At 38.3% G+C, this 72,089-nt stretch overlaps 1 pseudogene across 5 annotated transcripts; it reads right to left on the reverse strand.

Moving 5' to 3' along the window:
• Positions 1 to 25,235: 25,235 nt before the first annotated feature.
• On the reverse strand, positions 25,236 to 39,559 carry LOC149138353 (pentatricopeptide repeat-containing protein At1g20230 pseudogene; annotated as a pseudogene). 5 transcript variants are annotated; one of them, XR_016264017.1, is made up of 5 exons: positions 39,232 to 39,559; positions 36,461 to 39,111; positions 36,384 to 36,394; positions 25,800 to 26,074; positions 25,236 to 25,687 (listed from the first exon to the last, which is right to left on the reverse strand). The product of XR_016264017.1 is annotated as a pentatricopeptide repeat-containing protein At1g20230 pseudogene, transcript variant X2 (transcript). The 5 variants fall into 5 exon arrangements; XR_016264016.1 differs by having other exon boundaries at positions 36,384 to 39,111; XR_016264020.1 differs by lacking the exon at positions 39,232 to 39,559 and having other exon boundaries at positions 36,384 to 38,436; positions 38,825 to 38,964.
• Positions 39,560 to 72,089: the final 32,530 nt, after the last annotated feature.

Below are 72,089 nucleotides of genomic sequence, written 5' to 3' on the forward strand. Positions count from 1 at the left end.
GTTGAGCTACTCCAATGTGCAGGTTTGGAAATGGTGGTATGGGTAGTTGAGTGGGGGTGTATATTTGAGATGGATGTGGATGGGGTTGTGATTGGGCAGGTGGTGGAGGCAAATGAGCGGGAGGAGATTTGTACTGGGGCCTCCACCCCTGATGAGGTGAATTCCACTGAGGCTGTGGCTAAGCATAAGAGTGAAACGAATGAGCAACTAGAGAAGCATGGTATTGTGGAGGATAAAACCAAGGAGGGGGTGTGAACCAGGAAGGATGAGCAGGGGGACCCCAAGAAAGCATGGAAGTGTCTTGATATGGGTCGTAATAGGTCTGGGATGTCCCTTGCATTCCCTGCTGGTAGGGTATGGGTCCATGTGGCCTCCTTTGGTTCATATAATATAGTGATTCAGTGGCTCCTTTGGCTCTCTAATATGCAGCTTTAAGTCCAGGCAAGGAAGGGCACTGATTCGTAGGATGGTATTCTTCATAGACGAAACACACTTCTAGGGAGTGCATTGGACATTCATTCCTAGGATGCTTTCTAGTGCACCCAGGACAAAAGATGTCCAAATCCCTCTTGGCTTCCTCTTGCTTCCTTTGAATCTGCAAGGTATCCAGTTGTATGGCAAGAAACTGCCTCATCTCGCTCTTGAAATCTTTTAGCATATTTTCACATTCACTTTTTCCAACATAAAGGGATGAGTTGGAAGAAAAGGTATTGCTCCCAACATTTCCATTTTCAGCCATTTGCTCCAGAGGAATGTTTTCTTCTTCCTCTTCCCTTGAGGTTCTTCAAATATGTCTTGTTGTCCACCTAAGGGTTCTTTAATCACATCCATCGAAGAAGAGAGAAGGTTGGCTGTGTGAAGTAGTGGGGGTGTTGTGCAATCATTTCTCTGAATTATCTCTACTCCTACAAGGCATGAAAGGAAATCTTTTTGGTTGATTTTTGCTTTTTTTCTGCTTGTACCTACAAAACTAAAATAGATTGAAATGCAACTAACTATCTTGCTCAAATGGAAATGTGGGATTGAAATGAAAGCAGGAAAGGACTAATCTATTTTGTTCAAATGAAATTGCAGGAATGAAATGCTAAGCTGCACTTGCAGAATGGAAATTGCAGAATTGAAATGTTAATCTATGCTTACAGAATTGAAATTGTGGAATTGAAATGCTAATCTATGAAAGCGGGAAATATCTAATCTATGCTTGCTGAAATGAAATGAAAGCAGGAAATGTCTAATCTACTTTTGCAGAAATGAAATTGCAGAATGGAAATGAAATAAACTACTTAGCAGAAGGTTGTAGTGGAAAATAGAAGAAAAGCAGCAATCGCCAATACTCTGATGCCTTCCCGGCAACGGCGCCAAAAATATGGTGGGCCCCAGTATTGCAGCAATAATGCTACAACTCCTGGGACTCCCTTCTTTACTTTTATCAACCCGGTAGTTCGTAACAAACTTGGAAGCGACAGTGTTGTATGCACAAGTACTAGCTCTTGCCGCGGCTGTCACTTGGTCAGCTAGCACAAGTCCGCTAGGAGCTTAAGCCAACTTCTATGAGCTCTGAGAAGAAGTTTTCTAACTGATGAATGGAAGCTAACTCAAAGGAGGCTAATCTACTTGCAGAAAGAAACTGAAAAGCTGAAAGGAAATGCAAACCCTAATTTTACCAGCTAGTACTACTGATGCAAGAAAGAGCACGAGAGCTAATAAAAGAGATGCCATTGACTTCTAAGAAGGTGAAATGCATGTGTCTAAGCTACTTTTACAGTAAAATCTGGAAAAAAAAAAAAACATCTTTTTGTATTTTTGAGTAAGTGGTCATAATTATCATGCATGTACTTTAACTGGTTTTTTACTGTGCAGAGGTGGATTAGCTAAAGGAAATGCTTGCAGGAGGTTGGGAAGGTTCGAAGAGGGCCTAAGGGGTCCCTAGCACCCTTCCGGAGAGTTTCAAAAGGTTTTGCTATCAAGAAACCGCTTTCGTGAGCTTCTACAAGAAGTATGCAGGGGTTCTACAGGATGTTCTGTAATTTCTACAGGATCTTCCGAAAGGGAGTTTTGGAGGGTTGATGGAGGAAGAAAGGTGAAGAAGCGGGTATGGAGGTGAGATAAGGGTGTGAGGAGGTCTAGGACTTGGTGGATAGAGCTGAGAAGTGATGAGGGTGGTTGGATTTGTTCAAGGAGGAGTAGAGTAATGTTGCACAAAAATTAGGGCTACGCGAGCGAATGAGGAAAATGTGAGGCAAGAATCTGAGTTAGGGGATGGAGCAGATGGGATTGATGGAGTACGGATAGATGGAGAGGTATTAGAGGCACTCTGCAAGTTATTTCTCAAACTGAACAAACAATGACTTGGAAAACCAATGACCTAGCTACTTTACTCTAATCTGACCTAAGTAACAGCAAGGGAAATGAACAGAAGTCTATTTGCAATGAAATCACGTGAAATAGCTATGCAAACTAAGCAATCATGAACCTGAACCTGTAACCTCAACTGGTATCAACTTCTGCAAATGAGAATCTACACCAATAATTGCATGATGAAGCAAAGACAGTGTTTTTGGTGGCAGCAAGGACACCTTGGTCCCAGCTCATGGTCCCACTAAGGGAGAGGTGAGATCAGAGGTGCTTGATAGCCTTTTTCTAAAGATATTCTTTGTTATTAACCTATCAAATCAATCTGAACATAAAGAGCCTTTTTAATCATCAAAAGCAACCTAAATAACAAAACAAGATTTGAATCTAAATAGCATATTTTCTTCTAAGAATGCAGCAAAAACACATAAAAGTAAACAAAGGAGGTATTGGGCACTTGGGTTGGGCCCAACCCCAAGAGCTATAGCCTCCTAAGAGAGATTAGAACTGGTGAAAAGCTGGATTCATCTTTATTGATCAAAAGAATAGTTACATTCCAAAAACTGTCCACAAGGAAAAGCTCCAAAATGTGCTGAAATGCAGAGCTAACCTACTGCCTAAAAATTGACCAAAAAAATGACTAAAATCGAATTGCCAACTAGCTAACTTCTGCCAACCCAAATGAGGCCCTAAGCCCTCTTATTTATAAAAATTGAGGACCCCAACAGCCCTCCTAAACTTTAGGAACTTGGCTGCCAAAACTTGTAGTTAACAGCAACTTTACTAGCCCTTGCTCGGCTACCCTTGTGATAATCGATTTGGTGGCCCTTGAACTCCGAGCTGATGGTGGAGAATTCGAGGTAAGGGCCCATAAATGAAGGGGACACCTTCCTACAAATCCTCTCCCTTGTTCTTCCATGAATTTGGCTGCCAAGTGCTCATTAAAACCTTTGATTTTGTCTCAAAATTGACCAAAAAACTGCACAAAGCACCCATTAGACTTGTTGGCATAATGACTAATCCAATTCACTCTATTAGCATAAATATAATCAAAAACATGCAATAAACTAATGAGAATGGTGGATTAATTCAAATTAGGAGGTTGAATGAGCCCATATAATTATCCATTTTTGGGGCTCATCACATATCTATAGCTGGAAGCAGTGGTTTTTGTAGCATTTTTTAAGAGCGGAGCCAGTATCGGGTGGAAGGAAGAAGAGCACACACAAAGGGAAATTGTTCCTCAGTGAACTTCTAGTCTTAGGAAGTTTGATTTTTTCTTTGCAGATCAGTAGTCATTATGACCGGATATTCTCACTCCATCAGGGAGTACGAATAGAAGAGAAACAACTAGGCAAAAAGAAAGAGGAAGTTTTTGACAGTTCATTGAGATGGCCACTGTTGGGCTTTGTGATTAGGAGATGGAGCTTTCATCTATGTCATATGGAAGGTAAGGATGTCCTTCCTTCTAGATGATTTTTTCTTAAAAGCATATATTGATGCAGTGGTAGTAGTTCTCACAGATGCAGATCAGCTGAAGGAGTACAAGAAGGAGATGGCATAGGAAAAGAGGCAGATCCTAGATGGAGTTCGGGATCATGTTGTTTCACATAATGTTGGCAAAGATACTACCAAGCAGATGTGGGATGCTCTCGCCACATTGTATCAAGGTACTTCCAAGAAGCGTAATATGTACCTCGAGGAGAAGCTGAGACACATCCAGATGTAGAAAGGGGAAGCTATATACCCCTTCCTCACTAGGATTAAGGAGGTCAGGGACCAATTTTCAGTTGTTGGGGCAATGCCTCAACCTACAGAGCTTGTGATATTGGCACTCAATAGTGTCTCCGAGGACAGGCAGGTCTTTTTCCAAAGCATATTTGGTAGAGACAAGCTACCAAATTGGGACAGGATGTGGGTTGACTTGTAGCAGGAGGAATTGAGGCAATCTCTTCTAAATATCTCCATCAGTGGTAGTAGCAGTAGATAGAAGTAGGTGAAGGAGGACGAGAATGTGGCCCTCGCATCAAAGGGTCCTAGTCAAGAACAAGGGGATCATAGAAAGAAGAAGAAGGACATGTCGAAGGTCAAGTGCTTCAGATGTGGTGAGCTTGTCACTACAGTACCCAGTGTCCTCTCAAGAAGAAAGACAAGGAGGAGAAGCAGGACCAACAGGCAGCTTCAACAGAGATTGATAGGATTCCCTCCAGACTAGAGGAATATTCACCTTGTTTGCTAATATACCTCGAGGAGTGAGGTGGGGTGACTTGGTGTTGTAGCCCCATAGCGCTACATATGGGCAGGATCCTTGAGGAATTTACCTCATGGATAAATACCTTGCTATAGGGGCCCACAGTATTCAGTAGTAGGATGGATCAGTGACAATTGATGCAGTGATATGCGAGAGTGACAATTGCAGAGACTAGTAGAGTTCAGATGTTGGGGAGTGCAGTGCAGAGTTGGTGCAATGCAAAGTTAGCAATAACATAGAGTCTTCAGTGGAGTGCAGAGGCTAGTAGCAGCCAGAGACTCAGGTGATAGATGCATTATATTGATCACAATTGATTCATTATTTTGGATTCTTTTCAGTTACAGATGTTGCAGATGCATCAGCAACAGATGAGAGGGAGTTGCAATGTTGGCAGTGGTTCAGCAGTTCAGCAGCAGCACAGATGCAGCATATATCAGAGTTGCGTAGTGGTTGGTAGGAAGTATGGCCAGACATCAGTAGTGTGATAGGAGATGATGCAGAGACAGCATGTTGCTACAGGGTGTGTAGTAGCATTAGAACACATTCCTCACTAATAGGGAGTGTTAGTTTTGTGTAGCATCAGATGTGTTCTAGCCTTGAAATTTTGTGGATAAGCTAGAATATATGAGATATCCAAAACCCATAAATCGTTTCTGGAAATTCTGCCTAGAAATGACTTAATTAGATTATTAACCAGTTTTAAATATTTCATAAGTCTAAACTTAGGAAATATGGTTAATTAATTAGTATTAATTAATTCATTGTGAGAATAACATAGAAACTCACACGGATTGATCCATAGATGATCATATCCATTGATTAATTTTTAATCTTGGTCATTTGTTCTCCAACAGAGGATAATAAGAGGAGATTGATGTGGTGGAGAATACACTTGAGAGGTTCGATTTCTGAGAAGATCAATTTTCAAAGTAGCAATAGTCATTTTCCAGAGAGAGGGCTCGAGATCGAAGCAGTATGAGAGGGGTAGGGACAGTGATCCAAAGGAAATATTTCTAGATCCATAGAGGCAGCAACAAGAGGGTCGAGTTTTCACAGGAGGTAGTGTAGAGGCTCTACGTAGTGTCTTCAACAAGAAGATTGATTTGCTAGTGAGGAAAATTGTTCTTAGTTCTAGAGGTCAGGCAGAGGTTCCAAAAGGCCAAAGAGATAATTTCCTCAGCAACTAGAGGCAAAATGACTTCATCAGTGGTAATTTCAAGCCACACATATTCAGCAGACAGCGCAGATCCAGTGTAGAAGAGGCTCACATTAGGGTTTAGACGATCAGTTTTATGAAGGCAAGACATGACAGAGATCGTCTATGGGAGAACAGAAATTCCCTTTGGTATTTTTCCCAGATTTTCTTGTTGTGGATTTCCAGTTTCAGGCATCCAGATTGTACTCTGATTTTTCATTGATGCATAATATTAAAACCCTCATTTTTTGCACCGGTTTTCCCAAGTTGGGTTTTTCTAGGGACTTTTGTCCAAAAATAACTATTATTTTTATGTGTGTGTGCTAGCATTTCTTCCAATGATTATTCTTCCGCAGTTTTAATTTTGTAGGTTGTTGTGTGATTTATTCAGTATTTGACATAGAAAATAACAAATAAATTGTTAAATAACATTAACAATTAGGAGAATAATTTCCAATTGCTACAATAGGATTCTGGTTTTTAGAATTTTCACACCAAAATTATTTCAAATTGATGCTACTAAAAACATCTCAGTCGATGAAGCTCCAAAGTGCCTAAGGAAGAAGTGGGTGAACCCCAAACCAACCCAGACAATGATCTCACAGCTTCACCAGATGAGCTGGTTATATCACTACATGCCTTGGATGGAATTTTTTCACCTCAGACTCTCAAAATTTGAGGCTTTATTAAGCATCGATCAGTGGTGGTGTTGATTGAAGTGGAAACACTCATAAATTTGTCCATACGAGAGTAGCAGAAGTTGTTCATTTTTTTGTACGAGTGGTATCTAATTTCCAAGTCCTTGTAGTTGATGGGGGGACCATGAAATATGAAGGACGTTGTGAAAATATTAAGCTTCATCACCTCAATACCCACATGTTTTCCATTGAAATGGGTGGTTGTGACATTTTCCTTGACATTGAATGGATCTGCACACTAGGCCATATCACAATGGATTTCCAGGAGTTATATATGATCTTTAAGCATAACGGCCACACTCATACATTAAGGCGACTCCAGGTAGGTGCTCCTACTATCATTAGCTCACATCAAATGGAGAATCCTTTAAGAAAGGGCCATCATGGGGTAGTAGCCCAATTTAATTCCATCTAGGCCATTGAATGCACTCCTCCTCATATTCATCCTAATATGAAATAGGTATTAGATTGCCACCAACAGGTATTTGACAAACCTAAGGAGATCCTACCCTTTAAGGGTGAACATGATCATAGCATCCCTTTGGTCCCTTTGGTTACTAGGTGTTCCTATTACTCCAACCATATAAGTAGATGTCTCTCAAATAAAAGGGTTTCCATAAACTAGCACCAAAATCCTATGGGCCTTATCAGGTACTTCGGCATATAGGAGCAGTCGCTTACAAACTGGCATTGCCAATTACTTCAAAAATCCACCCAGTCTTCCATGATCGTGCCTCAAGAAAGTGTTGTGGAATAATTGTGGGGTTCAAACAAGTCTTCCATAATTGGATGAGGAAGGCTCACTTTAGCTCTAACTAGAACAGGTCCTCGATACTCGTGAAAGACATCTCTGTGGCCACACGATCAAGAAATTCTTCATCAAGTGGAAAGATACCTCTCCAGAAGATGTGACATGGGAACCGGCCACTATTCTTCAACAATTTTTGTAGTTTGAGCCTTGAGGACAAGGTTACTTTTGATGGGGGAGTGCATGTTAGGGTCAAACCCTAACCCCTTTATTTATGTAATAAGCCCAACAGGCCTAGTCAGAGTCATAGTTATTTAGTTGAGTCAATAAATCATGTATATGGTTATTCACACTAATAATAATTTTAAGTGGTTGACCCACATTATAGAAAAAGGACCACAATTAGTTATAATGGGCCATATTTAATAAATAAATTGGTTAACCTGTGTTATGCAAGGGACCACTAGAAGTTAGGGTTTTGGATGTCATTAATCTATAAATATTCTTAGATAGTAAGGGAAGAATCATGGAGTCTTATTGTAATTGAGCTATGCTCTGTTAGAGGTTACCACCTCGAAGAGGCAAGTAAACATTGTATTCTGGTTTTGAATAATAAAATATATTTTCATCTTGTCTCATTTCATGTGATCTTTCTGTGTTTCAGGATATATTGTTTCGTATTTCTGGTATTCTGGTTTTCTCGCAGGTCAAGTGCATAACACATATTGAAGCGTTAATTCGTCTTTTAATCATTGTAGGTTTAAGCTAACATCTCGAAGATGGTTAAAAATAAGAATATTCATTGTTAAGTGAAGTTAGTGACTAGATTAAGTCAAAGAACAATGAACTTGACTACTTCCAACATATGAACAGAACTCCACTACATAATGGTAATTATTGATTTAACCTCTATAGAAGATTACAAATGGGTGGAGATCATGAGGTTATTGGTAGGTTCTCTTTAGGAGAAAAAAAGTGATGGTTGTGTGAGCTTGGAGAGTGTGTGTGAGAGAAGAGTGGTGTGTGCAAGCTGTGTAGGGAATTTTGCAGATAATCTTCAACAGTTGGCTATAGAGTATGGAATGATTGTAAATCATTTCTTATACATTTCCTCATAGTGTTTTCATCAAATTAACATCTTGGTTTGCGACATATGTTTTTGATGGAGTTTTTCAGTGATTGAGTTAGTTGTGCAGAAATGTTTCAGTGAGATTTTCACTGGTTGTTTGATCCTATATTTCTAGAGGTTGTTGTATTGTTCTGGTTGAGCAGTTCAGATTGACTCTAGTCTGAAAATGAATGAAATTAGGGTCACATAGAAGAGTGGAGTGGGATCTGGAAAATTTAGTACAGATAACAGAGTTCTTCATGAGTCCAATGGGACTTGGGTGAGGCTCGTTGGTCGTGGTGGCTTCCAACAGATGTATGTCCATAGAGTCATGACATGAAGATCATATTTCTTCATAGTCCATTAGTTGTTGGGAAAGGCTTGTTTGTCATCGTGGCTTCCAGTGGATAAATGTTTGTAGAGTCATGAGATGAGGATCAGGGTTCTTTATTGATGGTAGCCATTTGTATATCCTATGTACTTGAATTGCTTGATGATTAATACAATTATTTGAGTAGCGCAATAACAGGAAGGGTGGTTTTTGACCCGGAGGGGGTTTTCCACCAGAAATATGCTTTTTCCTCTTATGCATGTTTCTTTAGTTGTTTCTTATGGTTCTCAATTAATGAATGTTGTGATTCAATAATTGAAAAAGATTTAAAATCTAATAAACACAATTACTACTGATTCACCCCCCCCAGTAGTGAGCATATTTCCATCAAATTGTTCTTTAATGAACTTGAAAGAGAAGTGCCCTCTTTAAATATGAAAAATTCTCCCTCCTCTCTAGATGTAGACCATAAGGAATTCTTTAACCAAGTAGCAAAGGAAGTTTTTATTTTCGATTTTGGGGATCCTTCTTTGGTTTGATCGATTGAATGTGAAGCATTCAAGGAAATATGTCTTTACTACTCATACCATATGAGGGGAAACGTGAGAATTGATAAGTACCAATGAAAAGGTTGTTGATTCTCTTGAGTAGAGGGAATTTACCAGATAATATTCTTGCTTTAGGATCTTAGTGAAAGGGAGGTGACCTAGTTGAGGTTGTTTCTTCAATTGTAGGAGGTTTTGAGGTGCATGAGAGAGATTCTCATACTTGTAGTTTTATAATGACACCGTGTGAGTTGTTGCTACTCTTACCACGAGTTTGGTGTTTTAGGATTTATGAGTTGAGATGAATGCAAATTTTATCCTATGATTTTGATAGATCTAATCAACTTGTATTTTTTTGTTGGATATGTGATTATTATTTGCATGGTGTTTTGAATAGCTCTTTATATGGTGCTAACATATTTTTCTTATGATGATAATGTTAAGGATGTTAAATTTTTCACAAGTTATAGTTGATGTCTATCTTTTTCTGAAGGGATTTCAGAGTTTGGTAGGGAGTATTGATCTAGTGTTATGATCTTTCAAGTTTCATAGATGGTCATTGCTCTTTTGAAGCTCCTAGTCGAGGAGAAAAGGGAGAAAATCTTTTGATGGCCAAGGCACTTGAGTTACAAGTTATAGATTCAATGAGAGTTACTTGGTGTTACAAAAACACTTTTCTAAGGAGGATGAGAATTAAGTCTTGGTTACCAAAAAAAATAAAATTCACCTTGCATTGGTCTCTTGGTGATGCTTCACGAATATATGAATGGCTCAATTTAGGTGGTTGTTTGACCTTGGTTGGAGCGCTAGCATAATGCCCCTACCTAGAAGGTTGTTACTTTGCTCTTTTGAAGCTCCTAGTAGAGGAGAAAAGGGAGAAAATCTTTTGATGGCCAAGGCACTTGAGTTACAAGTTATAGATTCAATGAGAGTTACTTGGTGTTACAAAAACACTTTTCTAAGGAGGACGAGAATTAAGTCTTGGTTCCCACAAAAAAAAAATCACCTTGCATTGGTCTCTTGGTGATGCTTCACGAATATATGAATTGCTCAATTTAGGTGGTTGCTTGACCTTGGTTGGAGCGCTAGCATAACACCCCTACCTAGAGGGTTGTTACTTTGATTGGCATGATGACAAAACCATTGGGTGCATACAATAGATGATTTAGTTGCTTGATTGGGGGATGCACCTACCTAGGAGAAGTGTTAGGAACATGGATGAGTACAGCTTGGGACAATGTGATATACACCTTGAACGCTAGACACTTGATTTAAGGATGCTTGGGTTGAGGAGAATACTTCATGGAGGCTAGTTGTGGACCTAGACATATATGTTAAGGATAAGTATTGGAGCTTAGTGATCAAATTGGCACATGTTAGCACTCTTTAAATTCCCTAGGTTGAGGAGAGAAATTGCAGAGGTAACCACAAACCACTTCTAGGTCAGAATCTAACCCTTATGGCCTTGGAGCGGGCTCTCTCACTTAGATTACTCAATCTATCTAATATTAGGCTAGGTATAAAGTTAAATAAAGGTTTGTTGATGAGAAAAGAGACAAATCCATTGGGCATGGAGTCATGTCAAATCTATTTTTGTCTTGTGAGATGATAGAAAGAGAAAAGGGTTTCTCCACAAGGGCAAGGTAGGAAGCCTTGGTGGTGTAATTTAGGTTAAATCGTTGTAGAGGGTGAGTGTATAAAGGTGAAAGGCAACACATAGAGCATCAATACCATAGATGAATTCTAAACTATTGCTTTAGGATGAAAACATTGATAAGTTGAAGAAGTAAATTAAAGCATCATGAAGGATGAATTCTGAATTAAACATCTGGTTTTTCAAGCAAGAAGATACACATTTAAGAGATGTAAACACATGAGACAACTTACAAGATCAAAAGGAGCACAAACCACCAAGATTCTGACACAAGAATCCCTACAAATCACCTTCTAACTTTCATTCATTCACTAGCAAAGTTTTCAAATAATACAGTCCACAAAAAGTTTCTTCTTCTCTAATCCAACCAACAAAACCACTTACACTGATTATGATCTCTTTATACATCATTAAGGATTCGATATCCTACCCTAGGTGGTCGAAATAATTGACCAAAACAAACTTTTAACTAGATACATCAAAAATCTGGTGCATATACTGAAAAATAGGAGTAGTTTTCCTTACAACCAATCCAAGCCTAAAACATCACTAACTTGGAATATTGACAAATAAACATTAAATACAACTCCTAAGATAATTTTCCACCTATCTACATGATCTAAACCACTTCTAGAAGTCAAAAATTCGAAATTTGAAATGAAAAGTGTTGATTGTCCAGACTTGCAGCGCATTAGCCAGTTTCACAGCAAAATGAAGTAGCCTCCATGTTATGTACAGTTGTAGTCCCCTTCTATCAAAATGAAGCAAATGGGTATGCTTCAAATACCTCTATGATGGTGTTGAACCTCTTAAGTAAGATTCAAAATGCCTACAGACCTCCTTTTGACCTGTTCCCCACTTTCGCAGTAAGACTGTCTGCTTTCGTAGCGCCTCCAAAAATTGAACATATGGTGACTCTTTTCTTAATATAAAGTGTTGGAAACATCAATGTGGATGTTGGAACCTTCATATAACTCCCCTCATGACAACAAAAACTTCCAACTTCACTATCCCACCATTATCAAAATTTATATAAAAAGTGTAGCAAGCCCCTTGCTGTGTTTTTGCAAATTTCATCAAAATTTACCTTTTTCTGATCTCTTGAGCCAAAAAATAAAGCTTAAAAGCTAAGTTTAGCTTTCCTGTTGGAGATTCACCTTTGTACTAGCCTATGCAAGTATATCTAACTTGCCCCTTTTCCTCTTCCTTCCAGATTCCTTTACTTTAGTGAGCTTCTTCTTCACCAGCCTGAGTCTTCTTTTTAGGACCAACTTTTGTGTATATAGATTTATCACCTACCTATGCAGAGGCAAGGTCCACTTAAGCTTGTATCTGACCTTATCAAGGACTAGTTCAACAATCTATACCTGCTTAAACAAATTCAACTTATCCCTATTATCCTTCTCTACAAGTTGATCTACTTGTTGTTGTAATCCTTCAAGTTGTTCCAATAATTTCTCAAATTCCTTCTGTTCATCAAAAACAATCATTTGCTCAGGTTGAACAGTCTCCACTACTTTCATTTGCACCTTGGCAGCAGACCTAGTTCTAGGTCTCCTTGACTGCTCAACTGCCTCCTTCAACTCTTCAACATCAATGACCATTTTTCCTTTGCCTTTGGCAACATGTGCCAATGTTTCCTTTGATGGCTCTCCTTCACTAGGATGAATAGTTTCTTGTGATATTTTATGCCTAAGTTCCCTATTCTCCTACTGCAAGTATGCTATTTTCAAATGGGCCTTGTCCAACTGATCTTGTAACTCTCCAATTTTCTGGTCCCTTTCATCAATTTCCACTTCCTTCTATGTGCTCTTTGATTCCATAACTTGAATAGGTGAAGATGGAGGATCTACAGGCAATCTCTTGGTTGCAGATCTTGTTCTTGGTACCCTTGCCACCTTTTCTACCTCAGGTGAGAAATGTAGCTTCTTAGCACTTTTCTTATCAACTAATTTGTTTTTATTCAAAGGCTTTTTGATTGAATTTGCTACTACAAGTGAAGCTTCTTTAATCACAATTGAATGAGTGTCTTTCTTGGTCTTTTCACTATTTGAAGATTGTGCTACCCATCCTGAAGAAACCAAAAACTCCTGCCATGGCTACTCCTTCTCAAACTCATTTATCACAAATGAAACAAACTAGCTTCAATGTGATTTCCTTTTGCTTGAACTCTGTCAACCATCTTACATAGACTCCTAAACAAGTAATAAGGAAGATTCAAATGTTTCTTGCTAGTAAAATGCATTAAGAGTCTGATGTGATAGTGATACACTTCACTGAACCTCCCTTCACATGTGAAGTACCTCTGAATCACCTCCAACAGTTTACTATGGTGATCTTGTAAATAACTCCTTGGAACAACAGAACCATACCCTTTCTGGTGTTTTGGCTTGAGAAATTCCTTGAAATCAACCAAATCAAAATCCATACCTTTGAACCATTCCTCTCCACTCAAAGGGATCTCAGTGGCCTCAGCTATTGATTGAGCTGAGACTGGAAAAGTTAGACTTCCCACCTTTGCTTGCACACCATCAAAACCCCTAGCAAATTCCTTTGTCAACTGTAAATGATACCCCTGAATTTTCTCACAAAATCTCATACACCCTACTTGTTCAAAAGCCATTATGATGGTTGGATCTGCATTGATGGTTGTGATATCCTATGGTTCAAAACATACAATGGCTCCCCCTTTGTGCTTTTTTTCTTCTGGAGTTGACATAGTTTCTCTTTTGCAACAATGAATAGTTTTAGGGTTATGAACAACTTGTTTGTGTAACAATGGAGGTGTTACATGTTGGGTTGTGTTATATTCTTTCTGCGTAGTTAACAGGGGGTTTGAAGGGCACCTGTAACCCTACTTTATGGGGTCCGAGGCAGCGTCCCGAAAAATTTTGGTTTTGGACCCTATGTTAGGTTGGGCGGACCCACCTATGGTTTTGTGCATGATTTTCGCACATGTTTTTTGGACGCGATGGTTTTCGGTCCATGGTATTGGATGCGATGGTTTTCGGTCCATAGTATTGGACGTGATGGTTTTCAGTTCATGGTATTGAATGCTTCGGCATGTATAAATATGTATTGTAACATTGAAAGGAACATAATGAAAAATCAAGCTGGTAGTCATGGTTTTGGGATCCAGGGGAAAATCTTTGTTTATATGTGTTTTATGTGTTATGATCTCGCATTGTTTATTTTCTGTGTTTTAGAATTCGTATGTAGGTAGTTTTTGTACAGGGTTAAAACCTACAATTGGTATCAGAGTAGTTTTGGCTTCAAGGGGACGCCTTTGTTGCTGAGGGGTTTCACTCGGGCCTGTGTAGACCCTGTTTAGTGGGAAATCTGCGAGATCGATTCTGGTGGTGAAAGAAGATGGCGAGCAGTGGAAAGATAGAGATCGAGAAATTTAATGGTCGGAGTTTTGAGTTATGGAAACTCAAGATGGAGGATCTGTTGGTGGATAAAGATCAGTGGATCATGGTAGATCCGGGTACTAAACCAACAGGAGTGTCCGATGAAGAATGGAAGAAGTTGGATCAAAAGGCAAAGAGCACAATACGATTGTGTGTCTCAGATTTAGTATTGTTGAATGCATCAGGGGAAGCTACAGCGAAGGCTTTGTGGGACAAGTTAGGGACTTTGTACCAATCTAAGTCTCTGGTGAATAAATTGTTCCTGCAGAAAAATTTGTATAACCTGAGGATGAAAGATGGAGACTCGGTGATAGAGCATCTGAATGCATTTAATACTATGGTAAGTCAGTTAGCATCTGTTGCTATTAAAATTTCAGATGAAGATAAGTGCATCAGTTTGTTGTGTTCTCTACCAGATTCATGGGATAGTCTGGTTATTGCAATAGGTAGCAATGCAACTGCCTTGCATTTTGATGAAATAGTCTCATCCTTGCTGATGGAGGAGATGAGACGGAAAAATATGGAGAGCCAAAATGGTGATGCCTTGTCTATACGAGGACGTTCCCAGAACAGAAACAAAAATAATTCATCGAGTGCGATATCTAAATCTAGAGGGATATCTAAATCTCCAGGAAAACCTGTAAAGGTGGTGTGCTGGAAATGGGGAAAGGAAGGCCACTTCAAAAGAGACTGTAAATCTAAAGCTCTTGACAAAGGAAAGGATCTGATGAGGCTCCTTCTGCAGAGGCGAAAACCACCTCAGATGAAGGTGGGGATGTGTACTTGGCTTCTTCAAGTACACATGTAGATCATGAGGCATGGTTGATTGACTCAGGTGCATCCTTTCACTTCACTCCCCATAGAGAGTGGTTCTATGAGTATGAGAAATATGATGGTGGTGATGTCTTCTTGGGGGATGACAGGAAGGCTAGAATCATTGGTCGTGGAAAAGTAAAGTTGAAGCTGCAAGGTGGAAGGGTTAGAACACTTACGGGTGTTCTGCATATTCCTGCATTAGCCAGAAATCTGATTTCTGTTAGCAAGCTGGATGATGCAGGTGTAAAAACAGTTTTCGATAAGGATACCTGCAAGATGGTTCGGGGAGCACTGGTATTGATGCAGGGATTTCATATTGGAACTCTGTACAAGCTGCAAGGTAGCACTGTTGTTGATGGGTGCAATAGCTCTATGGTTCCTGAAAGTGGAGTTGAAAATCTAGTGGTCTCTGGAGAGAAGACCATGTTGTGGCATCAAAGGCTTGGACATATTGGAGAGAAGGGCCTTCGAATACTTCATTGTAAAGGTATGGTAGAAGATATGAGTAATAGCTCTCTGGATTTTGATTTTTGTGAAAATTGTGTATATGGGAAGCAGAATCGGGTGAGTTTCCCCTCTGGTAGTAAGAGAGCGAAACAGATATTAGAGCTTGTGCACAGTGATGTGTTTGGACCTGTGAAGATTTCATCACTGGGTAAGTTTGTGTACTGTGTATCATTTATAGATGACTTCTCAAGGAATACATGGATATATTTCCTTAAGAAGAAATCTGAATTCTTTGACAGGTTTAAAGAATTTAAGGCTCTGGTGGAAAACCAGACAGAGAAGAAGATAAAGGTGCTAAGGACAGATAATGGTGGAGAGTTTTTCAGCAAGGAATTTGAAGAATTCTGTAAGAAGTGTGGTATAGCACGGTAGAAGACTACTCCATATACACCTCAGCAAAATGGAGTTGCAGAAAGAATGAATAAGACATTGATGAAAAGGACAATAAGCATGCTCAGTGGTGCCGGGTTAGGACAGGAATTCTGGGCAGAGGCGGTGGATACTGTATGTTACATGGTCAACAGGTCACCTTCATCGGCATTGGAGGATAAAACTCCACAAGAGGTATGGACTGGTAAGAAACCCTCTCTTTCACATCTGAGGGTATTTGGATGTGATGCATATGTACATGTTCCAAAGGAGAAACGAACCAAGTTGGATAGTAAATATGAAAAGTGCATATTTATTGGGTATAAGGATGGTTTAAAGGGTTATAAGCTTTGGAACCCAGTAACAAAGAAGGTTGTGTACAGCGGAGATGTGGTGTTCAGAAAAGTGAAAGATGTTATTAAACATGAAGTCCAACCAAAGGAACTTAAGAAGATAGAGTTTGAGCTAAAGGAGGAAGAATCAGACTCCACAGCAGAGGAGGAATTAGAAGAAGAAGAGCCACAAACTCTGGTTGTGAGAAGATCAGTTCGAGAAAGAAGGCAGCCAGAAAGGTATAGTCTATCTGCTTTCTATTCAAATTTTGCTTTGTCTGTTACTGATGATGAACCCAAAACTGTGAAAGAAGCAGTGGATTCAGAGGATGGAAAACTCTGGAAAGAGGCCATGGTTGATGAAATGGCATCTTTGCACAAAAATGAGGCTTGGGATCTGGTGGAGTTGCCGGCTAGAAGGAAACCCATTGGCAGCAAATGGGTATTCAAAAAGAAGACAAATGCAGAAGGAAAAGTGGAGAAATACAAATCTTGGTTGGTAGCAAAAGGTTATTTCCAAGTGTTGGGAATTGATTTTAGTGATATTTTTTCTCTTTTTGTCAAGGTAACTTCTATTATATTACTTTTATCTATTATTGTTGCTTTTGATTTTGAGGTAGAACAGATGGATGTGAAAACAGCATTTCTTCACAGGGATCTGGAAGAGGAGATCTACATGAAGCAACCTGAAGGTTTTGCGGTGAAGGGTAAGAAAGAATTGGTATGCAAGTTAAATAAGTCTCTGTATGGGTTAAAACAGTCACCAAGGATGTGGTATCATAAATTTGATACATTTATACGGGGGCTTGGCTTCACCAGAAGCAAAGCAGATCACTGTGTGTATTTTAAATTAATTGGTGACCGTGTTATTTATCTGGTCTTGTATGTGGATGATATGTTGCTGGTTGGAAATGACAAAGAAATTATCCAGGATTTGAAGACCCAATTGTCCTCCAAATTCGAAATGAAAGATCTTGGTGCTGCAAACTATATTTTGGGCATGGAAATTAAAAGAGATCGGGCAAAGAGGAAGCTATGGTTAAACTAGAGTAAGCATGTCGAGACAATACTGCAGAGGTTTAGTATGCAGGATAGTAAACCAATGAAGGTTCCTATCCCTGTAAGTGTGAGGTTATCTGCTGAACAGTGTCCCATGACACAAGAAGAGGAAGAGGACATGTCCCGTGTTCCATATGCAAGTGCAGTCAATAGCCTGATGTATGCAATGGTTTGTACTAGATCAGACATTGCACATGCAGTGGGAGTATTGAGCAGGTTTATGTCAAAACTAGGAAAGGAGCATTGGACAGCAGTGAAGCGGGTTTTCAGGTATTTGCGTGGCACTAGTGATTATGGTTTGTGCTATCAAGGAAGACCAGGATTGGATAGAGTGTTGGATATTCGTGGCTTTGTTGATGCAGACTGGGCTGGAGATCTGGATCAGAGAAGATCTACAAGTGGGTATGTGTTTAACCTATTTGGAAGTGCAGTCAGTTGGATGAGTAAGAAACAATCTGTAGTGGCACTACCAACTACAGAAGCAGAATACATGGCAGCCACTCATGCAAGCAAGGAAGTAGTTTGGTTGCAAAGATTCTGTTCAAGTATGGGGTTAGTACAGGGATCTATAAGGATAGATTGTGACAGCCAAAGTGCAAATTTCTTGGCAAAGAACCCCGCATATCATTCAAAGACAAAGCACATTGATGTTCAGTATCACTTTGTGAGGGATATGATAGAAGACAAAAAGTTGTTGCTAGTAAAGGTGGACACTTTAAAGAATATTGCAGATGCATTGACAAAATCTGTGAGCTCTGAGAAGTTCTCTTGGTGTAGAGAGACAATGGGCATTTCAGCGCTGGAATAATGACTAAACTCTCTTGTGGCCCCCTGTGGAAAGAAAACAACAAGTGGGAGAATGTTGGGTTGTGTTATATTCTTTCCACGTAGTTAATAGGGGGTTTGAAGGGCACCCGTAACTCCACTTTATGGGGTCCGGGGCAACGCCCCAGAAAATTTTGGTTTTGGACCCTATGTTAGGGTGGGCAGACCCACCTATGGTTTTGTGCATGATTTTCACACATGTTTTTTGGACTCGATGGTTTTCAGTCCATGGTATTGGACGCGATGGTTTTTGGTCCATGGTATTGGACGTGATGGTTTTCAGTCCATGGTATTGGATGCTTCGGCATGTATAAATATGTATTGTAACATTGAAAGGAACATAATGAAAAATCAAGCTGGTAGTCCCAGTTTTGGGATCCAGGGGAAAATCTCTGTGTTATGTGTTTTATGTGTTATGATATCGCATTGTTTATTTTCTGTGTTTTAGAATTTGTATGCAAGTAATTTATGTACAGGGTTAAAACCTACATTGTATTTAAAATCTTATGACAATGACTTAAGATAATCTAGCAATTACACCAAAACTTACAATTGCAGACTTTCCCAGGCAAACCCTATAGAACTTGGAATTTCATAATTGTTGGCGAGAATTTAAACTAGGGACAGCCGTAGCGCACAAGCAAGAAACACAACGTTGAAGAAATTTGACTTTTTAAAACACCTTTGAGCATAAACTTTAAGGGAAACAACTTTTTTATAGTTTTAAGACCTATGCACCTATTGCATGCAAGGGATCACACAACGAAAAAGGCGATTTGACAGTGAGAAAAGAGGTATATGACCCACTGTTTGGAATCGCAATGGATTAGGATAAAAACGCAGTGCAGAGGAAGAAAATGCAGCAAATTTTAGAAGAGCAGCGATGGTAATTTTATCCTTTTGCAGGCTTTAAATTGTTTATGTTGGCTTATATATGAAATTTTAGATTTGTTTCAAGACTAAAGGACAAAGATAGAGCTATATTTGCACCTGTGAGGTAATTTTGACCATCGGCATTCGATAATTTGACCATTGTGTGAACTCGCAGCGCCCCTGCCTCCCTTTCGCAGCGAATGAAAGGAGCAACCCGAGCTTTCTGATGCATACAATGAATCACTGAATGATATGGGATGAAGAGGCAAGTTCAAATGATCACATGGAATGGCCTGGAGCGGAAATGAAGGCATTAATTGTGATTTAGAAAGAAAATCATGAATGCGCAACGCTTTTATGAAAACGCAACGCATTGGGAAAAGGAAGGACTATCCTTCTTACCGTTATTCCCTACTGAGATCATAAGTTGTCCTTTTGAAATGACATTCAAACTGATACCAAAGAGCCTCCAAATTTGTGCCAAGATCATTTCATGATTTCTTTTGATGTAGACATAGCCTCTAGACTTAGGTGACCTATTAATAGTGACTTAGAATGGTGACCAACTCACAATAACCAAGGATATGCATAACATGATTTTTGTAATGTGACCAAAGATTTCCTATGATTACCCTTTAGTAAGGAAAACACATGACTTTAGACATTGGACTCTTAGCAAAATAGACACCTTTACATGACACTTGATCTAAATCTAGACATTTTTAAACAATAATAGTCAAAGTCATCATGATTAATATTTACAAATTTGACCTTAGATACATAGCAAGACTAACATGAGTAAGATTCCTAGACATAGGACCCTAACAACACATATGAGAGTAGCATTGGGCACATGGTAAGACATGTGGCACACAATTATAGAATGAACACCTTGAATGATGACACTTGGATACCATTGTGGAAGAGGAGCATTGGACTAATAACTTGTCAGACAGAACACCATTTTGTAGGAGGGGTGCTGAGCCTTAGGAGATTCATGCTTGGAATGCATTTCATCTAGGACGTTGGCTAGGTCATATCTTGAAACTTGTACATCCTTGTATTGCAAAGCACTTCATGTGGGGTTATCTCGTTGATTATTTGTAAGGACACATGTCCTTGTTTTATGTTAGCCTCCTTCACCTTTTTTATATAGAAAGGGAGGAAAGAGCTTTCTGATATCATTATCATCATTTTGTACTAAATTCTTTATATTATTTTCAACGAGTTTTTTCTGAAGCACAATGCTAAGATTCATGAGAAAACTCCTAGAGAAGACAAGAAGATGAAGATAAGTCTTGGTTGTTTTGGAAAGATTGCTCTTGTGATGCTAAGATTTACTCTTGTGAGAGGCTAGGGTTTGTGTTATGCAAGTAAACCTTCAAAACGAACATGATGGTGGAGATAATGTTGATTCTTGTGGCTCTTGTTGTAGCACGAGTGTTTCAACCCTAGTAGGAGAGTGGAGATAATGCCTTGCATAACTTAGTAGCATTTTTCTTGGTGATACATAGAGGTTAGGGAAAGATCATGGGAAGCTTAGCTTGATGAGTCTTAAGTTTGGTGTGATACTTTACTTGGAAGAAGACTCAAGTATTGTACTCTTGATGTTTCATGGAGTTCTCGACACTCATGTTGATACAAAAGCTAAAGACATAAGGTTCGAGAACCCAAATCTAATGATGGATATGTAGAATTGTAGGTTAGCACTATAGTTGTATTGTCATGTACTTGTGTGATGTAAGATGGCTAGGGTTTGTAAACCTTAAATAAGATAAGTGCACTAGTATGGAGAGCTAGTGTGATACTTGGTGTATGTGTCATGGAGGGCTTGTCAATGTTGAAACTAGCATGTTGAGGAGTTTTTATGGCATGGGATGTTAGGATTCATGAGAAAACCCCTAGAGAATATAAGAAGAGGGAGATGGGTCTTGGTTATCCATGGAAAGATTGCTCTTGTGATGCTAGGTTTTACTCTTGTGAGAGGCTAGGGTTTGTGTTATGCAAGTAAACCTTGAGAAAGAATATGATGTTGGGGATAATGTTGGTTCTTATGGCTCGTGTTGTGGCACTAGCGTTTCTACCCTAATACAAGGAGAGTAGACGTAATGCCTTGCATGATTTAGTAGAAATGTCCTTGGTGATAAATAGAGGCTAGGGAAAAATCATGGAAACTCTAGCTTGATGAATCTTAAGCATAGTGTGATGCCATGCTTGGAAGAAGACTCAATTATTGTACTCTTGATGTTTCATGGAGATCTTGGTGCTCATGTTCATACAAGAGTTGAAGACCTAGGTTTTGAGGATTCAACTCCTATAATGGAAAAGTGGATTTGGAGGTTAGAGTTATAGTTGCCTTACCATGTACTTGTGTAATGCAAGATGGCTAACATTTGTAAACCTTAAAGAAAATACGAGCACTAGTATGAAGAGCTAGAGTGATATAAGCTTGGTATATGTGTCATGGAGGACTTTTCAATGTTAATGTTAACATGTTGAAGAGTTTTTTATGGAGTAGGTTGCTAGGATTCATGAAAAAAACCCTAGAGAAGACAAGAAAAGGGAGATAGGTCTTGGTTGTCCTTGGAAATATTGCTCTTGTGATGCTAGGGTTTACTCTGTGAGAGGCTAGGGTTTGTGCTATGCAAGTAAACCTTGAAAAAAATATGACATTGGAGATAATGTTAGTTCTTGTGGCTCTTGTTGTAGTGCTAATGTGTTTACCTTAGTAGGAGAGTGGAGATAATGCCTTGTATGATTTAGTAGCATTGCTCTTGGTAATACATAGAGGCCAAGGCAAGATGATGGAAAGCCGAACTTGATGAGTCTTAAGCTTGGTGTGATACCTATTAATTTTTAGGGCTAGATTGTTCTTTGTTGTAGATAATTGCAATTTTCAACATTTTCATATTACATTCACTTCATAACATCATATCATCATTAGCAATTATGTAGAGAGAACAATAACCTTTTTCAAGGCATATAACAAATACAATTTATGTTGATACAACACAATATAACATCGATTATACTTTTTTTTATCTTCTAGATATGCGTTAAATCATTCAACCAATTCTACTATATGGTATGTCAAATCAACATGAACAATAAGTGTTGAAATCTATTCAAATATGAAGATAATATAAACTTAAAGTCAAATGTGTAAATACACAGATTTTGGGTATTTTGAAACTTAAAATGTGTTAGAAGAAATGAAGCACATGTACATACCATAACTTCATCACAAAGCTAGTATAATTCAAGCTCTTTAAACCTCAGCTTGGGAAATCATAGAAATCCCTAGCCACCAACCGTGACATAAACCAAGCTTGTATCACACTAACTCTCTATACTAGTGCACTTGTCTTCTTCAAGGTTTAGACATGGTAGGCATCTTACATCACACAAGTACATGGCAAGACAACTATAGTGCTAACCTCCAAATCTACATGTTCCTCGTAGGATTTGAGTCCTCAATTCTTAGGTTTTCATCTCTTGCATTAACATGAGAACCAAGACATCCATGAAACATCAAGAGTACAATAATTGAGTTTTCTTCCAAGCAAGGTATTGTTGAAAATTGGTAGTTGAGGGAGCAATTTCCCCATTGGAGAAGCCCAACAAACCCTGAAGAGACCCCTCTTCCACTTGGGAAAAGTCACATTTGCACTTGGAAAAATATTATTATTTTTGTCGATTAGGGTCAACATGAAAAGTACAAGTCAGCATAGAGAGAGAAATTGACCCTCCATGATAACATATAAATTGACCTTCATTGACTTCACTTGGAGGCATCACATCACACATCAATCTTTCATCATTTGGTTCATACATCTCTAAAATATTGCAGGTTGTCTTCACATGTGCGAAAGGAGAAGAGAGACTTTTGTTTGACTGCATTGACTTTCTATTTTCAGACTTCTTTGACCAGTGTTGACTCGGGGATACTTCTACTTGGTTTCTGTGATTTATGATATGTTCTTGGAGGCCGCTTTGATTGGGATGTTGACCGAATTTTTCTGGGCACTTTGACCATCTTTCACTGTAAATATGAAGTTAAGGTTGACCGTAGGTTGACTGTTGTCTTTGATCCAATTGCTAGAGAAATTTTGGATCTGTTTTGATTGAGTTTCACTAAGGAGAAGATGCTACATTCTTTTATTGGTTGATCAAAGTTTTTTGAGCATTATTGACCGTTGACTTTGACTGGTTAGGGTCGCTATTCACTGTTGTTCACTGAACTTTGACAGGGCAAAAATTGCAAAATTGGTACTTTGACCATATTTGACTTTTATCTCTCATATTTGATTGGTTATTGGATTGGTTGACTTGGAAGTCAAGGCTTTGACTTTGACTGTTGTTGATAGTTGTACTTGGACTATGTATCTCTCCGAAACATTTGATGAATATCTAATAGAAGAAGAGTTTGGCTGGGTTTTCCCTTATGGGGTTTTTCCTTGGTCTTTGACCTAAATCTCTGTCTCATTGGTCTTGGTAGTCTTCTATTGTGCATATTGTTTACTGTTCTATCTGTAAATGCTCACTGTTATTGGGTGACTGAAAAATAAATTGAAAAGTGATTGCTACAATGATGTAAGGCATGACATTGATCCATGGCATTATGATATTTATAGCAGTGATATCTTCAATATGGCAGTGATGCACTTGTAGCAATGATACAGAGGCAGACGTTATATCAGAAGTTTTGTCAAGGACTCCTTGATAGTTTTATCTACTGACATCTTATGAGAATCCTATATTCTCCAGGGTTGGTCCTAGGAGGCCTAATGTGTTTGATAGACCTATGTCTCATTCTTATTATACATTGTATCTCAGCAGAACATTTGATGAATATCTAATATAAGAAAAAGAATTGATTATAAGTTTTCCTCTTTGTGGGGTTTTTCCCTGGTCTCCGACCAAAATCTTGGTATCTCTATTGTGTATGCTTTTTGTTGTTGTTGTTCCTTATTGTTCTGCTGCATTGTTGATGGTGCCCTTGCCGTTGAAGCATTGTGGTATTAAAAATACATGCATGATATTTATTTCCTTGGACTAATGGGTGGCCTTGGGTTGAAAGGAAGGGAAATATTACTACTGTAATCTAATATTTCAGATCAACTCTAAGGCTGAATGTTCAAAAAAAATAGATCTGTGAAACCTGAAAGTTAGGTGAAATTTCAGAAATTGTAATAATTGCCCAACTCTTGAAATTTCTACAAATCTACAGCTCTCACATGCAATTGAAATGGCTGCAATATATTTTCAGCAATTTTATTTTATAACAACACCAATGTACAATAATTACACAACTCTTGAAATTTCAACAAGTCAACAGCTCTCACATGCAATTGAAATAGCTGCACTATATTTTCAGAAATTTTATTTTATAACACCACCGACGTACAATAATTACACACCAAAAGTTGTCACAACGAAAGATAATAAGCAGACACAAATATTAAAATTCACTTTAACTAGTAGTATTGCCTCTCTGTGAAATAATGATAATAATCGTCCTAATTAAAATGAGACTATTCCAACCCACAGGGCATAGAATAGACTGTGACAGGGTGTTTCTATTAAGACACTCCATGGTGTAAAGGTCTCCAGTTCGAATCCATGGGAAAAATCCAACCATGCCAAGGGCAGGTGTGGCCCAGGCCGAGTGTCATCCCCAAGTGATTTTGACGGCTTAGATGCCCCTGGGTCATGGCTACTCAAGCCACAAGTTATTTGTGCAGTCATCTCAGTGCTCACATAAACTAGCAAACCAAAAAAAATGAGACTATTCCTGTGGAGCTTAGCTGATATGACCATAACAGAACTCTACAATTCATAGTATCTGAAATACCTGTATGTGTGCATAAAGTGCCAATTTTGCACTCAAAGTCAGGTATACTCCTGTGAAGATTATCAGCTCAAAATTTTCTGTAGAAATTGTAAGTTGAGGCTAATAACAACTTGAAAGGTTCCAAAACATTTCCTATAACATTAAAACTTAAAAACCATGAGGTAGTAAGAAAGCCAAACTCTCAGTATATTGCAATGCCAATTAGCTGAAGACCAGTTTTCAGGGCGTGATAAGGCTTTCACAGTTTCCACCGTTCCTCAAATTTAACATTACATAAAGCTTGAGGACCAAAACCAGCATTGTCTTGATTCTGCAGAAATTTTATATTCATAGATAAGGCATAGGCAACAAAACCATCATTCCATTTACACCATTTTTAGCTCTTGCTCTGCAATTACATTAAACAGTACTATAACAGAGATGCAGCATGTTGAAATATTAAAATGATTCATGTAACGCATTATCCATGCAGAGTTCAGTATCAACCCAACAACATAAAGCAACTAAATCATCTAGAGTTCCACTGAGCTAAAACCTTTCAAGGACACAAACTAAGTTGCCATAGTCCAAATCTGGGAATGATTTGGAAATTGTAAAACCACCAAATTCCCTAGATGTGTTTAGCCCTTGAACTAAGATAAATTTCCATTAGAGGAAAAACGACCACCAACTGAGAAATGTCATCAAGCCAAATCACCAAGCTCCCAAAGACCTTATTGAACAGTCCATAATCCATGCATAACGTGGAGAGCAAAACTCCCTACAAGGCAATGAAGCAGTTGAATAAATTCAAGGAGAAAAATAAAATGAAGAATTGAAATGCTTTCCTGCAGTAAGGAGTTCGTAATATTACTTTCTAACTCAAGACTTACTAGTAGATCACCAATGAGGATGTTATGAACTATAAGTACATAAGCAAATTGCCTGGCCCCAAAAGCAAACTCCAACAGTCCATCGCCTTCTAAATGCCCCTTAAAGATGCCATGATTCTGTCTGATTTGATTATGCACCAAAATTTAATATCACCAAACCAGCTGGCCCTCAGTGTGTAGTCAAACGGTCCATTACCCATGCTAAACATGGTTGTTAAAGCTCCCACAAGGGAATCAAGCAGTTAAACCAATGCTTGGCATGGTTCGTAATGCTCCTACAACACAATGAAGCAGTTAAAATTTAAATACAGCCAACAATGTACAAAATTATACCATTACATCTACGCTCCCAGGCAAGAGGGAGCTCTTGTTATTATTTTGAAATCGACATTAGAAAAATGCAGTAAATTTAGCTAGTTTCAATCAACCCCATACATGTAATCATGTTATCATAAAGTTAAATTTTACGTTGCCGTCTTGCCACTTGACTTTGCTGGTGTAACTAACAAAAAACAACCATACAGACAAGGTGTTAACTTTTTCTTTGTAAAATGAAACGGGACATCCACAATTTGTTCACGGCTTGGTGAAGGATAAATTTTTCTCTTATTTTTGTTTTAGCATTTGCTACATCATTTGACACTTTTGGCTTCACCGGCATTTGCAAGAGTATTTCTTTATAGAAAATAATATCATAGATTTGTCACCAGGATGATTTTAACATGTATAAGTTAAAGGTTTTTTTCCCTATCAAGTATTAGAGAAAGAATGTTTTCACCATGATGTATAAGCAAACTTTGAAATATTTGTATTTTGAAGCTTCTATGGACCATAAAATCATAGGCACAACTTGATGAGAAATCGACAGCACAAGATATAGAAGACAATTGCGCAAAAGTCCAACACAAGTTGCTTCAGCCTGTTGGACACTTCATGTCGATACGTAATATGTCATTGCCATTGATCCACAAATTTCTGTTTAAGAGTTAAGAACCAATTTGGCTGTTAAAATAAGAGCAAATAGATTTCGTAATGACAATCTGAGTTATCAGGGTTGAAATCTTTACTGAGAAGCTTGGTATCCAATATTATCATGCTGAAAAATATCACCCTCTGAAATAGCTGGCAAATGGATTGCTCAATATAAATATGGATTGCTATAGCTAGCAAATAGCTTGGAATGCCTAATTCTGAAGATTGACACAAAAAGGTGGAATTCACCCTGAAATACCCCAGGTTGTTGCACTAAGAGGTGCTCTACAACCTAGTATGAGGGAGATGTTGTTCCATAAAGTTACATTTAAAAATAATAAAATAATACTTAAATTAACAAATTAAAAAATAGTAAAAAAAAAAAAAAAATCAATGTCAGCCATAAATAAAATTCTTCAATTTCCAACATAAGTTTAGATCAACTCCATATAGAGAGATAAAGTAATTGAAAGCAAAAAAAAGTAATTTAATTTTTAGTATGAGGGAGATATGCTAAGAAACCGGATTCGTACTCCCCCCGTGTCCTTAATCCCACGTGTCAGACACAATTATCGAGGGACATGTGTCTGATTTGTGGCTCCAGCGTGTCCTGGCACGTGGGATTCGTTGGGCACGCGAATCAGACTCACCCAGCCAGAGTGTCCCGATTTCGGGACAGTTTCCCTCTGAAAAGTGTGTCGGGCAGCCTTAAAATCCCGATTTGGGCCCATTTCTCACTCATTCTTGAGTGTCTTTCTTGTTGTGGGTGTGTGGGAGCAACTAGCAAAGGGTTTGGGAGCGTTTTGGTGGTGATTCAAGCAATTGGTAAGTGCATTTTGCTTCTACTTTTTTTCCATTTTTGCTACAGCAGTTTTCCTGTCCATTTTTTTTACATGTTTGTGCATTTTTTCTTTATTTTTTCACAGCATTCATGGTCCAATCAAGGGCAGCAGGGAAGGGGCAACAAAGGAAGGGGAAGAATCTCCCCATTGGTGATGCCCCTTTTGTTCCAGTTTCATCAAGGTCTGCAAGTGTTCCCTCTGTTGGAAGTGGGGCTGCAACAGCGACTTCAAATGTTGAGGACTGAATAAATTTAGAGAGACAGCGGGCTCCAGAAAGCAAATTGAAATATCCCTTGTGGAAGTATGTCACAAGAGATCAAGGGCTAGGCAGCAAGTTGAAGGGAGGAGGCAATGTTTCTTGGACATGCAACTATTGCAACAATCATTTCAAGAGCACTTATTTCCATGTGAAAGCTCATTTGTTGGGCTTACCAAGTTGTGGAATTGGAGCATGTGCAAATGTGTCTGTAGCTAAGAGGAAAGAAATGGAAAAAGAGGCCAATGTTGGTGTGGCAAAAGTGGTTGCATCATTTAAAAAGTACAAGAATGAAGATCCCCTTCCATTCTTGAAAAAAAGCAGCAGCAAATTTCCATTTGAGAGTTTTGGTGGGGGTGTAGGTCAAGCAACAAAAAGAAAGGCAGTGGCACTTGGTCCAATGGACAAGATTGTTCCGAAAGAGACATGGGAAGAGCTTGATATCACCATTGCCTTATTTTTTATCCGAACTTCATATCCTTTAATGTTGCACGCTCACCTTTATTTCTTGAGATGTGTCGAGCTCTAACTCAAGGGGCTCCATCAAGGTATGTGCCTCCTGGGTCAGAAAATCTTAGAACCACATTGTTGACTAAGGCAAAGAAAGAGGTGGAAAAAATGCTTGAGCCTATCAAATCAACATGGCCAACCTCTGGGTTTAGTATTGTTTATGATTGATGGATAGATCCAGCACGCCACCCACTCATCAACTTCATGGTGTCTTCCTTGACTGGACTAGTTTTCTTGAAATCAATGGATGCACTTAGACAATACAAGGATGCACAATATATTGGTGAGTTGTTCATTAAAGTTATTGAAGATGTCGGTGTTGATTCTTATGTGCAAATCATTACAGATAATGCACCTGTTTGCAAGGTTGTTGGCATGATTGTGGAAGCTAAATATCCACAAGTATTTTGGACACCTTGCATTGTCCACTCCTTAAATTTATCACTTAAAACTATTGCTTCTAATGTGTCTTGGATTGGAAGTGTTATTGAAGATGCATGACAATCCGCAACTTTGTACAAAAGCATATAAATGCCCTTACAATCTACAAGAAGTACACCCATCTATCATTGTTGAAGATTGCAAATATATGGCTTACCTCTTCATTCATCATGTTGAAGAGGTTGAGGGAGGCCAATACCACTCTTGGGACCATGGTTATTTCAGAGTTTTGGTCTTTTTGGAGAAAGACAGATCAAATAGCCTCAAAAAGAGTCAAAGACACAGTGTTAGATGATGCTTGGCGGGAGAGCGTAGATCTCACTATTAAGATTATACACCCTATCATTGCTTTGCTATGATTTGCAGATATAGACCAACCCATCCTAGGAGAGTTTATGAGAGATGGGATTCCATGATTGAGTCCGTGAGGACCATTATTTTACAGGGTAAGTGCCCTGAGTATGAGACATCATCAAAGGCCTTCTTCACCACCATACAAGATATTCTTGTCAGTAGATGGGACAATAATTGCACACCTTTGCATTGTTTGGCTCACTCATTGAACCCAAAATACTACAGTTATGAGTGGTTAAATGGTGGACCTTCCCGCAAATTCCCTCCTCACATGGATGGTGAAATTTCACAGGGGAGGAAGGATGCATTGAGGCAGGTATTTCAAGACAGAGCATCCCTTGATGAGGTGGGGGATGCCTTGGCAGATTTTTCCACTAGCACTGGACAATATGCAGCCTATGATGTGATTGGAGACAAGGGGGCTAAGAAGCCCTATTCTTGGTGGGAAACTCATGGAGCAACAAACCCTCCTCTACAGTAGTTAGCCATGAGGCTCCTCTCTCAGGTGACTTCATCCTCTTGTTGCAAGAGGAATTGGAGCACATATGGGAATTTGTATAGTGTCAAGAAGAGCAGGCTTGAGTAGTCCAAGGCAAAGACAATGGTGCATGTGCACACTAACCTTCGTCTTATTTACAGGCAGAGGAATGAGTGGTTGAAGGGAAAGACAAAGATGTGGGATGTTTTTCTTGATGATATGGGTTTGGACAGCAATGTTGAGTTGGCATTGGCCAACTTTGATCTTAATGAGCCAGTGCTAGAGCTTGTCACTTTTGATGATGGTGATACTCTTGAGGGGTCATCCTCCACACTAGTGGATGCAGAGATTACATTGGATACAAAAGAGGAGGATGCAGCAGAGGAAAGCAATGGTGACTGTTACCGCTCAAACTAGCAGGGCTCTTAGGAGGGGATCCTATAGAGGACTACTAGGTCAAGGGCAACAATGGAGCAATAACCCATTGTCACCTCAGCTAAAGTTCCCTACACTTTATGGACTTTCACCGATGGGAGGAGACTCAGTATAAAGGGGAATCACTAGACGAATGGAACAATAAGAGGGCAAGGAGTGATTCCTAAGGCCTATTCACAAGAGAGACTCAATTATATGGCTTTCTTGCTCGGGAAGCAAGGTGATATGCTCTCTAGGAAGGGCTAAGAGGATTCTCAAGGCTAGGGTTTGGGAATATATCTAGCAAAGATGATTCCTAGGCCTAGAAATCCTTATGGAGAATTGGTCTTTGTGTGATCTTTGTGGAATTGGCGTCAATAGGTTGTGAGACCAAGCAGACCCAAAATTAGGTCAAGGGTATGGAGTTGATAACTCAATGAGGACTTTGACCTAATTACGGAAAAGAAGAGGAACAAAGGACAAATTTTTCGAGGTTTGAATTCAATGATCCTAATGAGGACACTAGCTAAGGGAAAACTAGGGCAAGAGATGGTCCTTAAGCTAGAGCTTGCTATATCTCGAGATTCCACTGTCGGATTTGCGTCAAATTTGGAGGGCCTCTAGAGCAAACCTCAGCACATTTGTGGACCAAAAATCAAAGTGTTTGGATGGCTAGATTGTGAGATAATTGATGCCCTAGATAACCTATGTAGGCTAGGCCTAGAAAAAGAGGGAGGTGAAAAGAATAAGCGTTGAAAATGATCACCAATGGAGGATTAGTGCCTTGTCCTTTGGAATAGATGGAGTCAACGAGAATTTATGGTTTGGGAAGAATTCACACAATCAAGGAAGCCTTCAACAACTTCGCATGAAAATTAGAGCATGAGAACAGCTGCTACAAGGAATTTATACTTCGATTTGCAATAAATGATGACTTATTGAGATTTATTTAACATAAATTATCTCTAGGAACATTCATCCAATTATAAGAAGAAATTTCGGCATAAATCACATTCAGAAAATCATTGTCGACGCGTTTCGAACCAACCAGTGTGGTTCATCGTCAGGACATGATGCAATGCTATAAAGAACAAAAATTCACAAAATTTCATATAGAGCAACAGTAAATCTCAGACTTTTATAGCGAAAATCCCAACAATATCCATGTGACAAAAGTAAATGACAAGAATAAGCATTAAAATAATACTTATATGTACAAAAGAGTATATCCAATCATCAAATTATGCCAATAATGAAGCTCCAAGACAAGAGAGAGATATCCAAACATCAAAATTCATCCATAACATCCAAACTCGTCCTCCAAAAGGAATAGTGAAAATTTCACAAGAGCAAATAATCCAATCCAAGTGATGATCATGAAAATGAATCATCTCACTTCTATTTATACACTCTCTAATGAATTCGATTTAGCTAAATTGGCCTAATTGAGCCCCTAAAATAAAATAATGTGCATAATAACAATACTTTTGGTGACAAGCCCACCAAATAGCTCAATAATGTAAAGATAAGCCTTTAAAGAGGGTTGAATGATCAACAAAGTGAGTTGTTGGGCCTTTGAGAAGGCCTAATGAAGTCCAAGGGGTGCCATGATGTAGAAATGGGCTCCAAACATAATGGACAAGGGGTTAGCCCCTTGTTTTCAACCCCTTGTTTTCCAAACAAGAATCGATGGTGCTCCCAAGTAGGTGTGGGGGAACGAGGACATCCTCATGGGTCTCCAAATGGATCGGATATGCCTGTAGACCATTTGTAAGGGCTGGAGTAATGACATAAGCCCTCCCTCTGCAATGGGAGGCATCCTGAAACATCTGTCAGGTGTATGGTGCAACTGTGGAGTCGGCTGGGCATGGTGAACCAAGTGCATCATCCTCAAGCCAAAGGTGGAACACAAGCAATCGATGAGTGTTGTTGGGGATCCATGAAGTAATATTTGCTATGGTGGAGGCCCATGGCTCTCAATGCTCACCCTACAAGTGCCAAATTATGTGGCCCTCTAGAAGGCTAGGACCTCGTATAGGGAGACCAAGCCCCAAATGAAGACTCATCTGCAATCTTGCATAAGATCCAATGCGTCCCCTTGCCCTCCAATACAACAAGTCATTAGAATAATCAAGTAATAAAGCTTACAAGTCATGGGATCAATGGGGCACTTCATGGTGGCATGCCCTTCTGTAGTGGGATTTGGCATGTACAAGTGTCTCCAAGCTCAATAGAGGGTTAACCAAGGACCCTATTAGGTGGTTTCAACCTTTAAAGGGGGTCATATGTCCATGGTACATCCCTCAAGTGGTAGGTGTCAAATGATATAATAATGGAATGGAGTGGGGATCAGGGGAATCATCCAGACCACATGTCAAAGTGCAAGGGCAACTATAATAAGGAAAGCCCATGCCTGAGTATATGAATGTAAGAGGGAGCAAATCGTGGTACATGAGTTACCCCAACCTTTGTTTTTCCACCCTTCTCCATATGTCTTTTGCCTTTGATTGATTTTTCTTCATAACTGCTTGGGGTTCCAGGGGATGGAGAGCATGATGCCTAATATGTAGCAATGGATACCCCCTTGAGATGGAGCAATTCATTGCCCACCAAGGGTTGGGACAATCATGGGTTCCTTAATGATGGAGAAGGCTCATCTAGGGCCCATAGGAACCAGGGTGATGACCATGGATAAGGGGTAGAGCTCATGTTTGGCTTTTGCCCATGTGTTAATTTTGTGTGTCCTAACCATCTTTTGCATTTTGTGGTACATTTCCTATTGAGAGTGGCCAAATTATGCTTTTTATTTTCTTTTTAGCTGCATCAACCTCAGGGGCATCATTCCAGGCCCAGCCTAAGGTGTGGACAAGGGGAGAGGGAGGTTAACCCTATGTGGACACATGTGGACCCGGATGCGAAAAGAGATGAATGGGGCTAAAATGAGTGGAAGGGGAATAATGTAGGTGGTATCGGGAAGCGGGACCACGCAACCAAAATCGAGATTTCCCATGTAGTGCCATCCCTAAAGCTAATGGTCAATAAAGGAGATCCCTCGGAACTAGGATACAAGGGTAACCACGAAATCGGGCAGTGGATACAAAAATAACCCATTCTTTCCGCCAAATCCCCCCACCAATCCATGTCCAAAAGTGCCCATGAAAAGTAAGCAAGATTACCTAACCAAATCAATGAAAAGTCATACCTTTGGGGTTGGAAGGCCCACCTTCAAACATACATTCATAACAGATGGGCGAGGGACCACATGGCTAGCTCAGGTGGCGAAGAAAATGGCACATCGAGCTATCTGGGGGCTACAAGGGGTTGTTGGCTGCTGGCTGAGGACCATCTAGGAGAAAAAATTTCTCTAATGTATACCAATGTTTTAAAAATCGGCCGGTTTAAACCAGTAACTGGTCAAACCGGCCAGTTAGTAAGCCCACCGGGTCAAACCAGCTTAAAAACTCGATTTACCTCCTCATTTCACCTTTTTTTGCCCTAACCGGCCAATTTGTGGTCAAACCAGCCAGTTTTGTCCTAAATCGGTCGGTTTATTGCCAAGGCAACTATAACCCCCACAAAATGCATTTTTGTGAGTTTTGAAGCTGGTTTGAGGGAAATTTGGGGTTGTTTTCCTCCAAAAATAGTCCCTCCAAGAAAAAAATGCCTACCCTCTTAGTTTCCTGACACATCTCAACCCTAACAATGTTGGCAATTAATGGTAATATTAAATTCTTAAAGTAAAAGTGACATTTCCTTTAATTTTCATTTTCATCATTTTACTTAAATTTTAAAATTACCATGAAATGACTCAAGATGTTTGAGAGTGGTTTCGACCTCATTGGATTTCATATGGAGAAACTAGAATTTTAGATTTCACTCAAAATTCAGCAGACTTAACGGTTTTCAGGATTTCATGGTTTGGGGATTTGCAATGTTTCCATTGTTGAACTCCTCTACCATGGCCTTAACAAGAATGCACCCTTCACTCAAAGGAAAACAACTAGTTAGGTATGCTAATCTTTTTCTACCACATTGTAAGGTTGAGGAGATGAACCCTTCACTCAAACCAAAATCATTGGTTAGGCATCTTAAACCTTTTCAATTTCTATCATGTTATAAGGTTGAGCAATCCAAGTCTGAAGACTTTGCGCTAGATGATGTTCATGTATCTCTTGTTGATGATGTTTATGTATTTCTAGTAGCGTTGAATCAATGATGAGTTTCATGAGTGACCATGTTTATCAGTGATTTGTAGTTTTGATGTCTTTTTTTGCTACTACTACTAAAGTTGTAGAGGAGTTTTAGGAGTCCTCAAACTTGGAGGCATATTATTTATGTAGCTCATGTTGATGATCTCTTGTCTAGTAGTGGTGATGAGTTTGATCATGATGAGGAGTGATCATGTTGTTGATCACTGATATGTAGACTTGTAGTAGTTCAATGACCCCATAGCTTAGAGCATTGTTTTTGGACTCTAGAGGCCATTTAGAGCCTCATTGATTATGTATTTTGTTGTGGATATGTATTGCACTCAATGCCATTTTGATATATTCACCTTTACATGGTATATAGATGAGCAAACCTTGCATATTTTGTTTCTATTGGCTTGGAATCATGGTTTTAAATCTTAAAAATAGTTTTTTTTCCATTAAAAATTAATTATTTAATGTATTTTTTTAAACTGGTTCGTTTAGACCTGACCAGTCCCGGTTCGACCGGTTCCGGTTCGAAACCCGGTTCATTAGGTGGACTGGTCCGGTCACCGGTTCCGGTTTTTAAAACATTGATGTATACTACCCACAGGTGGTGGGTAACAGTGACCATGACAGTGATGCTGATTTTGATGATGATGATTGATGAGCTACCTATTACCTTGTAGCTGTTTTGTATTTGTTAATTCTATTTTCCATTGACATTGCTACTACCTATGTAACACATTTTAATTTTGATGACTTAATCTATGTCTAAATTTGTATCATGAATGAGAATTTGTGTAATATGAAATCATTGAAATATCTATTTAGTATTAATTTTTAATATATATATATATATATATATATATATATATATATATATATATATTATTTTATTAAAATCTATAATACATAGTGTGTCCTACCTGTCCTATTCTGGGGAGTCTGCGTGCCCCATGTCAGACACTCGAATTTGCGTGTCCTAAATGTCCCGTGTCCCCATGTCAGGTGATTTACAAGATATGTAATTATTTCACTATTTAATACAGAGTTATAGCATGTAAAAATAATATTATTGATATTATATGATGTGTAATTCATATTATGTTCAATTGATAATGTAATATTTAAAAATATATATATTAATAACAAAAATTAGTGTCAACCATAAATAAAACATATCAATGTCCATATAAATAACATAATTTTATACAGATAAATATTAATTAATTTAAATTCAAAAAATTCTTATATTTTCACTTTCCATTGTGAACGAGATGTGTAATTTATTCCACAAAAATATTAATAACAAAAAAAGGTTTAATGTATGTCCTAAATCAAATATTTAAATATGCATGTTGGGTAAAAGATTTCAACATCAAATATATAGAGAGGAAGGGTGTGAAAGAACAAGAGAGTTCTTATTCCATTAATAGATTTTGTTTAATTCAATATATAAGACTTGTTTAATATAAGACTTTCAATGTTTAATATGGAGATGACATATAACAAATGTCAAATATATATATATAAAGACAGAGATTATATCCTATGGATATATGTTTTCTACTTTCATTGAACATGGAGAGTGTGAATCATAGATAAAACATTTCAGTGTCAGCTATGTATATATTATATAAAACTAGTGAAAATAAAAAAATTCTTTTAGTTAAAACATTTTATTAGTGGCTTGCTCAAAACCAGCATAGATCCATCCTACCTCTAGATCTACCAAGAGCTGAGAGGAATCAAAGCTCCCGAAAGTGCAAACCTTTCCTCAAGTTTTGCACTGAATAAAGAAGTTTTCATCTTGAGAAATTTGATCCTTCTCGGCGCTTGGTATATCTAGAGTTAAGATGGATCTATGATAGTTATTTAACAACTAGGTGCATTTAATAATGATTTGTTGAGAATAAATAGATTTAATATGTTGGAAAGCTTACTAGACAGAAGACAAACTAATTAAAAAATAGACAGAAGACAAACTAATTAAAAAATATATAGTAGGAAAATTAGTTAAAACATTCAATGAAATTAGATTTACATATCAATCTGATTGACCACCAGGTTTGCAATTTTGCATCTAATAACAACTTAGCACATTCTACATCATATGAGCAGTACCTGGTCCAACACTTTCATGAAAGCCTGCTAACGACATGAGAAAACTTTGCTTCCGTCTGAGGATCTCGGAATAAAACCTTTCATGAAAGCCTGCTAACGACATGAGAAAACTTTGCTTCCGTCTGAGGACCTCGGAATAAAACCTTAATACAAGGACTCATTTCAACTTTGAATCTTGAAGCCTGACTATCATTTTTGATATTTAATACTGCCATGTATCAGAAAGAAAGCAGACTTCAATTCAAAGACGCATTTGGTAAATCAGAATCCAAACCCTCATCAGTTCCCCTGTGTTTCTTTTTTTTATCCTGGGCATTCAATGTTGTTAGAAAAGCTTTGTTTGTTTTTTCATTGCAAATATCATTACCAGTAATCACCACAGGAACATAATCCATCTTTGAAATGATGGAAACGGTTTGCATCCCTGACAGTAATTTCTCGCCCAACAATCTTTGAGATGACTTTGGTGGCACTATGACAGTCACCACATACACGAAGGTTCTTTATGATTCTCAGAGGTGTCCCCGAGCATGTATTTATGAGCCCGAATATAATAGCCAGCTTTTCGCTATGACCACAAAGCATGTATTCTTTCTCCTCGTCCTCAACATCATGTAATACAAAATTTGTATCAGGCACATATCCCTCCTCCTTCATCTGTGCAGCTAAATTTTCTAAGGTTGCATAAATTGCTTCCGATTGAGGTTGTGATCTATCCCCCACACGGAATGCATATACCTTATTCTTGATCTCTATCCAGGCACATCCAGGGTTCTTTTGCAACCCCTGCTCTCTCATCGTTTTTCTCACCTTTGCTACATCATCCCACCGACCAGCTGCACTGTACATGTTTGACATCAGCACATAATATCCAGCAGTTTCAGGCTTCAAGTTGAAAAGACATTCTGCCACACGTTCTCCAATCCCGATATTGGAATGAATTCGGCATGCACCAAGCATAGTACCCCACACAGCAGCACTGGGTTCAAGAGGCATATTCTTAATGAATTCCTCTGCTTCATCTAGGCACCCAGCCCGACCAAGTAGATCAACCATGCATGCATAGTGTTCCATTCTTGGAGTGATGCCATAATCTTTTCTCATTGCATGGAAGTATTGCCAACCTTCAGCTACCAGCCCAGAATGGCTACATGCAGACAGAAGAGCAACAAATAATATGTGATCTGGTTTCATACCAGAGTGCTGCATTTGAGAAAATAGTGCAACAGCTTGCTCACCATTACCCTGCATCCCATGTCCTGCAATTATGGCGGTCCATGATACAATGTCCTTTGCTGACAATTGATCGAACACGCTCTCTGCAAGTCTAATGTTCCCACATTTGGCATACATGTCTATAAGGGCATTACCCAATACAATATGTGACTCTAATCCATTTCTTAGTATGAAGTTATGGATCTCCTTCCCCTGTTGCAACATTGCCAGGCGGGCCATTATCGGGAGAACACTGACAATGGTGACATTGTTGGGCTTCATGCCCGCCAGATGCATTTGCTGAAAGTACCTTAAACCTTCATCATCATGTCCACAGTGGGCATAACCTGCAATCATGGCATTCCATGACACCACCGTTTTATTAGACATTGCACCAAATATATTGCAGGCATCCTCTGTACTTCCACATTTAGCATACATATCAATAAGGGCATTTTCCACAACCTCATTCGATTCAAACCCACTACTTATAGCATAACCATGAATTGCCTTCCCTTGTTGCAGAGCTGTTAGCTGTGCACATGCTGGGAGGATGCTCGCAGCAGTCACTTCATTGGGTTTCACACCTGCCAGCTGCATCTGCCCAAAGAGCTTCAAGGCCTCTTCGCCATTACCATTTTGGGCATACCCTGCCATAACAGCATTCCATGTAACCAGATTTGGTAGAACGCCAGTCAACTGCATCTGACAGAACAACCTCATTGCCTCATCGCAACGCCCATTCTGTGCATACCCTCCTATCATCACATTCCACGAAACCACATCTCTTTCCGATATTTTGTCAAACACTTGGCGTGCATCCTCTAGCCTCCCGCATCTGCCATACATAGCAATGAGGGCGTTTTCAACAAAAATATTACACTCGAATCCACTCGTCTTTATATAATCATGAATCTCCAAACCCTGTTGCAGAATGCCCAATTGGGCACAGGCCCTGAGAATAGGGGGAAACGTATAATTATCAGGCTTCACTCCAGCACTTTGCATTCGGTGGTAAAGCTCAATGGCCTTGTCAAAGTAGTTGTGCATAGCATATCTCCCAATGATGATATTCCATAATAAGACATCTGGTTTGGGTATTTTGTCAAACATTTGGCGTGCATACTCCAAACTTCCACAGTTGCAATACATTGTTACAAGCTTAGTTTGTATTAACATGTTTGTGTCAATTCCAGTTATAATAATGTGGGCATGGAGATTCTTACCTCGTTGGAGAGATTTCGTGTTCTGCAAAAGAGAAGCGTAAGTATACGAGTCCACTGGAATGCTTGCAGCTGCCTCCACTGTATTATCTCTGAGGTTTTCACCGCTGAGCTTCAGTTGGGCTTGTGGGGATAAGGCTTTCAGGCCGCCATGAACGAATCTCGTGCACAAATGCTTTGTCTTCTTACTACGGACTATCATCCTGAGAAAACTTGTCGTTGAAATCAGGAGGCTTGAAGATGCGAGACTTTCTCAATATAGCCTCGACATTCCGTTTGGTATCCATATGCTGCGTATTGAGGGTGTAAGTTTCTTGAATGTCATGTGATGCGTTTCATTGCAATTGCAAATAAGAAAAATCTGTTTTCATTCTGTATTGCATTTCAGCAAATAGTCCATGCAAGCATACCTTGCTCTCTCACAACAAATATAAACATCCCGCGGAGTTCGTTGATGGAACCAGTCACCTAAGTTGCTCTTCATTTGTCACTCTTATAACACAAGAATGAAATCCCGGTGAATTCGTCCATTGGCCAATGGAATTTTTTTGGAAAGTTTAGATACATATTTTTTAAATTGATATTCCATAAGGAATTCATCAAATCAGTGTACAATATCCATTGGAGGTGGCCACTTCATCATAACCCAAGAAACCAACCAGATCATTTCAAAATGTAGGTTATACTAATGTGGTATGGAGTTTCTTTATGATGAAATACCTTGCGCATTTCTGGATTGCTATTACCCTTGTTAGTCCCTGCCTGGGACTAATAGCGATCGATCCATCGTTGACCATACATTAACCGGTTTTTTGACCAAAAAAATTTATCCACTATCAAAGTTTAACCAAAGTTTATTTCTGCAAATATTGGTGTAAGAAATTTATAACCAAAGTTGTGAATTGGAGGTCTTATTGCACGCTTCACGTGCCCCGATGCAAATGAACTATGAACTTTAAAATCTTTCCCTATCTTAATTATTTGATCTATTTGATATTTTCAGTTTACATAACTGTTTACTTTAAAATCTTTTGATCTATTTGATATTTTCAGTTTACATAACTGTTTACTTTAAAATCTTTCGTATCTCAATTATTTGATCTGGCTGTATGACTAAGCACACCGTAAAAAATGCAATTGCATAAAATAATTTTTATATTATTATATTAATTGAAAATAAATATTATTGGGCGTTAGACAAAATTTACAAGTGTATGAGTTAGGAATGTAAGGTGAAATAACAAAGTTATATTAATAATAATAAAATTTGAATAAGAGGCTATGTTAACCACAACTAGCTGTTGGCATGTTAGCCATTTGTCATCTATGAAGCTTCCCACAACTGCTAAAACAACAATTTGTGGCTCCTCTCTTCGCTTTTGGGGTTGGGTCTTCCCACAACAATTCTTCGCTCCTCTCTTCGCTTTTGGATGGGGATGAACAGAGTTGGGTCTAGTACTCGATCTTCAAGTGCACTTTTTTCTTTGTGATGCAGATAACCCCAATTAATTAGTCATAGTAGCTTCCAGAAGACAATTTCTGTAATTTCCGCTGGTTTTGAACATCAAATAACCTTGTTCTTCGGTGTGGTTTGTACGCTCTTTCCAGTGCAGATGCAGATAGAGTAACAGTTTTAGCAGCACTACCAGCAATTGCATTTACTCGAGGAGAAGTGAGGATGTAGATAGAGTAACAGTTTTAGCAGCACTACCAATAGTTTCATTTTCTCGAGGGGAAGCACCGAGAGGTAAAGTAGCAGAGGTCAAAGCATTCCATAACCCATTTACCAAGTTGAACCAGTATCCAAGGTTGAATAGAACAAACTCATAATAGAACACTCTCCAGAAAGGGCGGAATAAGAGTTGGTTTGTCTGTTCTTGAACTTCCAATATTTTCTTTTGAATTTTCATGAATATTGATGCATTATAAATTAATACTGAAGTGTTTATGTTTGATTTAAAATTTACTTATGTTTTCTCTTGAATTTTTAGTGTTTAATTTTCAAAGTTTTGTCTAAGTTTAGTCTAAAATTTATTCATATTTGCTTTACTGTCTAAAATTGATTGATATTTGCTTTACTGTCTATGTTTGGTCTAAAATTCATTCACGTTTTCTTTTGAATTTTGGAATTTTGGAATTTTCAAGAATATGGGAGGATTCTTTGCTTTACTGTCTATGTTTGGTCTAAAATTTATTCACGTTTTCTTTTGAATTTTGGAATTTTCAAGAATATGGGAGGATTCTTTGCTTTACTCTCTATGTTTGGTCTAAAATTTATTCACGTTTTATTTTGAATTTTGGAATTTTCAAGAATATGGGAGGATTCAAATTTCCAAGAATATTGGAGTATTAAATTATGTCTATGTTTCTCTAAAATTAACTCATGTTTGGCTTCAGAATTTTATTAAATAATTTGTTGAAATACAAACATTTTTCATTCAATTCAAATTTACTTATGTTTGGCTTCAAATTTTATTAAATAATTTGTTGAAATACAAACATTTTTCATTTAATTCTTTGCTTAATTATAAGATTCTTCTTATAATTCCAGGATTAGGCTTAAAACAATTGATATACATGTAAACTCAAAAGCCACAACTTCAAAATCTTTAATAAAAAGTATTATACAAAACTCGACTCAAGCATATTCACAACGCTGCATGCACTGTGATTTAAATGAAAATAATTTTAACTTCAATATCCTTAATAAAATGTGTTAGCCGAAACTCAACTCAATCAATCATATTCACAAGGTTGAATTCACTCTGATTTAAATAAAAATAAATTTAATTTGGCCCCATAAAACAACAATTGTAACTCAAAAATTAACACTCTTGAAAAACCAGTTTCAATTTACAATCGCAACTCAAAAAATAACACTCTTGAAAAACCTGTTTCAGTTTACGCCTAGCCTCTCCTTCAGGTCTAAAACTTCCTTCATATGATCCAAGTACTTCAGGTGTCTTCTGCACCTTTGTTTCTTCCTTTTTATACATTTCCTTTTTTCTAACCTTTGTTGCTTTTATGTACATTTTTTTTCCATTTCCTTTTTTTCAAACTTCTATTTATACCTGCCATTTCCTTTTGTCCAACCTGTAACAAATGCCTTTTTTTCCATTTCCTTTTTTCGTACTTCTATTTATACCTGCCCGATTACTATATCTAAAGGGGCATCAATAGAGCAGTTGGTTGATTAGGCAGTTGCTATGGCTGATGATGCAGTAGCTATGGCACAAAAATGATTTGGTTATTTATGTTTTTCTTTCATGATGTTCGAGCCAACAGTGGTTTGCATCGCTGTCCACCTGTTTCAATGGTGCTTTGCATGGAGGCCCATGTGTCAATCCATACTTTTTCCGTTAAATAACAAGATATCCGTGGTGTGATATGTTGGGTTATAATCCAAGATAGTGGCTCCATTTAATAGACCATTCCAATAAGTTCCAGAATTCAAAAATCAATGTTGACTTGGAACATTTTTATAAAATTCATTTATATACATTGATTTTATATTAAAATAACCCTCTCATAATATTCAAAGTATCTTAGTAAATACTGAAAACAAGTGACGTGATTATATCAATTCATCCTCATGCCGTGAACGCATTGTTCATGAATGGTAGAAATATACTAATAAGTAGAGGACCAATGTCCTTGGGATTCCCTATTGGTTAATGTAATCACACAGTGCATTGGGATTACTTATAAAAATATATATTTTTCAATATAAAATATTATTTTTATGATTTCGTGAATTTTTAAATATTTTTATTATTGTTATTTTTGTTTTTGTTTTATTAGGGAAATTGGAGAGTATTGGATTCTAATTACAGTTGGTTAATTATTATAGTTTTTTTTCTTTTAAATTATATATATAATTATATAAATATTTTGAAATTTTCTTTACATTAAAAATTAAAGTAATTTAAATCAAATAATATATATATATATATATATATATAACTTTATAACTCCATTTATTTAGTAAAAATGAAATGCATAATTATACATTTGTTTGTGTTACATATAATATAATCAAATATATTGAAAGTCATTGAAAGATTAAGTATATATAATTTTTTAGTGTAAAATCTTTTATATTTTATGATGTTATTGGTTTTATTGAAGTTTGAACATAATAAATTGTAATATCTTGTTTCCTAAAAAATGGATGATGTAAAGAATTAATATTTAATATCAAAAACTTGTACAAATAAAAATGTAAAAAGATTTAAGAATTTCTAACTTAAAAATATTGTAAAAGATTTAAGAATTCCCAAGTTAAAAATATCCAGATCAATTACATAATTTCAAAATCAATAAAAACACTACTCTTTTCTTCAAAACACTGCACTGCATTATGAATAATGAAAAATGTCTTATAGTTTAGGTGGTGAACATCTTTGCTAGTTTTTAAATCTGAATTAAGTCTTAAAAAATATTTATTTTTAAGAATTTCTAACTTAAAAATATTGTAAAAGATTTAAGAATTCCCAAGTTAAAAATATCTAGATCAATTACATAATTGCAAAATCAATAAAAACACTACTCTTTTCTTCAAAACACTGCACTGCATTATGAATAATGAAAAATGTCTTATAGTTTAGGTGGTGAACATCTTTGCTAGTTTTTAAATCTGAATTAAGTCTTAAAAAATATTTATTTTTATGTGTAGTAGCATGCATCTATTTTAACTATTATATTATTTAATGTTAATAAAGATAAAATAAAATTATATATCCATTTTAACCATTATATTATTTAATCTTAATAAAGATAAAAGAAAATTAAACAAAATATTTTGTTCACATAAATATATATAAACTTTTATTAAAAAAAAACAAAAACAAAAACAAAACCATTATTTTTCATTGCCTAAAAAGTAGGAAACTTTTCCCAAGCATTCCAATAAAACCATGGAAGAGATCTCCCAATGCACTAAGCTTGATATATAAAGCTTTTATTATATAATTTTAGATGCTTTTATTATATAATTTTATTTTATTTTAAATATATATTTATACGTTTGGGAAAAATATTAAAAATACACATATGTGTGACTAAGACATATGCACTGAAGGATAAGACATCAAAATTTTCTCACCATAAAATCCAATTATATACATTGAGCTTGGGTTAAAATAACCCTTTCATAATATTCAAAATATGTCAATAAATATTGAAATATGTTTCAGCTAATCAGTAGGTCTAACTAAAACAAAATCCATGGGTTTTGAATAAAACCCAATTACATATCAAATTCCGCACATCACCATCGATTTGACAGCTCTAGGTGAACTATTTCAGTTCCATTTCAAATCCCATTTCAAATCGGACAGTATACAATCCATTTGTGTTGTCCTTGCAGACCCGGCAGGGACTACCGCCACGGCAGTGGCTCCTTGTTATAATTAGGAATGACATAGGTGTTCTCATTTCAAGTTTTAAATTTGAGAGTACACAAAAGATGGTTGTTTTTTGTTTGTTTTTTTTGTTATTATGATTTTTTCTATTTTCAAAAACACTCGAAAGATAGTTTTTGGTTGATTATTTATGTTTTATGTTTTTTTATTTCATTTATAATATTTCATTTTAAGTATTGTGAAATTGGTTGGTTGGTTTTTTTTAGTATCTTTTGATTAATAATCATTAAGGTGTGTTGATTTTTCATCTTCACAATTCTTATCACATTATATTCAGTAGACACTAGTGAAATAATAAAAAAAAATAATTTAATAGTGTTATTGTTTTGGGTAGTTATTGGCTTTTAATCTACAAGTTTTTTTTGTTCTATGGCATTTGTGAAGTTAAACATCAAAAAAAATTTATAGCATAAAAAAAAGTACACATAATCATGAATATATCTTCGATATTTCTAATACCTAAGTTATGACTATTAGAATACACTTAAGCAACGACTTAAGTATCATTGTTAGAGGTTATTCAAGAAAAAAAATTCCCTTCTTTAGTAATGATTCTTAGGACATTGACATTTGATATGTCCTCTAAACTTCTTGCAAGTAGTTATACTCCCTTGGATTTTAAACAATTGGAATTGTAGAAATTATGTGTAGATTTGCAACTGCTTATGAAGTTTTAATCGAAATCACAAGACACAAACTTACTCTACTCCTCTATAGACATCAATTCACAATTTAGAACAAAAATCTCAGTCATGCAATATGAAATTACACACATGCAATATAGTATTTTTATGCGCAACCAGAGAAAGAATTGATCTAATGGATGAGTACCTTGCTACGGGCGCAAAGGTCTCCTCATAGTCAATTCCCTCAATTTGATAGTACCCCTTGGCCATAAATCTGGCCTTGTACTTTTCTATGCCTTTGTTTGTTGCATGATTTACCTTGAAGATCCATCTTGAATCCACAATTAATTTATCTATCGGTCTTGGGACCACTTCCCAAACATTGTTCTTTACAATGGATTTGTATTCCTCCACCATTGCATCAACCCATACAAGTTTCTCTACTGCTTTCTCGAAAGAGGATGGCTCAAACTCTACAAGCTTATATATTAGAGCCATGTAGCCAATGTACCAATAAGGTGACATTTTCTGCCTGTGTTGATTTGAAGGAGCGCCCACATTCTCCCATGCATCCTGCACAAGTCTCTCAGCTTCCCTGGTCCTTTTTCTGCCTTCTCTAGATAGTTCTTCTTGAGTGGTCGTCTCTACTCTATGCTCCTCAATTTGTGGTTGCTCCACAACTTCTTGAGGTTCCTCCTTTGGAGCTAAAATCTCCTCTTCTGGTGGGATCTGAAACTCCCTCTCAAGAGAGCACCACATCTAATCCAGGTGGCTCCAGGACACACACAGGATAAAGAGGGCTTATGGAAACTCAAAAATCAAAGGGATGATAATGCTTTCAAACCATGACCATAATATAGATCTCGTCGTCCTAATCGCGACAGTGCGAACGGTTCGTCAATCCGAGCTCGTATGAGGGAGAACGAGCTAGTCAAAGTTCTGGTCAAAGTTGGGTTGTGGGTCAGGTTTAAGTATCCTACAATTTGACCGACCCCAAAGCATGAAACCTAGCTCCCACAAACAGGCGAAATTGTTGCCTCTTTAATTTGTCGAATAACCCTTATGTTAGACAAATTTAAAAAAAATGCCCTGACATTAAAAATAAAAATAAAATAATAATTATGATGTGGCGGGCCACCACCCCCACCACCCCCCCAACCAAAATACCAAATTTTATTTAAATTTGGCCGACAGGCCATGATCCCCGTCGGCCCCCAAATCCAACATAAATCGTAACCATATATTATTATGGGGTGGACACGGGCCACCTCCGGTGGACCCGGCCCACACCCCTAAAAATTCCACCATATACCATTAAAAGGCCAGAGCCAGTGGGAGTTGAACCCACGGCTCGAAGGAGGGCCGGCCCCGCCCACATGGCGGCCCCATGGTGAACACCAAAACCAACGCACCAACCCATAATAAATGCGCCCAACCAAAACATTTAAATGTGCCCATTTTGAATTGCGGAAGGTATGGAGCGGGCCGCCCATGCGGACTTGACCCCCCAAACATGCGGGTTTGTTTTTTTTTTAAACAATAATGTATTAAAATGGGAGGGGCGGGGTTTGACCACCCGACCCTCCTCAACAAATTGCCTTTATTACCATCATGCCAAACCGCTTCCTTGTTAAGTCCGCCCATCGAAATTATATAAACCTTCATTTGCACAGTGTGCCTAGAGGCAGGCATGGAGGAACCAGGAGCAGGCACGGAAATCAAAGTGAATTTTTAATTATTTTATTTGTAGGTGGAACCATGATGGAGTAAAATTTCCAAGAGGGTGAAATTTTTGCAATGTCCAAATTGGACAAATTTTATGTCGATCTTACACCTCTCAGCGACACAAACCCGATGGCGCAGTCAGTTTCTTGATCTAAGTAGCAGATTTGCAGAGGACCCGGAGGAGAGAATTTATGAGGAATCTAGGGGGAATCTAAAAGATTCCTTGAGCCCAGATTTTCATTTTCTCAAAATTCAGAAATTTGAGAGTCGATTTTGCACTATTCAACACCATAAATATGATGGTGTGTTCAGATTTTCCATTTTCTCATTCTATTTTTTGGCCACTTTTCTAAGTGGAGTGCAGGTGTCAGCATTCAATGTGCGAGCAATCATGCCATGAGATTCGACGCAGCGAGGTTGATGGTATGGCCAGGTTCAATAGTTTGACATCCTTTTCTTCAGATGGCCCCTAGATGTGAGGTATATGCAGTGTGTTCATGTACTTCTTTTGCTATCAATTGTGCTGCACAGATCCTTTTTTGATGTTTGATGTGGGATCTTGTCTCTTACTTGTTTTCATGATTCCTACTTGATGTGATGCAGAATCATTTGTGTGATGTACTTGTTATCATGATTCTTCGTGTTTTAGTTGAGATCCCTTTGTCGTTATGTTGATGGGATACTCATGTGCTACCATGCATGTTTGCATTGAGATCCCTTTTATGCCATGCTGGCAGGATGTTCATTATCATCATGCATGAGTTTATGTCATATTGATAGGAGTCCTTTTTTACTGAGAGTTCCTGTAGAAGAACATCTCTTGGAGCCACTCCTGCGTGAGGGCATTTCCCTTGTATGATAGCAACATTATCTCTTATGTACATCATCACTATTGACAACACTTAATGCAGTGGCCTACACCATCTTGACACCGGGGCCCAGAGACGTAGTCCCTCCTGGACGAACTCCGTTATCAACGTCTTATGTTTTCATGTGTTGATGATTGTCATGTTCCTCTTCTTTACATCATGCAGATGTGTTCATCGATGTTCGTTTAAACATGCAATTTAACACATCACGAAAGTAAAAGGTCTTGGAAGGGTCTTTTGTCACACCCGGACCTGGATCAAGTGGTATCGGAGCGGTCTTTGCATTGATGTGAATTGCAAGTGTGAACAATGGAAAGTGCAGCAACATAGAATGAAAAAGCGATGTACTAGACCATGCTCAAAATTTCCAAAAGGGTGGAAATAATGTATGAAACTCTACAAAGAGAGACAGAGGAAAAGGAGCGATTACGGCTTCAGTTGCGAGCCACGGAAGAGGCCCTGAAAGAACTGAAGCACAACAACCAGAATCTTCAAACAGAGAGCGCTGAATTGATGATGTGTCTACAAGAAGAGAAAGAGGAGAAACATAGTTAGCTACGATAGTTGCAAGCAAAGGACGAGGACTTGGAAAAGCTGCAGCATGACCCATGTGAGGTAAAATGTAATTCCCTGATAATGATTTCGTTGTTTTTGAAAATCATATCATAGGAATTGGCTCCAAACTGTTGAAGAGAAAGGGGTATGAAGGAAAAGGCTTAGGCATCAATGGCCAAGGCATTGTCAACCCCATCAAAGTAGAGGAATTATCGTGTCGAACAGGACTTGGGTATGTCAGAAAGGAAGTTGGGGAATGCGCCACGAAAGTTAGTGAACCACCAACAACAGATGATGAGAAGCCCTCATTAGTTCTTTTCAAATTGTCAGAGGAGGTAAAAGATGTTGATTTCTTTTCAATTTCATCGTCACATAGTATGATTTTTGTTGGAGATGTGGAGATCCCAATTACAGGGACGAACATGAGGCTTCTTACTAGGACAAGGCATGAGGAGGAAAAAGAACTTGGTGTTAATAACCAAGACATGACTCAACCATTAGAGGTTGTGCAGAGACCTCAATTTGCAAGCTTGAGATACACCGAAGGAGAATGCTCGAAGGTGTCAGATGCTTCCGAGACATCGTTGAAATCGCTGAGGAAAGAGAATGATGGGCACACATCCCCATCATCCCATTGCAGTTTCCATTGCAGGGAAAGAGCTGAGACAAGCTCTCATCGTCATACTTACACCAGAGATGGTAAGGAAAGGTATAACCACTCTCGACATTTGAATGTTCATTTCAATTATAATCATGTTGTTAGAGATGAACGTGAACCATGGAATCGAAAAACATGTACCTTTTGTGGATTGCATAACCATACATTTTGTAAGTGTTGGAAAAGAATGGCAGCACACAAAAGGATGAGGCGTGAAATACCCCCTCAATAGCAGGTAAAGAAACATGGTAAGCAGATCTAGAGGAAGAAAACCTATTGCAGTCATTGTGACAAAAGTGGCCATCAAAGAGCCACTTGTTGGAGGCTCCATCCAGAGCAACACCTTAAAGACAAAGTGTGGGTGCAGGAACCAAGTGAAGCAGTTGTTTGACAAGCAAAACCACCACAAGGAGGTGACCCATTCATAGTGATAAGTGAAAAATGGTTTCTAGATATGTTAGCTTGTCATAGTCGTGATTTTCTAAATCATTTGTTGCATTGTAAAATGTAAAAGTGATGATGTGTTTTCCATCACTTGTTTAGCAATAATGATGTCTGGTCTTATTTTGATGTGCATGATAAATTGTGAAAGTGATGTCGTGTTTTGATCACTTGTCAAAGCAAAACAATAGTGTTTGGCCTTATTTTTGTAAATCATGTGTTGCAGTGATAATGTGTTTTCCATCACTTTTTGAAGCAACAATGATATGTTGTCCTTGTTTTAGTAGCTGGGTTATTATGTCCATCTTGATGTAAACTTGACCACTGAGTAGGTGTTATAAACTCGTGGCAAGTGTGGGACGCTTGGATCATTAGTTGGTCATGAAAGTCAAGCATGTAATTTGCAAAACAATGTACTACAGGTTGCATAGGTTGCAGGTGTCAACTCATCGCTTAAGGCTCTGAAGAACAAAGGTGAAGGAGATGGAAGCGAAACCTTTCAGGACACTTATGATGCAGACAAGGTACAGAAAAGTTGCAGATTGTTTTTCATGCTTTTGGAGGACCAAAAGCTCCTCAGTGGCGAGGATTGATCCAGGTGGCTCTAGGAACACACACAAGACAAAGAGGGCTTATGGAAGCTCAAAAATCAAAGGGATCAGAATGTTTTCGAACCAGGACCAGAGCATAGATCTCATCGTCCTGATCATCGTAGTGCGAACGGTTCGTCAATCCAAGCTCGTATGAGGGAGAATGAGCCAATCAAACTTATGGTCAAAGTTGGGATGTGGGCCAGGTTTAAGTATCCTACAATTTGACCGACCCCGAGGCATGAAAACTAGCTCCCGCAAACAGGCGAAATTGTTGCCTCTTTAATTTGTCTAATAACCTTTATGTTAGACAATTTTTAAAAAAATATATGCCCTAACATTAAAAAAAAAACAAAAAAAAATTATGAGGTGGCGGGCCACCACCCCAACCAAAATACTAAATTTTATGTAAATTTGCCGACGGACCATGACCGTCGTCGGCCCCCAAACCCAACATAAATCGTAACCATATATTATTATGGGGTGGGCGTGGGCCACCTCCAGTGGACCCGGCCCACACCCCTAAAAACTCCACCATATACCATTAAAAGGCTGGAGCCGATGGGAGTTGAACCCACGGCCGGCAGGAGAGCCGACCCTACCCACGCAACGGCCCCGCGGTGAACACTAAAACCAACACACCAACCCATAATAAATGCGCCCAACCAAAACATTTAAATGCGCCCATTTTGAATTGCGGAAGGTATGGGGCAGGCCGCCCAATGTGGACCCGACCCCACAAACATGTGGGTTTGTTTTAAAATGGGAGGGGCAGGGTTTGACCACCCAACCCCTCCTCAACAAATTGCCTTTATTACCATCATGCCGAACCGCTTCCTTGTTAATTCCACCCATCGAAATTATATAAACCTTCATTTTCACAGTGCACTGGGAGGCAAGCATGGAGGAACCAGGAGCGGACACGGAAATCGAGGTGAATTTTTAATTAATTTATTTGTAAGTGGAACCATGATGGAGCAAAATTTCCAAGAGGGTGAAATTGTTGCAGTGTCCAAATTGGACAAATTTTATGTCGATCTTACACCTCTCAGCGACACAAACCCAATGGCGTAGTCAGTTTCTTGATCTGAGCAGCAGATTTGCAGAGGACCTGGAGGGAGAATCTTTGAGGAATCTAGGGGGAATCTAAAAGATTCCTTGAGCCCAGATTTTCATTTTCTCATAATTCAAAAATTTGACAGTCGATTTTGCACTATTCGATGCCACAAATATGATGGTGTGTTCAGATTTTCCACTTGTTCATTCTATTTTTCGGCCACTTTTCTAAGTGGAGTGCAGGTGCCAGTATTCAGTGTGCGAGTAGTCATTCCATGAGATTTGACGCAGCGAGGTTGATGGTACGACCAACTTCAGCAGTTTGATATCATTTTCTTCATATGGCCCTTGGATGTGAGGTATATGTAGTGTGTTCATGTACTTCTTTTGCTATGTATTGTGCTGCACATATCCCTGTTTGATGTTTGATGTGGGATCTTGTCTCTTACTTGTTTTCATGATCCCTGCTTGATGTGATGCAGAATCATTTGTGTGATGTACTTGTTGTCATGATTTGTCATGTTTTAGTTGAGATCCCTTTGTCATTATGTTGATGGGTTACTCATGTGTCGCCATGCACGTTTGCATTGAGATCCCTTTTATGCCATGCTGGCGGGATGTTCATTATCATCATGCATGAGTTTATGTCATACTGATAGGAGTCCTTTTTGACTGAGAGTTCCTGTAGCAGAACATCTCTTGGAGCCACTCCTATGTGAGGTCATTTCCCTTGTATGATAGCGACATCATCTCTTATGTACATCATCACTATTGACAACACTTAATGCAACGACCTACACCATCTTGACACCGGGGCCCAGATACGTAGTCCCTCCTGGACGAACTTTGTTATCAACGTCTTATGTTTTCATGTGCTGATGATTGTCATGTTCCTCTTCTTTATAGCATGCAGATGTATTCATTGATGTTCTTTTAAAAATGCAATTTAACACATCACGAAAGTAAAAGGTCTTGGAAGGGTCCTTTGTCACACTCTGACTTGGATCAACATCACTTCCCCTCATTAAATTTTACATCCCTTTGCATAATTGTCATTCTAAGGGATGGCAAGTACACACAGTAGTTGTGGGGATTTTCAGTGTAACCCACAAATACCCCCAATTATGTTGTCATTTCAAGCTTCTTCATTGATTCTTTGGAGACATGGCAATAAACAGAGACTCCAAAAATCTTGAAGTGCAACACATCTGGTTTCCTCCCCGAGAAAGCCTCCTTCGGCGTCATCATGCCCAGAATCCGATGAGGACTCTGGTTCTGCAAATGTATTGTTGTGTTGCATGCTTTAGCCCACAAATGCATAGGTAGGCCTTGGTCATGCAACATCGCCCTCACTACTCCCACAATGCTATGGTTCCTTCTCTCAGCCACCCCATTCTGCTATGGGTTGTGGGGTGTTGTCAATTCTTATCAAATGCCTTCTTTCGCACAAAAAAATTTAAATCCATTCGACACATACTCACCTCTGTTATCACTCCTAGGAGCCTTCACCTTCTTGTTGATTGCTTTCTCAACCAGTGCCTTGAATTCTATGAACTTGGAGAATATCTCATCTTTCTTCCACATGAAGAAGATCCAACACTTCCATGAGAAGTCATCTATAAAGATAACATTTGTGTCTGGCAGTGGAGGCTATCTAGAAAGGTCTACAAACATCAGAGTGGATCCTTTCAAGGACTTCATGTGCTTTGTTGTCCCAATCGTGGAATGTGGATTTTGTGTACTTACCCAAAGTACAACCGTTGCATGCATCTTGCAGCTCAAGTGCTCCTTTAGGGAGGCCTATGGTTATTTGTTGCATTATCTTCAGGGCACCATGATGCAAATGGCCAAGTATTCTATGCCAAAGTTCACTGACATCACGGATTTGCACCTTCTCTGCCTTTGTGCTTAATGCAACACAGTCTTCCACATCTAGCTTATATAGGTTCTTCACATGAACCTCGATCTATTTCACCTGTCCCATGGCTACGTGTCTCGGGAATGCTTTTCCTTTGTTGAAGATCGCATCATAACCACGGTCTTCCAAAACTGCAATAGAGATGAGGTTTTTCTTTAGGTCTGGAATGAAGATGACATCCTTGAGCCTAAGGGGGTAACCCGACTCCCTTCGAAAGGTGATTGTACCAACCCCGATCATGTTATACCTTTCATCGTCCCCCATCTTGATGTGCATCTGCAAGTCTTTCTCCTCCAAGTCACTGAAAAAATCTCTACACCTTGTGATGTGGAACGATGCACCTGAATCCAAGTACCACACTCTCCCCATCACTATGTTGGCCATGCATGCGATAAGGGTAAAGTCAAGCTCGAATTGTGAAGCCAAGGCTTCACCTGCTCCTCCTCCTAAGGTCTTCTTGCTTGCCTTTTTGTATGGACACTTCATGGAATAGTGCTTGAATTCATGAAAATGGAAGCATTTAATTTTTAAGAAATATTTCTTCATGGCCCCTTGGTTGGAATCTGGTTTGGATTGAGATTTCTTCCCTTTTCCCTTCTTTGTCTTTCTAGCCAATGAAAATTTTCCTTCATCCTTGCCCTTAGTTGAAGTCCCATCTCTAGTATTCTACCTTATTTGTTTCTGTACCAAATCAGACCATAAGTGCTCCCACTTTGGTAGCTTCTCCCTCCCGTTCACTAAATCTTGGTAGTTATGCCAACTCTTGGGAAGGCCTAGAAGGACTAGGCTCACCAAGTCATTTTCTAGAACAATAACACCAACTCCACCAAGTTCATCATGACATTGTGTGAACTTGCTCAGATATTGTGGAATAGTTTCATTCTTTTGTATCTTGATGCTTCGAATTTTATCCTCGACTGTCAGCGTCCTGTGGTCACTACTATTCTCGAACAATTCTGTCATGCTTTCCACATTGCGAGTGGAGTTTCTTTTTCGTGGAGATTTGAGATAATGTGATCCCGTACTCCCTCCAAGATTATTCTCCTTGCGTTGGCTACATCTTTCTTCCATTGAACATGGTTTTGGGCATCAGCTTCCAGTGGTTTTGCAACATCTGTCTTGATGTATTCTAACAATCCATTGACATCCAATACCGCTTCCATGCAACAAAATTAGAGGTGCCTTCCAAGTCATACTCTAGCCTTAGTCCATTGAAGGTCATCTTCTCAGCTCTTACGAGATCCTATTGCACTGAACTCCAAATTCAAACCTCCTGAGAAATAACTTGGAAATTCATGCTCTGATACCATGTAGAAATTATGTGTAGATTTGCAACTGCTTATGAAGTTTTAATCAAAATCAAAAGACACAAACCTACTCTACTGCTCTGTGGACATTAATTCACAATTTAGAACAAAAATCTCAGACATGTAATAAGAAATCACACATGCAAATAATATTTTTCCCAGGGAAAGTAAACTACTAAAAAACCCCAATACCTGCTTGCATTAATCTAATGAATAAAGATGTATTACAATTGCTTTGCTAAACTAAGCACAACATGCAAGTGCACAACCTATCTCTCTGCACACAAGCCATGTCACACAAGTTAATTGCATCTAAGTTAAGCCATGTCACACAAGTTAATTGCATCTAAGTTGTTTGTTGATGTGGAAATTTGAATTTTCTCAATTTAATCAAGGAAAAATCAAATTGAGAATTTCTTGCTGCATTTTTTAACAGGAACATTAAATGCTCTCAATCACTCATCAACTTAGTCATACGCAAATTGATCTTTCCCTCTTGAAATTGAAACATCCAAGCCATAAAAACCTTGCACGCTCAAAGTGCCTTTATCTCAAAATTTCTCAAAATCCCCACAATATTGTTCCAATTGAATATGCATATGCTAATGATTGAAAGCAAGGACTAGCATGCCTTCCCAAGATATGAGAGGAAACACTATATCAATATTTTATTTTTTATTTGAAAACATCTATTCCCTATTCCAACTAATGGATAGGGTGGAAAACTAATCATTGCTTCTCAATTTCCACTCCAAATTTAAGTGTCAAAGTGGTGACTTTAACCACATCTTCTCATCTAATTGTCATCTTAGGTGCCCAAGGGAAAATTCAAGGGTTGGTATATTGATCCTACATGGCGGTGAGCTTTTTTATCCAGTATACTTTCCAATTGATGGTTGAGTTAGATTTCTTCTTCTCCACACTAAATGAACACTATGGTAATCACTTCCTTTTTCATGTGCACAATGACATCTTCTTCCTTGCTTTATTACCATAAAATAAGCATCAACTTGGCCATTAGATATCCATTTTTTCTTTAATCAATTCACCTTTTGGTTCATTTCACTCAAAGTGTTTATATTGTAATCCATCTCTAGTTATGGTATATATAGAATTTTTTGTGTAGGTAATTTGTTAGGCTCTTACCTTGACCCCTCTACTTTGAGTATTAAATAATTAATCAATGAATATACAAAGACTATCTTAATGGGCATTTACTTAATGTAAAAAGGGTCCTCTTGATTAAATAAGGTCCACGAGGTACCCATTAGTTATGGGATGATATGACCACAAAAGGGCACATATATGGGATCAAATAGGCATGTAAGTATAAATGTGTATGTAATAGGGTTGTGATGCAGATTTAAACAGGAACGCAAGAAATTACAGATATAACCATAAATACAGAGATGTAGTAGAAATAACACTTCCTTTGATTAATATCAAATAATGAAATATGCTTACAAATAGTATGGAAATGATACTAGCTCGACGATGATAGCTTGTCTTTGAGAAGAGATGTGGTGGCTACATGCCTCTGAACTATGTTACAATGAGGCTCAAGGGCCTTTTTATTATTGAACAATAAGAGCAAACCCTAAACAACCAAAACCCTAACCCGAGGAGATGTAACACCAAGAGTTTATGGGCCCCGTTGGGGTTAGTTGGGCAGCCAACTTCCTGGGATCGTGACTTGGTCATATTATCTCAGTTTGACGTGCATGATACCTCGATGGAAAGATCTCTCTGAGGACTATGCCCCAGTAGATTGCCAAAAAAACGTCGTTTAGGGCCTCAAAATGGCTCCGAAAGTGTAGGTAGGACCCGAAAAACTGCTAAAAATAGTAAACTATGTTACAATTAAGGAAACTGAAAAAATTGAAAGAACAATGGTGGGGATCCACATAGAATTGCGGGTGACCACCAATATCCACCTTGATCAGGTTGGAATTATAATAAAGGGGCCACACATGCAATGAATGAATAGGTATATATAGAGATCGCATAGTCATTATTGAAGATAATTGAATTGGATGTATGATTGTATTAAGTAATTAGAGAAGGTTTTGTTATATTTAATGAGTTATTATGTAACTTATCTCTCTTATCAATATTGGAAATGTGCCCCATGTTCACATTGTTGCACATGGTGTGTACTACTTTCTTATGATGTTTCCAGCATTTGATTCATAACATTTGGTATCAAAGCATATGATCCTAGGGTTTTGTCACTTCAAAATAATCATCTTGGAATTTTTGCTATAATTTTCTTTTTGAGAAGTTTCAAATTGGGAAATATTGAGAAGATTGAGAAGAAATATTGAATTACAAGTGTTTCAAATTTTAGATTCTAATTTATTACGCTTTTAGATATATAGTGTGTGAAAGTTAGGGTTTGTGAATGATCCATAAATTTGTCTCAAATAAGTCACCTTTTTATTTCATAGTATATTTTTCTCTAGGATGTTTCAGATAGTTATATTTTGAGGAGACTAAGGCTAAATAGTGAAGTACATGTGATAAAATTTAGGATATGATTCAATTGAATGTTTGATATATAGTCTATGGAGGTTAGGCATTGTGACTAATCTAGAAATTGGTTTCAAATGAGTGATATTGGTATGTTCTCTGAATTCTTTTTCTAGATAAGTTTCAAACTATTAAATTTTTAAGGGTCTCAGGAGTCATACTGAAGTACCTTATGTAAAAATTTCAAACTAATATTTGGAACATTGGACACATGGTATGTTGTACAAGTTCGCTCTCGAGAAGAGGCCTATAATCAACAAGTTCTTTGGAAACTTTCACTTGGCACATCAAATTTTGGCTAGTCACATGGAATTGCAAAGAAGACATATCAAAGTACTACATGCCAAAATTTCAAAATCAAAAGGGTTGAACTTGGATAGTTACATTAGAAGAAAGGTCATATAGAAACATGAACTCCAAAACAAGGTATTAAATGGTATGTTAATTTTAAACTATTAGATGTTTGATTGAGGTGATTCAAAAGCTATTGGAAAGAGAAAATAAAGGAGAATATATTGGAAAAATTGTAATATCTATATTGAACCATTATTGTTAATATATTGATTTTTAAGTTGAGGGTCTAGGTTTGACCTCACTTCAGAATTAATGAAAGTACCTAGATTTACAGGAGAGAAAAATAAAGAAAAATTCAATCATGTAGAATGAGTGAGGGTAATAAAAGAATATTTTTTAAGTCTTTATTTACTGCATTTTCCTTCAGGGTGAAGCTTCCAAGTGGTGGAAAGGCCTTGATGAAGATACTAGTGTTAAAGAGTGCAACTAGGGACTAATTCCCCTTCCTAGAAGTTTGTTATATATATATATATATATATATATAGCGAGAGAGAGAGAGAGAGAGAGAGTCATGTCTCCAAAGACATGACCATTTGTGAATGGGTACCTACCTAGGTATATAATTGGGACCCTCAATTGTAATCAAATCATTTCACATCTTTGCATACGTATTACTTATGTTCTATCTACAGTTACTGTTAATGATGATAAGACATTGAAGTAATTGTTGCGAGCATAAAACGTACCATAAATAATTAACATGGTATCAGAGCGCTTTGGTGGAGAAAGGCATAACAAAGCGTTAAATTTTTGGGGTTGTTACAATCTCTATGAACAACATATTTAATTTTTACTCATACCTAAAGAATGCAAAAAAATTCATAAATTATGGTAGGTAGTAATTCCTGGTAAATATGTCTAATTACGAAATATAAAGAATGCAAAGAATTCCATAAATTATGGTAGTGATTCATGGTAAATATGTCTAATTACTGAAATATAAAGAATGCAAAGAATTCTATAAATTATGGTAATTCCTGGTAAATAAGTCTAATCACCGAAATATAAAGAATGCAAATAATTCCATAAAGTAGTACAACCACATTAACAATATTAATGTGGTAGATATAGCCAAAGGCTTCATAAATATAACCAAAAATACTATTGCAACAAGAATAATGTCTTACTAATGCACACATTTACCTTATTAACAATGTATAAAAAGGCTACAGGTCAACTTTAACTTAAGGAAAAAAGGAGTTATAAATTAATGTTATAAAGAATAATAAGAAACTTATCATGAAGGAACTTCTTCGAATTGGAATAATCTCAAATCCGTAGGAAATTGGTGGGTGGGGAGGGAATCTAATTTTTTTAATTTATTAAAAGTAATGGACTATTTTGCTAAATAAAATTTGATTATATATAAATGAATGTTATAAATAATAACGAGGAACTTATCATGGAGGAACTTATCACGGAGGAACTTATTAGAATTGGTATAATCTCAAATCCCTATGAAATTGTTGGGCGGGAGCCACCTGGCACAAATCTAATTTTTAAAATTTATTAAAATTCAATTCAACTTAACAAACTCTTTAATACACTATTAAGACTAAGCATATGCTGAGCATATTCCCTTGAGAACCAATCTAGGCCCTCAATTAAAAAAATAAAAATAAAAAGTCAACAGATCCTCATCCACCTTAAGTTGAAATAAGAAGCCTTCCACAACTATGGTGGGCAGTAACTACTGGTAAATATGTCTAATTACCCAAATATAAAGTATGTATATGCTAATAGTATTTTTTGTTTGAACGCTCCTGAAGACTATATGTGTCAATATGGAATAAGGCATAATTGAAAGTCTATGATTCAAGCATATGTCTTTTGAAGTTAGTGTGCTTAAATAATATTGGTTAAGACCCTATTTCATAAACTTTAAGTGGCATTGGCAATAAAGAGGTGACAAGATAGAAGAGCTTTCAACTTGACATATTACTTGGTTCCTAGCTTGATAAAGGTTTCCATGCATAACATATTATAATGTGAGAACTGAGTTTAAAGATTGATGACTTCTTGGATCATTGAAATGAGAGCTATGCATCATCACTATAATCTTCTTTGAAGTATCCTTTGTATTACAACATGCACCTTAAACCAAAAAGAGTTTGATTGTATGAAAGAAAATTGTGTTGAACAGGCACTGGGGCACATTCATGAATTAGACAAGCTTAGGCTTGTGATCTCCCTAAGTGAGAAGGAGTAATGTTAGTTAAATATTTTCTTTAACATGATTTTGATTCGGTATCCTGGATGTTGTACAGGAAACAAAGGATTGTTAAAATTACTGCTGCTAGAATGCATAGATGTAAGAAAATGTATTTTGAAGAAGATCTTTAGTGATTTTTGTGTCATCATACATCTATATGTTGTTGGAAGGAGCAATGAGGCTCCCATGGATGAACATGTTTTCATTATTGTCACCAAGAACAGGTCTTGGTCCTCAGAGAGCAACATTCCTTATATGGAGGGATCTTGGTTGGGTTGAACATTGAGCTCTGGGAGCTCCTGGGGGCCTGGGGTACTTCTTGGAGCTATCTGAGCACAGGGTGAGTGTTTCACCTTGCCTTGTGGAGTACATACCCAACATGTGAGCATAGGGTGAGTGGTTCACCTTCCCCTATGGAGTACATACCCTAGTATGTGAACATAGGGTTAGTGGTTCACCTCACTATCTGAAATTAGGGTGAGTGGTTCACCTTCTCTTGTGGAAACCCCAAAATACATCCTACGCTTGTAGTTTGGGACTCTTGAGAAGTACCTCTCATTTGGCCAATGAGTTGGGAAAAGTGATTAGGGTTAATTAGTACTATTGACAGACGCGTCAGGTACTATTGTATTCCTTATGACTAGGATGCATGATGTTCAACAACTTGATCACTAAGGATCAAGCCTGGTAGGGGTTCTATCCCTGGACATGAGTACTTGCCTCTCTCATTTTGGTGAGGATGGGAGGGTCTCGTTGTTGACAAATCTAGGGGCAGTAAGTGTAGGTGATTTCTCTTACTTGATAACTGATTGTGATGTATTTTTACTTTACTAGATTAGCTTCTTCTTTTATCTAATTATTATTAGCATTATTTTATCATCAACCAGCTACCAAGAACAAAAGAACAATGAGACAATAGGACACAAGATGTAGGTGATCAACCAAGGCCAAAACCTCTCTAATATTGAGAGGAAAAGCCCAATGAATTCTTCTCCTTATAAAAACTTCAATTGATGAATTCCAAGACCTAGACCCTTGACCAAAGCCCCTCCAAGACCAACTCAACCTTGCCTTTGATATTTGCAACTTCAATCCTGCAATTGCAACTTCGACCTTGACTCTACTTCGACCCTGCTACTACACTTTGACTCTGCAACACTGAAATTTTGGATATGTAATATGTGACTACAATTCGTACTACATAAACCCTAAATCAGTTGGATGATGGACAAGATCTCTTCCTTCCTCCTTTGCTTGGATATAGGTTTCTTCCTCACCAATTCGGCTTGCAAAATTGACCTTCTCTTACTATATTTCGGCCTCCTATGGTAGTTGTAATATCTCGGTCTAGTCTGCAATAGGGAGATGCCCTAACCCTTCGCACGTGTGAGAGTTTTGATCCAAAAAAGGCCCAAATAATTTGGTTCTTCCTTCTTCCTTCGCTAGGATATGAGGCTTCTTCTTGTCCCTTGATCAAACTTTCTTGTGCTTGAGTGAGTTCTCTTCAAATGAGGTTGATGGCTCTATATATAGGCTTCTTGACACATCCTTTTAGGCCAACTTGAAGTGTCCTTAGGCCAACTTAATGCTTGCACATTTGACATGGTCTTGGAGGGTCTTTTGACTCTAATTTGACTCAAATATTTTTTCTTACAATATGTAACATGCCCAAATGGGTCATTCATACATGACAATGACTCAATGACTTTATGAAAAGCCTAGAAGCACTCAATGGGTCTTTTGACCTATAAAAATAAATTCTCTTGAGCATGATGTTGAGAAATCTAGGGCATCCAGGTTAAGAGATTTCTCTTCTATTAGTAACTGCTTGTGACTGCCTTTTACTTCTTGATTAGGATCTTCTTTTAATTATGTTATTATAATGTTATTATTCATCAAACAAATACCGATGCATAAACCATAAAGAGACAAGAGACACAAAATATAAGCTATCAACTAGGGCCAAAACCTCTCCCACTTGAGATGAAAACCCAAACAATTTTTTTTTTGTTGCTAAAGCAAGTGTGGATCCTTCTATTTCAGTAAGCAAAAACTAGAGTACACTTTTTTACAAACGTCTACTCGATGCCATGGGCAGAGAAAAGAAAGAAAGCCCCAGACATCAAGGGCTAAACCTTCAACCTTACAACAAAAAACTCAAACGCAAGTAAAAACCCGCGAACTTCCCGCTACCCCGTACTCGGAAAGGTTCGGGTAATCTGGGCCGTCTAAAAGAAGACGGAAGATCTACGGCTGGGGGGAAATCACATAACTCAAAAATCCCCGGAGATAAGTGACACTGCCCCACCAAGATGCACAAACAAATCCAACCGTTGATCACTGTCAAGCAAAATCTACGGCTGAGAGTGATATCGCACTGGCCAACTAGAACAGGCGTTAAAGTGTGATAAGAGGCGGTATTTGGTACACTCCCCTAGCCACGTGTTGAAGCTTGATTGGAATCACTGCAAAATCTCTGAAACCGCTCTCCACAGAAAAGCGGTGCGATCAACATAAAACCGCCTGGGTGGTGGTTTCCTGAACTGGCCCTTAAGTTCATAACAAACCGGCTGGCCAATAGACCAGGGTTCTTCTTGCGCCTGATAATCTCCCTCTCCTGAACCTGGAATGTCAGAAAGTTAAGAGGAATTCCCTCCAACCTAAGACTGATCCCGAAATTAAAAATGAAATAAATCCGCTAGGAGGCCACCAGAAAATAAGGAGACCTGGTCGAGAAGCTCCATGAGGAGATGAGTTTGAACATGACTATCTGCTTCTCAGGATCTACCTGCTGGACCGAGAAGGAATCCCCCATTATCATCCAATCGTAGGATTCCACCTGGCACGATATCGGGTGACCTCCCTGTCCTCCTTAGCTTGTTCTTCCCATATAGCCTTTACACGACTTGGAGGAATTTCTTGCCACTTCTTGGACGTTCCACCTTCAGCATTGTTCACACCTTGATTGGCCAGTAAATCAACCAATTTATTGGCCTCATGTCGAACGTGGTTGAAACTGATGGTACGAAGGCCCCTTAGATGCATTTGTATTATTTGATAAACCTGGATAAGTTTCCAATGCTTCGAGACTCTCTCCGGCCTGGAACCACCACTGACTTTTCATGTTGCATTGATGGTAATCTCAGAGTCTGCTTCCACAATTACATTTGAGTGATGAATATGAGAAAGAGACTCTAGAATATGTTCCAGCGCCATCACTTCCACCATGTTATTAGTAGCTCTACCTAAATGGTAGTGGAAGATAAATTTAATATTTCCCTCGTCATCCCTTAAAACTCCTCCATAGCCCGCATTTCCCAGATTGCCTTTAGAGGCACCATCAATGTTATATTTTAGAAAGCCTTTCGGAGGGGGTTGACAGTGGTCCTTCTCCGTAACCATGGTTTTATCCTTTTTGTTTCTATCTTGAGGAGTTATCTCTAGCATTCCCAGTTACCTGATAATTCTCTGCTCTTCTTCTGTGGGGGGTTTGAGGGGATATTGCTTACAGTAGATCTGACTGTTTCTTTGATTTGTTTCAAGATAAGGTCAAGAATGTGTTGTGCTAAGGACTTACCATGCTTGAAAATTCTTTTATTTCTTTCTTTCCAAACGTTCCAGATAATAAAGTCAGGTGTGAAGGCCCAGGCCAAATTGAGGGCTTTGTTTTCCTTGAAATTTTTTCTCCAATGATTTAGGGTATTTGTGATACTTCCTTTGTCTCTGTCAGACTGCTGGAAAATTGAAGAGAACGACTCCCACAGCCAAGAATTATAAGAGCAACTGTTGAGAATATGTTCCATTTTCTCCTCTTGTTCCTCATAGAGCTGACATCTGGAGGGTCCCATAATTCCCCTTTTTCTAATATTTTCCCAAGTCAATATTTTCTTGTGGTGAACCAACCACATGAAACCTTGATCTTCATCCATCCTTGCTACTTCCAAAGATGGTTCCAAGCCTTGTCTGGAACACTGTAATTCAGCCCTAGTAGAAAACCCTTAGCTTCCTTGAGATTAAAGGCTCCTTGCTTGTTGTTACCCCATCTTAATTAATCCTGCCCTTCTATTTTTAAGATCATCCTTTGCTTGAGCAAATCCATAAGAGCCGCTGCTTTTATTTTTAGGGGGTTATCCTCTCCACAATCAATGTTTCTCCAGCTTCTCCATTTTTCAGAGGTATGCGTGAGATCCCAAAAATCCTGAACTCTTATTAATCCTTGGGCATCTGTTTCCTACTTGAGGCACACAAAATTCTCTGTTAACAATGTTGGTTCTGTTATCACCCCAAGAAACTCTCCTAGGTTGTATGTCAGAGATGCTCGGGAACATTACAAACTCAACATAAAATGTTGGAAAATGGTGGATGAATGTAAGGGATGATGCATATTCAAGCCAGATAACCACTTCTACTATGCTTAACCCCAGACATGGGTGAACACCCCCAGACTACAAGGCTTTAAACCACCAATTACTCACAGTTTAAGGAATAGGTGAACATGGAGAATACTGACCACACCAGCAGATGCACAAGACCATGTGATGGCCGGCTGCAACCAGTAGAAAGGTCTGTAAATCTATTTCTTAATGCACAGACAGGATGTCAGCTCTTTGGCATTAAAATAACAGAAACCTGTATACATCTTCAATAATACATACTAGATTCTAACACAGAGGTGGGATGACAGCCCCTCTAATGCTAAACATCAAGAGCACATGAAAAATGCATAACAGGCACAACCTGGAACAAAGAAGAAGTGGAAAGTGAGCAATTAACAACAAAAGAAGCTTGCATTAGCTGAAAATGAAGACCAGACGCTGCAGGTATCATAGTAGTTACAGTCTCCAGAAGTTGAACTTTACATCAAAACAATATCCATCAACCCTCATTACATCTTGCTTCTGGGTATATATGGAGGTTGATTACAAAAATATCTGCTATCCTATGCATGGAGGGGTCATAATGGACCACCAACCACCTTAACTCTCTGATGGAGTCTCTGCTACGATCTCAATGTTTTAATGAACAAATCGACCTTTCTGTTGCTCGGTCGTCCTTCTCTGAGTAGATGGAGTGTAATGTGTATAAAGCTTCATGACTGATTAATGCCTTTAACTGCTCTTTTTTGTACTTTTCTTCCTTGGCCATGCTGCTTGTTGAATATGGTTATTGAGGATTTAATGCACAGAGTGCCAGATCATGGCCTCCTTCCTCCTTCGGGTACACTGGAAAGGCTATGGACACAGGCAGCATGGCAGAAGTACACTGAATGGAGGAACAAAGCTCAGCCGTCGGATCGTGCAGATCAACGGTGGAGATTAGTTTACAAGAAGAATCCGGAGATGGGAGAGCAGGGAGATCGAGGGCAGTCGGATCTTTCGCAGGAAGATCCGATGGTAATCGGGAGCAGAAACTGTGCGGGAGATAACACGCGGGGATCATACGAGACAACGGTAAGCGGTATTCCTCGCACCGCTTCGGGAGGGTAGGCGGTATCCAAATGCAGGGGTGCGATGCAATAAAATTTCGACGCGTGGCGAATTTGACTCGCGGGAAACCGCTTTCCCCGCTGACTAACAAGTGTGCAGGTTACGGGAGTGGGAGCTGCGAATACCTTTGGATTGCGGCGACAAACGATCTGACGGTGGGGAGATGAACAAGGTTTAGCGGGATTGATGTGATAAGGGAAAGCCGCAGATAACGCCTTTTTGCGAAGGCGCGGTTATATGGGTTAAACCTTAGCGTTGAGGGGCTTGGACGAGAAGGGGTTTATACATGGTTTTGAAGGAAAAACGGAGGAAAACAAGGGTTATTAGGGTATAATCAAATGAAGGGGGAGGGATGAAATAAACTGCTACGAGCTCCATTCTTGAAAAGACGCACGACCACGGTAGTAAGTTGGTTCTCCAAACGCACAAGTGCATAGCAGAGCTAACACTGGCTCTTTTTGGGGATGAGATCCTCCCTGTGAGGTCTCAAGAACCTGCAGATCAATTCCTTCCCGATGAAAACAAATTAGCAAAATTCCTAATGTTCCATTGGGCATGGAGTCTGACTAAAACTGATAAAACCAAATATTTACAATTTTTAAGGCTAAAAGACCTTAAATCACATAAATTTTCAGAAAATGCCCATTAACTGGGCCATCAAAAACTGCTTCTCCCCCCATACTTTTCTATGAAGGTATTGTTCCCTTGAATCTGTGAAATAATAAAAGGACTTGTCCAGAAAGCATCAAACTTCCCATGATTGTATTTCTTTTCTTTCAATGCATCCCACTTCAGCACCAAGTCTCCAACCTGAAAATGATCTATCTTTGTCTTCCTGTCAAAAACTTCCTTGATCTTTTTTTGATGTGCTATAGCCTTTTCAACCAGCTGTTCTCTAATCTGATGTACCTCTGCTAAATCAATGATCCTCTTTGCCATGTCTCCTTCCTCATTCTTCCCTTCTTGAAGGAATTTTGCCACAGGGAGAGTTAACTGAATGGGGAATACGACTTCAGTGCCATATACCAGCCTGAATGGAGAATTGCCTGTGGATTTCTTAATGGTTACTTTGTAAGCCCAAAGTGCATATTTGAGCTTAGCATCCCAATTATTTTTATTGTCCTCCAGCAGCTTCTTAATTATCCTTATCAGGATTTTATTTGAAGATTCTGCTAGACCATTCCATTGAGGATAATATGAGGTGGCATGAACCAATTTAATACCCATTGAATCACACATTTCCACCAATTCCTTTGCCTTGAAGGCTGCTACATTATCTGTGACTAATTTATGTGGACAACCAAATCTGGTAAAGATATTTTCAATTAAAAACTTGATGACCATATTATTATCAGCCCTCCTGGTAGGGACTGCTTCAATCCACTTAGTGAAATAAGCAATAGCTACTAATATCCATTTGTGTTGGCCATTGGAATGTGGATTGATTTCTCCAATGAAATCCAAGCCCCACTACTAAAAAGGTCCTTTTTCCTGTATTGGTTTAAGGGGCAGGGACTTCTACTACTACTTTCCTTCAAATCTTTGGCACCTATCACAAGATTTAACAAATGAAAATACATCAGAAAATAAGGAGGGCCAGTAATATCCAGCTCTGAGAATTTTATGGGCAGTGGTTTTCCAATAATGGTGCCCTCCACACATGCTGGAATGGAATTGTTGCATAATTTTTATTGACTATTCTTTGTCCAGACACCTCAAAAGCACTCCAGATGGATCCCTCCAATAAAGCAGATTTTTATTAATACAATATTTAGCAGCCCTAAGCTTAGTAGTTCTGGCTTGACCTGTGCTTGAGCCTGGAGGAATTTCTAGCTTCAGCAAGAATTTAACTATTGTAGAATACCAATCATAAGAAGCTATATTTTCTGCCATTGACTGCTTTTTCTTTGGTTCAGCTGCTTCCTCTTCTTTATCCTTCTGACCGATTTATGCAATTGTGCACAGGAAATCAATATCTAATGATCTGCAATTTTCCTCAGCTAATAACTTCGCAAGACCCTGACCTCTGACTAGTTTGGCAGGCTTCAGTTCTATATTAAATTCAATTAGCTTTGCAATCCATTTAGCTCTTCTTCCATCATCATCAGGTTGTGTTAAGACATCTTTTATTGCAGCAGAGGGTACATATGCAATTATCTTGGAATGCAAGATATAAACTCTGAAAGCTTTCAAGGATTTGATAAGGGCATATGCTTGTTTTTCAATAATGTCGTACCTCAGTTCAACATCCCTTAAGTTTTTGCTGAAAAATGCCACCGGATGCTCTGAACCTTCTTCATTTTCTTGCAACAAAACTGTTGCAATAGTGTCTTCAGAGGCAAATGAAAATATATGAAACTCCTTGCTGTAATCTGGGCTACTTAACGTGGGAGCTTCCATAATGGCATTTTTAATAGACTCAAATGATTTTCTTGCTACATCAGTCCATCTAACCTCTGACCCCTTCTTCAACATGGAGGTAATATGCTTCACTAATTCTGCAAAATTTGGTATAAACCTCCTCACAAAATTAATCTTGCCCAGAAAGGACTGGATATATTTCTTTGATCTCGAGACAAACAAAGTCTGTATTGCTCTTACTCTTTCTGGGTCAATTCGGACACCTGCAACAGAAACAACATGTCCTAATAACTTGCCTTCTTCTAAAGAAAATTGTGATTTTTTAGGATTGACTGAAATCCCAAGCCTTCTGCACTTCAGGAACACTTTCCTCAAGTGTTGCAAATGATTTTGATGGCTGCTGGAGTATACTGTTATATCATCAAGGTAGATGAGGACGAATTTATCCTTCTCTCCCACAAATGCTATATCCATAGCTCTCTGAAATGTTGCTCCAGCATTCATCAATCCAAAAGGCATCTTGGCATACATAAAAGTGCCCCAAGGAGTGGTGAATGCAGTCTTCTCTTGGTCATCTGGATGCACAACAATCTGATTAAAGCCTGAAAATCCGTCCAGGAAAGTCTTCACTTTGGCTCCTGAGACTTTCTGTAGCAAATGCTCCATCTTGGGTAGAGGATAGTTGTCTTTCTTAGAGCACTTGTTTAAGTTTCTGAAATCAACACAGAGTCTGATTTCTCCACTTTTCTTCCTCACTACCACCAAGTTGGCTACCCATTTTGAATATCTAAGAGGGACTATGATCTTGGCAGCCAACAACTTTTTAATTTCTTTTTCAATCAGAGGAAAAAGCATAGGATTTATTGGTCTCAGCTTCTACTTAAAAGGTATGGTGTCTTTCTCTAAAGGGATTTTATGCTGAATAATCTTTTTATCATAAGTTTTCAGGTCACTATACTCCCAGGCAAACACATAAGCAAATTGCTTCATTAATTTGCAGTATTCAGAACTTTGGTCAGCAGATAGATGAGTGGACAAATTTACGTATCTAGGTTGACCTGGACTCCCTATGTCATGCTTACAGACTGCAGATTGATCTTCTTTTTGGGCAGCCTTGTAAGGCACATCATTTTGGTCAAATAGTCTTTCTAAAGGAATTAAACCCTTAGGTATATAATTGCTGGGAAGCTGGATAATGCTATTTCTGCCAATTTTGTTCCTAAGCTGGGATTGAGGGCTTTCTTCCAAGGCTTCATTCTCTTGGTCAATTTGCATTTTGGAAAACTCATCAATGACTTGAAGAAACCTATTTATCTCATCATCATCATCAAAAACTTTCCAATGCTAGACATTATCAGGCAAGGATGGTCTATATTTCATTTGGACTTCATAAACTAGTCTGGGAGGCGTAGGAGGGATAAACAGACTAGCAGACACAGCAAGGGAATCAACAAGCTGATTTTTGACTCTAGGGATATATGAAATACAGAAATTTTCAAAGGAATATTTGAGTCTCCATACCTCATCTCTATATGCTTTTAGCCTTGGGTGCTTTGCCTGAAATGTTTTATTTACTTGCTGAATGATCAAATCCGCATCTCCAAATACCTTTATGCTTCTGATTCCTTTGTCTTTTGTTGCATTAAGGCCCAATATCAGAGGTTCATACTCTGCTATGTTATTTGTGACTTGAAAAGCCAGCTTAAAAGACAGATGTGTTTTTGTTTTTGTTTTGTTTTGTTTTTTTTTTTGTTTTGTTTTGTTTTTTTGTTTTTTGTTTTTTGTTTGTTTTGTTGTTTGTTTGTTTGTTTGTTTGTTTGTTTTTTTTGTTTGTTTGTTTGTTTGTTTTTTTTTGTTTTTTTGTTTTTTGTTTTTTTTGTTTTTGTTTTTTGTTTTTTTGTTTTTGTTTTTTTGTTTTTGTTTTTTTGTTTTTTTGTTTTTTTTGTTTTTTTTTGTTTTTTTTGTTTTGTTTGTTTGTTTTTTTTTGGAGATATCAACACCACCCTTGCTCCTGCAGTCTCCCTAGAACATGCTCCATCAAAGAACATCTCCCAAACTTGATTTCCTTGCTCTTCCTTGGCCTGATTTTTTGGTTTCCTAAGCTGCATTAAGGCCTTCTGGGATTCTTCTATTTGGAGGATACATGCTCCAAAATCAGTGTCCACAGCATAAATAGGATGATTAGTAGGATTCTTCTCATCACTGATGATGTATGCCAACTGTGCTTCTCTGTACAATCTCTTGCTTTCCCCTCCAAAAACTGGGACAGTGGCATAAGATAGATCATTTTTCAATGTCCCACCTAGTCTCTTAATCCATCCTTTAGACAGCAGCATGCCAAACTTAGGAGGGACATCTGCTACCACAATATCCATCATCATACTCTTCATGGGAAGCTGAGTTAGGGTAATGGCTAGATCTTTGATTAATCCCAAACATTTCACCTTTCTTGAATCAAAAGAGAACAAATCATGATATGGTCTGGTGATGTCAAGGCCTAACTCTTCCATGACAGCTTTAGGCATCAAATTGTGGCTGGCCCCTATATCTAGCAGGCAGTTGTGGAGGATTTTGTCATGAATGGTCAAGGAGACATAAAAAGATGGAGAATTATTAAGTAGGTTCAATCATGAGGCTAAGCACAATGGCAGGTTTGTCATCTTGCAAATTGACAGAGTTAGTGGAGGTCTGTGTGGTTTCCAGCTCAAGAGCTTCAAGGATAGGCTTTCTAAATACTTCACTCTTCACCAACTCTATCAGGGGAACAAATATTTTCAATTTCTGAACTTCTGACTCAAAGCTGAAAGAGGAAGGCAACTTATCAGAACCTCTTACCTCTTGAACTGGAGCTTTGAGGATGACTGGGTCAGCTGCTGGCCTTCTCTGTCTGATATTCTGTGACTCTGTTTGGACAACAGCTCTTTGGGCAGTATTCTCCTTTATATATTTTGCATTTGACCTCAGATTGTATCTTTGTTGTTCACCAGTTTGTAGAATAGCCTCTCTGTCCCACTCTTGATTGTCTTGTTCCTGCAGCAAAGATTCTTCATAAGTAGCCAATGTTAAAAATGTAGCACTGCATTTATCTTCCATGTAGTGAATTTCATCCTCATCTTCAAATTGTTCCTCCTCCATGACTACATTTTGGAAAGGAGCTTTAACTTTCTATTCTTCATTTGGTTCTTTACCCCTCTAAATTATTTGTAACTGCTCATTTGCTCTTCTAAATGGATTTGGATTTCTTGGAGCAAATGTGTTCTGCTGCCTTGTCTTTTCTGAATTTTGTTGAACCTTCAGCTTAGATATTTCAGCAGCCAATGACTTTATCATCTTAGTCATTTTATCTAATTTAGGTTTTGAAGATGAAGCAGAGGAAGTAGAAGCCTGACCTCTCTGCCTTCTTATGTCAGCTTGACTTTTGAGCTATTATGCAGCCATAATATTGGATTCCACCTCCAGTGTTGCATCCTACATGTCAGCTAGAGTGGCACATCTCCTTTCTCTCAATAACAGGCAGAAATCAGAGTCAAAAGCATTGACATAAGTGAGTTTGGCAGAGGTGGGGGTAGGCTTTACCTTAGCTGGTATCTTACTATACATACGATTAAATCTTTTATTAAAATCAAGCAACGATTCCCCATTTTCTCTTTTTAGGTTACCAAACTCAGTATGGTAATATAACAAATCCTTTTTATCTCCCCAGTGCTTCAAAAATGCATCATCTAAGGCTTCAATATCTATTATAGATCTTTGGGGTAATTCTCTGAACCACTTCCTGGCCTCTCCATCAAGGCTCTGGACAAAAACCCTCATCCACACATCACTTTCACTTATATCTAAGTTATCAGCATAAATGTAAAAGGCCTCAAGGTGTTCTTCAGCTGTTACTCCCTCTGTGCCAATGAACTTAGGCATATATTTATGATATTCTCCCATAGGCATGGGATTTAAAGGAATAGGCAAGACCAAGGGTCCATACCTGGCAGCTACAATTCTTTCTATCTTCGTAGGTGCTTGCTGACCTGCCATGACTGGGGTATGTGGAAGGACACTGGCAGATTGAGCAGTAGGAAGTAATGTGACGAATGGCAGAGACAAAGGGATGTTTTGGACTGTATGGGAAACTTTCTTTGGACTGAGATTCAAAGGGGAACTAGATGGACAAGGGGCTGTATTAATCTCTGAAGGAATTTCCTTATTAACAGTGCTGGGCTCTAAATCTTCAAACTGTATATCTTCAGCTATAACTTTATCTTTCAGAGATGCATGAGATTTCTTAGGCTTACTTGATCATGATGCCCCTTTTTGTGATGCTTTCTTCTATTTGACAGTCCTCTCAAGGTCAAGCACTGATTCAACTGGTGATTTCTGAGGATTTCTTCGAGTATGTCTCACAAACTGAGCCAGAACTTCAATGTGGAGTCGCCAAAGGTTGGTCTTCCTTCAGTGGAGTCGCCAGATAGATGATTACAACAAAAAATGTGCCCAGACTTTGTCTATCATCAAAATTTGGAATTGTGTCGTTCTCCCGGGGAATTTGAGCTTCAATCTCTTCTCCCCGGCAACGGCGCCAATTAATGTTATCACCCCAAGAAACTCTCCTAGGTTGTATGTCAGAGATGCTCGGGAACATTACAAAATCAACATAAAATGTTGGAAAATGGTGGATGAATGGAAGGGATGATGCATATTCAAGCCAGATAACCACTTCTACTATGCTTAACCCCAGACATGGGTGAACACCCCTAGACTACAAGGCTTTAAACCACCAATTACTCACAGTTTAAGGAATAGGTGAACATGGAGAACACTGACCACACCAGCAGATGCACAAGGCCATGTGATGGCCCGCTGCAACCAGTAGAAAGATCTGTAAATCAATTTCTTAATGCACAGACAGGATGACAACTCTCTGGTATTAAAATAACAGAAACCTGCATACACCTTCAATAATACATACTAGGTTCTAACACAGAGGTGGGATGACAGCCCCTCTAATGCTAAACATCAAGAGCACATGAAAAATTCATAATAGGCACAGCCTGGAACAAAGAAGAAGTGGAAAGTAAGCAATTAACAGCAAAAGAGCTTGCATTAGCTGAAAATGAAGACCAGACACTACAGGTATCATAGTAGTTACAATCTCTAGAAGTTGAAC

Source organism: Pinus tabuliformis, chromosome X (genome assembly GCF_031772625.1).
Source record: "Pinus tabuliformis cultivar Carrire ecotype Pingquan chromosome X, CPIR1, whole genome shotgun sequence".
Taxonomy (NCBI): domain Eukaryota; kingdom Viridiplantae; phylum Streptophyta; class Pinopsida; order Pinales; family Pinaceae; genus Pinus; species Pinus tabuliformis.